The sequence below is a fragment of the Glycine soja genome, chromosome 19, assembly GCF_004193775.1.
Source record: "Glycine soja cultivar W05 chromosome 19, ASM419377v2, whole genome shotgun sequence".
Classification (NCBI taxonomy): domain Eukaryota; kingdom Viridiplantae; phylum Streptophyta; class Magnoliopsida; order Fabales; family Fabaceae; genus Glycine; species Glycine soja.
Window position 1 is genome coordinate 5,857,833 of NC_041020.1, and position 72,089 is coordinate 5,929,921.

Here is a 72,089-nt window from a genome sequence, read left to right on the forward strand (position 1 = left end):
GTTGTTACAAGAGAGTTATACCGATAAGGTCATAGATAGATTCGGCATAAAATATAATAAACCAGGAGATACCCGATAGCTAAAGGAGACAAATTTAGTCTCAAACAATGCCTTAATAATGGCCTTGAAAGAACAGAGATGCAAAAGATTCCTTATGCATCAGCAGTAGGAAGTCTAACATACACTCAAGTTTGCACTCGTCCCGATATAGCATTTGTAGTAGGATTTTTGGGCAAATATTTAAGTAATCCTGGAATGCAACATTGGAAAACAGCAAGAATTTGGAAATCATTGGGTACTCAGACTTTGATTTTGGTGGATGTCAAGATAGCAAACGCTCCACATATGGATACATATTTATGCTGGCTGGAGGAGCTATCTCTTGGAAGTCTGCTAAAGAGACTCTCATAGCTTCTTCGACCATGACCGCGAATTTCATTGCTTGTTTTGAGGCATCCAACCATGGGATATGACTAAGAAATTTTGCCACTAGTTTGCGTGTGGTTGACAACATTGAAAGACCATTAAAGATTTATTGTGACAATAACTCAACAGTTTTTTACTCCAGCAACAATAGGAGTGCAACCAAATCAAAGTTTATTGACATCAAGTTTTTGGTTGTTAAAAAGAGAGTTCAGAATAGACAGATTTTCATAGAACATTTAAGGACTAATGATATGCTAGCTGACCCACTTACGAAAGGTTTGGTACCTAAAGTTTTTCATGAGCACACTGCTCATATGGGAGTGATTTCTTATAGTGCCTTAGTTTAGTAGGAGTCTCATTTATGTTCTATATATGCCTTATGTTGTTCAGATATTTGTATAGATTGATTTTCTATAAAATAAAATTGAAGGTTATCATTTCATTCTAAGTTTGTTTTGTTTGCAATATTTATATTGTGTTTGGATTGATCTCTATAAAGAATAAAGTTTGGACTAGTTGGAAATGAATATTAATGAGATCACATTGCATGTTATTTTCATGTCGTTTATCCATATTTGATCTATGTCATCAAGTATATGTGACATTGGTGATCATTGTGGCTCAATCAAGTTGGATTGTGAGGAAAACTGCAATGGTTCTGTGTTACTATATAAGATGGACCAGATTGTTTAAGGAAAGTCTAAAAGTAAATAACATACGGTTGCACGCCTAAAGACTTTTACAATATAAATGATTAAGGTTAATATGAAGCTCAAGTGGGAGATTGTTATGAATTTTATAATTCCTAATTAATTAATTAGTGTGGGCTGCATATTATATTTATCATTTATATTAGTTATTTACATTTATGTGCTCAATAAAAGTGATCTAATTTGGTGAGCCTATTGGACTATCATCAGAAATTAATATGGGCTTGATAAGCGGAAACCAATTTGACCCGTTAGGAAATAATGAGAACTCTAACAGGTTAAAACTTAAAGCAAGGTTGTGGTCCCCAATACACCAAATCAGAAATTGTATTCTCTTCTTCCCATCTGATGAGAAACCTTAGGTCCCAAAAGGAAAATAATGATTTAGTTGAAGAAGAACATAAAACCAACAGTTCCTTAGACTCATCAATTCCACTGCTTATCATGGATCCAATTATTTTTCACAACCCCTCTTGATAATCTAACGTAATGTGTTTCCGATGATTATTGGTATTTTATTAAGATCCCTAAAATGTCAAACACATGATGCTTCACGCACTCTAATTAAGCATTCTTCCTCAATTGCACTTCTTGTATTAAGCATGAAAAGATTGTTTAACACAATCATCACTATCAAAGGTTTTCATTGAAAATATGTTGCTAATCAGCATTTATGTTCTTTGTTTTTGTCTTTAAGAGTTTTGTGCTAAAATTTGTATATGCCAAATGTTTTAGGGATTTGAACTAAAAATATGGGTATAACCTTATTGGTATTAAGGTTGGTTAAATGAGTGTAGAAAAATGACCAAAATTTTGGAAGAAATTAAGGATTTTATTAATTGCATGTTTTTAAGTTCCAAAGGAACAAGATCCTTTCGTGACAAAAACAAACAGTGTGAGTATATATATATATATATATATATATATATATATATATATATATATATATATATATATATATATATATATTCTTCCTTGGTCAACCATTCTTATTAGAGTTCATACTAGTTTCTTGTTTACATAAAAAATTCCTTTTAATTTACACTCGTATCAAATTGTGTAATCCATACATTAGATTGGTATATAAGTCGTAATATGTCAATTTCATGCTTATTTCCTTGTGCCATTGAACACCAAATTCAACAACACGAACACCTATTTGATATAGGTTGTTGTACTATTGAATGTAATGATCGATGGACTAAGAAAATAAGCATTGGATTGACATATAGAGACTTATATACCAATCCAATCAATCCATTATACAATTTCATATAAGTGTTGATGAAAGCCGAATTTTTAATTGAAACAAGAAACTAACATGAATTAGATAAGATATAATATTTATACCTTCATATCTTGTTTGCTTTTGTCACTTGAGAATCATTCCCCTTTGAAACTCAAAAGCATGCAACTAACAAAATCCTCAATTTTTTCCAAATTCTTGATCTTTTTTTAGTAGTATCTTGAACAACATCTTTGTTGTTTCTCCCTACTTTGAATTGTTCTGCATTCATAGAACAAACCTTAATACAAGTAATGCTATACCCATATTTTTTGTTCAAATTTCTAAAACATTTCACATATACAAATTCAGCACCAAACTCTTAAAGACAAAAGCAAAAGAACATGAACCTTAATTAATTAATTCCTTAATTTTTTTAATTAACAACACATTTTCAACGAAAACCTTTGATAGTGATACTTGTGTTAAATAATCTTATTATGTTGTCATGCTTAATAAGGAATGTATGAGAGAATGCTTAACTAGAGCATGTGAAGTACTTATTTAAGTAAAAAAATATTAATTAAAGTTATTATGTATGATAAAATATTTTTAATATTAATGTATTTAAAAATTAAATTCTACCTAAAAAATTACATTTAGATTTTATAATACTAAATTATGTATAGGGTGGCTATCATACATTAATCATTTTTGTCTCTCCATACCCTATTTATAAGATTCTTTTTAAAAAAAGTTGTCCCTCTTTCTAAAACTCTTTTATAATTCCTTGATGTGTTAACTATTTATTTTTATATACTCTTATTTAATTATTTTTTCTCTAAATAATAATGAAAAATAAGTAAGTGAATAGAAAAAAAATGAATAATTTTAAAATTAAAATACAAATAATTAAATTTAATATAATAATTATTTTCTAAAAGAATATAAATAAATTAAAATAATCTTATAATTAAAAATAGAGTCAGTGTACTTTAAGAAAGCCTAGATCGAATGGACCGATTGAAATGTGCACGATTGAACACGTAATAATACACTAATAATACCAACATTGGAGAAGATATACCCAAAATAAAGAAAAGAAAAGATATACCAACATTGGAGAAGCGCTGTGTTCATCTTCCTCGTCCACTAGAAACAATTCCTGTCTTCATTTTACATGACATGATATCATGAAATCAGGTAATAATAAATGCCCTTCTTGTTCATGTTACACCATAAATGTTTCGTGCAATTCTTTATCCCTTCATCCTCTTATGTTTTCACTTTTCAAAGCTTCAAACTTTCTTTGTGGGGGTAATGCTGTTTATATGCCACTAGCAGGTCTTATGGGTCTCTGATTGTGGAAGAAGCATGGCTTGTTTTTCATTACCTTGCAATACTGGGTCATTTGTTACCCCAACTTTGGCTCAAAGAAGATATTTTGGGGTATGTGGAGGTTTGTGCACTAGTTCATTTGCTTTTACTTCTCTAGGGTTTAACCAATGCTTCAAATTTCAACATGAGTTGGTTTGGAGAAGTAGAATTCCCTCATTGAGGGTTCCTCATTGTTGCAAGACTCCACATGGTGTTTCAAGTAACAACAAAATTGAGCCACTTGTAAGTAGAAGCAAGGGTGAGAAAAAGACTCACTATGGTAAGGATGGAACTGATAGGTTGAAGAAGAGATTTTCGTTGAGATTGAGGCCGAGGTTACGGTTATTGGCTATGAGAATGAAAAGGGCTTCCATTAAGTCCATTTTGAATGAATTGGGGATCCTTATTCGTAAGAACATTAGAGCAGTGGCGTTTTCTGCTTCAATTTCTACTGTGTTCTGCCTTTGTTTCTTGTTTCTGAAATTGACTGCACTCCCCCCTCCGAAATCTGTTCCGTATTCTGACTTGATCATCAGCCTTCAGAATGGACATGTTGAAAAGGTTTTAGTTGAAGAGGGGTCTCGACGCATATATTACAATATGAAGTCCCAGAATATTGAAAATGATCCGGTTTCTGGGGAAGAATCTGAAGTGGCAGATGCTTCAATTGATAAGGATGTTGATAAGATTGGGAGTGAGGGTACTTCTAAAGCTGGCCAAACTCCAGTGGGGAATGTACTAAAAAAATTCTCTAAGACTCGAGCTTCAATCCCTGAGTGGCAGTATTCCACAAGAAAAATAGATCATGATGGAAAGTTCCTTGTTGGTTTGATGAGAGAAAAAGGGGTTACGTATAGCTCTGCTCCTCAGTCTGTATTAATGTCAATGAGGAGTACTTTGATCACTGTGATAACACTGTGGATACCTTTAATTCCATTGATGTGGCTTCTGTATCGCCAACTTTCGGCTGCTAATAGTCCCGCAAGGAAGCAGAGACCAAATGGTCAGACAGTTGGATTTGATGATGTGGAAGGTGTTGATTCTGCAAAAGTAGAGCTCGTGGAGGTACTTATCTCATGCTAGAATGTTTATAAACTATACTAGGATAGTTAAAATATAATTTATCATTAATTAATCATTAATTGCTAAGATATTGAAACCCTGTAACTACTTGATTTTCTACTTTTAACTCATTTATAATATTATTTAGCATACTTTTGTTAGTAGTTTGGTTAAGAAGTCACAGTTACTGCTGACATGATTTCTTTTTCCTCCACTGGGGAAATATCCTGTATTCCTGTTGTATTCACAACTAAGTATGAGTTGGGTTTGCAGATAGCATTCTCTTGGCTTAGTCACTTATTTTTAAAATGATTCAGAATGCTGGATGCACTGGTACTAAATGGTTATTTATGCTATTAATACTAGAATGTGAATTGTTGTACTTTACTTTTTCTTTTTGATTCTCAAAATTATATGGCTGAAAATTGCTATCTTAATGTTTATAACATAGCAAGAAGAAATATGTGGCTAATTGACTTGGTAGTATTATAAACTGAATAAGTGTTGGTAGACAATAGTAGTTTGCTAAATATGATTTTTTTTTATTTCATTTTGCATTTCTATTAAATTTATCAATTGGAAGTTGGAATTAGTGATAATAGTACAATATTTAGCTTATGACATGGTACAATAGGCATAAAAGCTTTGGTATCAGGGGCTATGAAAGTTTATGATTTGTGAGATGTGCAGTGTTTATAAATAGTAATCTGGTTTTCTTATAATCAAATTCAGAAGCTCTTATCTCGGAATAATAATTATGTTCAAATTCATTTGACTGTCCAAATAAAGAAAGCTTTGATCATGTGAAACATCATTTTTTTTTGCTGTCAAAAACAAAAATCATTCATTACTAAGGTTCTGTTATGCATTTATGTTAGATCATTTTAATCATAAAAGGCCATGTAGTTCTCTGCATTATCTTCTCTGCTTTTCTATTTAAATATTCTAGGATTGGCTCATATTTGTTGCTGTTTCCGTATGAGCATACTAAGACAGGTTGAACAATTAAAACATTGAAACAAGATTTCCCTGCCAGTTAGATTTGCTTAAAAGTTGTCATTTAAAAATTACTCTTGCCTCTTAGTTATAACTATAGCCTGTGGCATTTAGATGCATTTTCTTGAAAGTAATCCTGATTGCATCAAGATATTGTAGATTGAAATGTTATATTTGTATGAACTATGAGCTGAATATGGACAGGTATTAGACAGTTAGCCCACTCGTTAGTTCGTTGCAAATGGTTGATTAGGTAAATTGGGGAAATCGGATTAGAGGGATTGATTCTGTGAATTTGCTAGTTTTTGTGTGAAAGGAGAAATCGTTAGTGGAGGGGAAAGGGAAGCTCTTGGAGAAGAGACCTCTCTCTTAGTTCATTTGATAAAATTGTTCATTTGTTTCTATCAATTTTCTATTTATTCTATCTTGGTTCATAACATATTCACTGATTAATGTTCAATGTAGATTGCTTTGAGATACGTAACAAACTAACCATTTTGTTGAAAAATATTAGAGAAAATTATGGTTTGGAAGAGTTAGAAAGAGATATATCTAGGACAAAAAACATGAAAAGGTTAGGAACCTAGGAGATAACAGAATCAGAGAAAATATAGAAGATAAAACTGATTTATTTATTAGAAACTGAGTGTACAACTACTTATACAGATATAACAGAATATAAAATATAACAGTAGTTAATCTGTATATCTCTAATAAGGAGGAAGCATGGAAGAATATTACATCATATTCAGTTAATTAATTGGTCCCATCCAATCATTGAATATGGAGGACTACATTGTAACTACTAGAAAATGAAATTCCAATTATACTATAGTGGACTAAAACACTTCTTAAATGCCTTGATATATTGATTATTTATAATTTTAGTAGAATGTTTCTTGTCAATGGTTAAGCAACTTTATTGTGTTATTGTTATTGAGACAGTCCCTTTTTGTAGATAGTATCATGTCTGCAAGGGGATATAAATTACCGAAAGCTAGGGGCAAAGTTACCTAGAGGTGTGTTGCTGGTGGGTCCTCCTGGAACTGGGAAGACACTACTTGCGCGTGCAGTGGCAGGGGAAGCAGGTGTACCCTTTTTCACTGTATCTGCCAGTGAGTTTGTGGAGTTGTTTGTTGGAAGAGGGGCAGCTAGAATCAGAGACCTTTTCAATGCAGCAAGAAAATTTGCACCATCAATCATATTCATTGATGAACTTGATGCAGTTGGAGGCAAGCGTGGAAGAAGTTTCAATGATGAACGTGACCAGACGTTAAATCAGGCAAGTTTATTTATGTCTTTAGAGAAACAAATGATCTACAATAGGTTATGGCTCACTACTGAATACTCAACATTGTCACATTCTGTATATATTGAGTAATGTGTGGTGGGAAGATAATGTTCAAAAGTCCAGTTTCTTCAATTATTTCACGGTATTAGTATATTAGTATATACTTTCTACACGAAGAGCAAATACTTCATATGCTATTGGAGTTTGAAGCATTAAAGATAGAAATGTCATATGCTCTGAATAACATTCTCCAAGCTGAACTTCAAAGTATTTTATGTCAATGTAGTTGCTGACAGAAATGGATGGATTTGAATCCGAGATGAGAGTGGTTGTCATTGCAGCAACTAATCGGCCCGAAGCCTTGGATCCAGCCCTATGTCGCCCTGGTCGTTTCTCGAGAAAAGTATATGTAGGTGAACCTGATGAAGAAGGAAGGAGAAAGATATTGGCTGTGCATCTAAGAGGAGTTCCTTTGGAGGAGGACAGTAGCATCATTTGCCATTTAATTGCTTCTCTTACTACTGGTTTAGTAGGTGCTGATCTGGCAAATGTTGTCAATGAAGCCGCGTTGCTTGCTGCTCGTAGAGGTAACACCAACTTTCAATTTTTATATTTAATGTGTGATTGGTTCAACTTACTTCAGAGAAATAATCAGTTATTTTTGGTAGCTTTCTATGAGAAATTTTGAAAAATTAAGGATTATTTCCCGAAAATTAATCCAAACCAAACATGCACTATCTCACTAGCCACTAAACTTGTTGCATTCACAAATCAGCATTTCTCAATTCTCAATAGATTGTATCTAAACTGTTTAACTATTTGACCATATATCAAGTGTTGTGACATCTAATCCTGGATAAATTAGTTTTAGTTGCCTATAAAGAGGCGGCAAAGTGGGCTGCCTGATCCAATGTGGGTTGTGGGATTATTTCCCAAAAATTAATCCAAACCAAACATGCACTATCTCACTAGCCACTAAGCTTGTTGCATTCACTAATTAGCATTTCTCAATTCTCAATAGATTGTATCTAAATTGTTTAACTATTTGGCCATATATCAAGTGTTGTGACATCTAATCCTGGATAAATTAGTTTTAGTTGCCTATAAAGAGGCAGCAAAGTGAGCTGCCTGGCCCAATGTGGATTGTGGGCTATAACAGGCCAGGTCAAAAATGCCTAGATTCAATTCAGGCCTCTGAAACGAAGTCTAAGTCCGGCAAAGCCCAGTTTTTTAGGCTTTTGGCGGGTTTTGTAGGCTAACCTGGATCAGGCCATGATAAGATTATGCTTAAAGGTCCGTGTTAATTTGGGCTCAAAATTTAAAGCCCAAACACTACATTTCATTGTTAACCCAACTCATTTTGCCACCTATTATCTTCCCACCACACATTCCTCCTGCTTCTCTTTGCCTTCATTGACAACTTCTTTTAGTTTGCATTTGTTTAAACAATGATATGTATACACTTCAATCATATGTATATATTTGGACTTTGCAGGTAGTGAAACTGTGGCAAGGGAAGATATAATGGAAGCTATGGAAAGAGCAAAATTCGGAATCAGTGATAAACAATTGAGGTCAAGTAAAATAAGCAAGGAGCTAAGCAAGCTATTCCCATGGATGCCATCATTGATGGGAAAAAGTGAGAGGAGACAGGATGACCTGCAAGGACCATTAGGTTATCAATCACTGAGTTCATGAATTTGCTTGTTAAATTTGGTTATATTTTTCCTCAATAATCTGTTCATTTCATTGTTACCCTTTACACGATGCTCAAGAATAGTGTCAGTAGAAAAGGGAAAATATAATAGCTGGTAACAGCCCAAATTTTTGCCACTTAACAAGTTCATTATGCTTTTCTAGGGTTAGGATAGGAGATTCTTAACACCCAGACACTCTTATACGATATCACTAGCTGTACCTTACACTAGGAAGAATATAAAATAAGAAAGGGCTAAATATGTTTATATTCTTCCTAAACAATTTGCCTTCTTTTAATTTCTAATTTATGAAAATGTGTCAGATGTGGTTCTTGTCCTTCAATTTCTCTTCATGTAACTGTTATTAATAGGAATCACATCTAATCTAATACATTTTCTATAAATGAAAGACCAAAAGTAAATGTTTTTTTTCCTTCCTTTAGGAACTAAAAGTGAACATATTTTTTTATTTGTAGATACTGAAATTTTAAAAATATATTTAACTCAATAAGAAAACATTCATAGCTTGACATTTCACTAGACAGCTGTGAATAAGTTCTCTCCACTATGGTATGGAATATGTTCTTTGCTACAAGGGATTGACCATCACTACACAATGGCCACTTTGGTTGTTCTAGATTCCATATTCTCTACTTATTTACACTATATAGTTTCTGCATCAACATGATTGCCTTTTCATTTTATTCAAGGTCATTAACATAAAGCTTGTTCTATTGGTTTCCATGGGGTTAGCATCCCCTTCCTTGATATTTGCTTGCACGTTTCATACCACAATTTTGATAAAGAATTGGTCTCCCTATATCAATGAACCTGTGTAGTTGTGCAGCAATTGCAACGAAATTTAAGTAATAAAGATAGTTGAAAAAAAAATCTTGTCCTTGATTTTGTGGTGGTGAGAATAACGTACATTTTTGGCATAACCAAATAATTTAATAACTTATCAGTTGTAACATCTTTAAAATGTTTTTTTTTTACACAAGTCAATTTAATTAGAATGCACTGTTTTTTTTTTGTTGGAAAGAATGCACTGGTAAAATTCATAATTAGAACTGTTCTAAACTTCTAACTATGGATTTTTTTTAAACTTCTAATTATGGATTACCATCAATGACAATATTGTTGATTTTTAATAATTATTTTAAAATTTATATTTGGGATTATTTTAATTAATAGTGTAAAAATATTTATATTAATAGTATATCTAAATTATATTCTTAAAATTTATCACTTTTAAATATTTCAAAGATAATATTTAAAGATAAATTAATCATGTCATTGACACAAGTAATTTTGCATTTTAGTCTCTTAATTAAAGTTTGGGATTCGATCTCCAACTTGTGCATTAAGTCGCGATTGAATGCACTTTATCTTAAATTGAGTCAATTTGGTGGAAGAAAGAATAGTTAGTGTCAAATAAAAATATTAGATATTTTAGCTATGTTTGACCAAGCTAGTTGAAGAGTTAACTAAAAGTTAAAAAATTAGTTGATATCTGAAAGCTAATTGAAAGCTGAAAAATTATTTTATTGAATTACAAGTATTTGGTAACATTATCAGTTGAAATAGCTAAAAAATATAAGATTATGTGCATAAAATTTTACCTTAAATAAAAAAGATTAAAAAGAAAATTTAATAAATATTCAAGGAAAAAAAGAAAATAAATATAAAAAGTTAGAAGCTAGCGTTTAAAAAATATTACTTCAAATAACATTTCAAAAAATGTTAGAAATTACTAAAAAAAAAACTTATTTATCAAATAATCAAATAAATTTTTTTAAAAAAAATAATTTAAAACTAACTGATATATCTTTCTAAATATACTCCTTCTAATTACAACAAGAGAAAAGATAAATGAACCATGGTTAAATAAGTTGATATAAGATCAACTCTATTGAATTGCACTGCATTGATTTGCGTGCAATCCTTGTATTACATGACCCATATCCAAACTTAGTGCACGTTGCACATGATACCTAACCCAAAGTTGATGCGCATGTTTTCCCAAATTTGCTTGATATTTCACTTTAAGTTGGAAACATCAATTAGAAGTTAGAACACTGATTGTGCAAGTTAACAAGCCATTCGGCCAAACAAACATAAAGAAACTAAAATTGTCATGTATAAAATAATGTATGATTGGATAAAAGTAATGGATCATAATGTTCGGTCCTCATTATTGAAATAATGTATATCAAAATAGACCCCGCTTTTGAGAGACATTAGGCCTAAGCCAGTAATGAAATAAAAATTAGTGGGTTAGGAGTTAGGACAAAGAACTCGTTTGTTAAGAAAATGTTATGTTGTTTGAGTAAAACAAAAATAAAGTATTATGTTGCAAATTGCAATACAGAAATTCTCTTTCTTGAAGTTTAGGTAAGAGCTAAAGCTAATCAAGCCCAATAAATGTGCGTGTTATTTAATCTATTTTATTTTAAAAGTTTCTTTTAAAAGAGTTCTTGAAAAGAAAAGAAAAAATATTCTCTTTTTAAAAAGACTTTCTCAAATATGCATTCAAACTTTATTGATAAGGTAAAAAGTTTTACATAGTCATCCAACCTTAATTTATCATGTATGATAATTTATTATTTTTTAAAATAATTATCTTAACGTAATTCAAAGAATAACTTGTGATTGAATGATGGTGTAAAATTATTTTACATCATCACTACATGTTCTTAGCATAGTTAGATGCTTATTGTAACGACCGTCTCGTCGTCACGATATCATCACTCAAAAACGTGAGAAAATTTTACATTTTTAATGAAAACTTCGTTAATTTGCTTATAAAAAATATTATAGTAAATTTAAACTCCACAATATATATATACATACATACACACTCTTAGACAATGCACCATTACTTAACCAAATACATACACATGAGTATAGTAGTGCAGTACACATCATTCACAAAATTAAAGGTAAATTTGTTCATACATATAAATAAATTTGTGATTTACATCCTCATATCAACAAAAGAATTACAGAAACAACTATGGAGGAGTTGATTAACAAAACACAACTTTCTCCCAAAATAATCCCAACGTCATCACGTCGGCTCGGCGGATCCACAAAAGAATCTCACTCCTCGTCCTCTACTGCTGTCATTCTGCTCCCACGAACAAGGATTTGTGATCATCACAGGTACCAACCACACGGTACAAAATGCAAGGGTGAGTTCATTATAAACAAAAAATATTAACAAATATCATAAGCGCACACAAACATTTACTAGTCCAACACATACCCAACAACAATCATCATCAGTCCATCGTTTCAAACAATCATGCTCAGTATGATGCATCCACCTGACCTCAACTCTCAGATGCAATGTGCTATCATCCGCAAGGAAATAGCTTAAGCGTTTCCACACAACACTCCCACTTAAGAAAAAACTAGGCAGTAATTGTCGAGGCCACCCCGCCATGCATAGGCAACTCCCCCCCCCCCCCCCCCCCCTCACGGTGATCAACCTGAGTCTCAAGGAAGTTCTAAACTGAGTGACACACCCCCTAGTACAAGTATTTATCCTCACGAGAAACTACAAGTACTTATTGACCAAGTTACACTATTTTCGTGTCAAATGAGGTACGAAACATGGGCACCATCAAGTGCAATGACCATGGATAAACTAAAGATCCTAATTCATCCCCCTCAAGAGATGCTTAGACTCTTTAACCGCACTATTTCCCCTACTAAGGACATCCGACAAGGTCAAAGCACACCCCATGAACATACACAATATCCAACGTATGAAACATGACATCATCAAGTACACTAACCATGGATAGATTAAAGATCCTAAGCCATCCCCCTCAAGAGATGCTTAGACTCTCTAACCACTCTATTTTCCCCACTAGGGACATCTGACAAGGTCAATGCACCCCCCATGTACATACACAACATGCAACGTATGAAACATGAAATCATTAAGTACACTGACCATGGATAGATTAAGGATCCTAAATCATACCCCTCAAGAGATGCTTAGACTCTCTAACCACTTTATTTCCCCCCACTAGGGACATCCGACAAGGTCAATGCACCCCCATGTACATGCGCAACTTGCATCATCACAATGTAATTTCAACATCATCAGCATCTCGTCTCGGCATCACTCTCAACATGAACGTTATTTCATTCTCAGTGGCATTATTAATAACAACAACATCTTCTCATATTAACATGATCATCAATAACATCATCAACTCATATTGACACAATTCATCTATAACATCATCACAAACATCAACATCACCTCATATCAATTCATGAAATCATATCAACATCAACAAAAGTCACATTCCACTTATACATACATCTATAGTTCATGCATGAGATTCACACTTCTCAGGTCTTCAGACCACACAAGTCTAACACTAAGGTTATTAAGCAATGATAGATATGCCGCATCCCATTAGTCAAAAACATTATTTTTCTTGAAAACCAGCATGCAACAGGGGCAGACATACATCCCCATAGTTAGGTTCCCTGACCCCTAACTATGGTATTAAAAACTGTAACTATAATGAACTCCCCTCACCTAATGTGAGCTCTCCTTTAGTTCCTCTGTGCGTTGCTCAAAAGTCCCCCTCGTTCATGCTCATCAGTCCAAATGCGAGGTTCTATATACCAACTTGAAGGAAATTTAGTATAGTTTTTTAGGAACAAGGTTAATGACAACGTTCGAAGTCGAATACCCCTGTCAAAACATAAGGGCTGAAGGGTGTTTAGGATTTTACTAAAAGGAAACATTATTTTGAAATTTTGATCACGCCAATGTGACCGAAGCTCAGTGAAAGTCACAAAAATAACATCAATGTTATAAAAGATAACTTTTACAATGTCTCATTCTCTAGGGTTTTTCAAAGGAAGTGTAAAAACACTTTATTACAGTACCCAACACACAAGAGACACTGAGAGGAACTCGAACTAACTAGGAAAAGGGTTTAGAAATCAAGATTACCTTAGAGAAACTATGAAATTGAGGATTGGGGGATTTTCTCCACCGAATCCTTGAGGAGGATTCTGAGGATTCCGCTCCGATTAAAGTGTTCCTCTTGGTGTGGGGGTTCAACGGCAAGCAACGATGGCTCACGACGGTCACCGGTGATCTTGGGTGGTGGAAAATGAGGTTTTAGGGTTTGGGTGGCGTTTTGGAGAATATGAGAGTGAAAACTCATATTTTTTCATGCTGAGAACGTATTTATAACCTACAGATCTCGCTTAGCAAGCTCATCTCACTAAGATGGAGTCCACTTTTTGCACTTAGCGTGAGAATTCACACTTTGCGCAACTTCCACTGCATTATGGCTCGCTTAGCGTGCCCCTGCTCGCTCAGTGCAATTCCATCTTTTGGTTGGAATTGCGCTTAGCGCACCCTTCTCACTTAGCGAGACATAAGAAGTTGTTATTTTCCAAATCCCAACTATCAGACTGTGGAAACATGTCTTATGAAGCTCCAGACAAAATTTGAAGACGATCCAACGGTTAACGAATCTGGGATCGCAATTTTACTGAGATAGATTTGGGAAAATTCTGAAATCTCATAATTTCAACTTAGTTCAACAAAACTCAACATCCACATCAAGAAATTCATACACGACTAACTCAAGTCATACCTCAAATCATTCAAGTCAACCATATAGTCAAATAACAAGATAAATACAATTAAACATCAATTTATAACAATAAATATTTTAGGGTGTTACACTTAGTTTAGCTTGATCATGATTAATGGTTAGAACTCTAGTTAGTTAGTTAATTGTTAGTTAGTTAGTTAAAATTTAGTTATTCCAACTAACTTGTGTATATATAGCTGCCATAACAGCATGTAACCAACTAATTTTTACATTTCAATAACAAATCAAGCTTATTCTTCTTCTCTTTTGCTTTCTCTACAAGTTTTCTAAGCTTGCATTTCTCTCTCATGGCTGATATCAAATCTATGATGGTATCATAGCTATTCTTTTGAAGGACTTTGCTTCGCTACTCACATTCTTCCTCTCGATTATCATATCCTTCATTCTTACATCATGAGTGAACAACAACAAGATCAATCACTCAATGTACATAGTCCTTATTACCTTCATCCAGGAGAAAATTCAGTGATAGCTTTGGTTTCTCCGGTTCTAGATTTGTCCAATTATAATTCATGGAGTCAATCTATGCTTACTGCATTAAGCGCGAAGAACAAATCTGAGTTTGTCGATGGTTCTATTTGAAGACCTGCATCAGATCATGCATTTCATACAGCTTGGATGGGGTGCAATAATATGGTGGTTTCATGGTTGGTTCATTCAGTCTCTCTTTCAATTAGACAAAGCATACTATAGATGGATGATGCACAAGATATTTGTAAAGACTTAAAATCACGATATTCACAATGAGATCTTTTGAAAATTTCAAAATTTCAGCAAGACATGGCATCAATTAAACAAGGTGACAAGTCTATAACTAAGTATTTTACAAGATTGCGTGTAATTTGGGATGAGTTAGAGAGCTATAGACCTGATCCTATATGTATTTGTAATCCAAAATGTTCATGTGATGCACTTAGTAATGTTTTAGAGAGGAAGAAACAGGATCATGTGATGCAATTTCTTAGAGGATTGAATGATCAATTTAGTACTGTCATATCTAATGTCTTGATGATGGATCCACTACCTAGCATAACTAAGGTTTTCTCATATGCAATACAACAAGGCAAATTAGCAGCAATAATGCATTGGCACAATGACCGATTCTGGTTATGTACTTACAGGTAATGTGTCATCAATAAGTTGTAGTATAAGCAAGATAGGTGAGAGTGAATGGATATTGGACTCAGGTGCCACAGACCATGTTACATCCTCTTCTCACTTGTATTCTTCATGTAGACAATAAGTCCCATTATTGTTAAACTTCTCATTGGTCATACAGTTACTGCAACATATGCAACCACTATTAGATTTTCTTATTCCTTATACCTTGAGGATGTATTATACATACCAAGTTTTCAGTTTAATCTATTTTCTATATCAAAGTTATTGTCTTCCTTGCCATGTAAGCTAACCTTTGTGGCTGACACTTGCTTTATTCAGAATGTATAGACCCTACAGAGGATTGGTACAATTGATTTGGTGGATGGTCTTTATAAGCTCAACATGAAGAAATCTGATTTTATTTCTATCACAACTTTTGTTTCTTCTAATAGTTCTACTTACTCGTGTAATAAAGTACCCATTGATCTTTGGCACTTTCAATTAAGACACCCCTCATTTGAAAGATTGCAATTGTTGAAGTAATCACATCCTTTACTTTCAGTTGACAAAAAATTTGTATGTCCAACTTGCCATCATGCAAAACAAAAAAAAAATTATTTTCCTAGTAGTGATTCACATTCCTTTTCCCCCTTTTCTCTTATACATGTTAATATTTGGGGTCCATATCATATTACTTCTTTAAATGGTCATAAATATTTTCTTACCATAGTGCATGATCACTCAAGATTTGTCTGGATATTTCTTATGAAATCTAAAGTAGAAACTCAATCTCATTTAAAAGTCTTTTGTTGCATTTGTTGAAAGGAAATTTGATACAAAAGTAAAAATGATTCTCTCATATAATGGTTCAAAGTTCATCATGAAACAATTTTATGATGAATCTGGTATCATACATCAAAATTCTTGTGTTGTAACTCCCCAACAGAATGGGATTGTCGAACAGAAACATCAACATTTACTTAATGTCACTAGATCTCTACTCTTTCAGACTTGCCTCTTGTCTTTTGGTCCTATGCTCTTATTCATTCTACTACTATGCCTACTCCCTTCCTTGACAACAAAGCTCCTTATGAGAAACTCTATGGACATCCCTATGACATTACCATTCTAAGAGTCTTTGGTTGTCTTTGTTTCCCTAGCACACTTTCTGCAAATAGGAAGAAGCTTGATCCTAGGGCTACAACTTCTATTTTTCTAGGCTTCAAGTCATATACAAAAGGTTATGTCACTTTTGATCTTAAAACAAGGGCCATCAATGTATCCATGAATGTTATCTTTTATGAAGATTGTTTTCCTTTCAATGTTCAGGATTCTCATGATCCCATTACTGTTTTGCCTAAACCAATTTCTTCTTTTCACGATGACATTGAATTTCCCGCCTCCACTTCTTCCATATTACCATTTGTCCCATCTGATTCTTCTCCTACAGCCTTCATACCCACAAAAATACAACAAACTCTTAGAAGATCAGAAAGACAAATTAAAAGACCATGCAAATATAAAGATTTTCATGTTAGCTATTTACCATTAATTGTTGCCAGTCACTCTATAGGTAGTCTTTATCCCTTAAACTCTATACTTTCTTATAGCAGATTATCTCCATCTTATCGTAGTGTAATTGTATTTGTCACTCAACAAGTTGAACCTAAGTCATACACAGAGGCATCCAAAGATCCTAATTGGATTCAAGCCATGAATGTTGAGATTCGGGCATTAGAAGCTAATCATACATGGACATTTACTGATCTTCCTCCACATAAGACTGCCATTGGTTGTAAGTGGGTCTATAAAATCAGACATAAATAATATGGTTCAATAGAAAGATACAAAGCAATATTAGTTGCCAAGGGATACACTCAAGTGGAGGGTCAGGACTATCTAGATACTTTTTCTCCAGTGGCTAAATTGACTACTGTCAGACTTTTACTTGCTCTAGCTACTATTAACAAATGACACTTAAGGCAGCTTGATGTAAATAATGCTTTCTTACATAGAGATTTAAATGAAGAAGTTTACATGGTGATTCCTCAAGGTATGAATCCAAAAAAGCCAGGTTTAGTGTGCAAACTTCAAAGGTCTTTGTATGAGTTGAAACAGGCTAGTAGGCAATGGTATGCCAGATTATCCTCTTTTCTGATATCTCATGGTTACAAACAATGTGCTTTTGACTATTCTTTATTTCTAAAACATCAAAACAATTATATCACTACTTTGCTGGTTTATGTGGATGATATAGTCTTATCTGGAAACAATTTTACTGAGATTCAGAATATTACACACCTATTGAATAATGCTTTCAAAATTAAGGATTTGGGTGATCTAAGGTTCTTTCAAGGCTTTGAAGTGGCTCGTACTTCTACTGGTATCAATCTTTGCCAAAGAAAGTATGCATTATATATTCTTACTGATATTGGCATGTTTGGTTTTAAACCAATATCCACTCCCTCTGATTACACTACCAAATTGCATCAACATTCTGGTTCTCCTATCTCAACTGAAGATGCCTCTTCTTACATGAGATTGATAGGAAAATTAATCTACTTAACAAACACAAGGCCTGATATCATATTTGTTGTTCAACATTTAAGTCAGTTTGTGGCTCATCCAACTTCGGCTCATCAACAAGCTGCTTCCCAAATTCTTAGATACATCAAAGGGTCTCCAAGTGCAGGCATTTTCTTTTCAGCAGATGGTTCTATCCAATTGAAAGGCTTTAGTGATTCAGACTGGGATAGCTGCATTGACACTAGAAGATCTATTACAGGATTCACTATTTATCTTGGTTCTTCTTTAATTTCATGGAAATATAAGAAGCAAGCTACTGTTTCTAGAAGCTCTTCAGAAGTTGAATACAAAGCTCTAGCCAGTGCCACTTTCAAGCTTCATTGGCTAACCTTTCCATTAGAAGAATTCAAAGTTGTTTTCCATCAACTTGTTGTTTTGTACTGTGATAACAAGTCAATTTTACATATTGCTGCAAATCCTATGTTTCATGAAAGGACTAAGCATATCAAAATTGATTGTCATATCGTTCGAGAGAAGATCCTTGTAGGGCTTGTCAAATTGCTTTAAATAAATTTTGTCAATCAACTTGCAAATATATACACCAAAGCACTCATGCCTGGTGCTTTTCAGTTCTTATACTCCAAGCTAGGAATATCTTCCTAGCTTTGGGGGAGGGGGGGCGGTCTTAGCATAATTAGATGCTTAGCTTAGCTTGATCATGGTTAATGGTTAGAACTCTAGTTAGTTAGCTAGTTATTCCAACTAACTTGTGTATATATAGCTACCATTATAGCATGTAACCAACTAATTTTTACACTTCAACAACAGATCAAGCTTATTCTTCTTTTCTCTTTTGCTTTCTTTGCAAGTTTTCCAAGCTTGCGTTTGTCTCTCATGGCTGATGTCAAATCTATGACATGTGGATTAAACTCAACTTTAATTGCAAAAAAAAATAATTAAAGGAATATATATTAGTGAAACTTCATCATTTAGAATATAACTTAGTTTTTCTAACATTTTTCTCTTCTGCTCCATTAAATCTCTTTTACATTTGTCTTTTTCCTCTTTATATTGCCTTTATCTTGTATCCTCCCACTTCTTCCTCAAGTTAAAATTAAGACAAGAATAGAAACTAGAAAGGGTAGAGTTTGGATTTTTGCACCATATTTGCATGATGCCCTTATTGACATGAAATCTTCATTTTCACCATATGTCTAGGTCACCAAACAAATCTTAATATTGGTGTTTTTTTTTTACTCGGACATTTTGATTGCTCATAAATGCTGATATAATATCCAAGAGATAAGAAACTAGCTATGATTTTTTTTCCAAAGGAACTAGCCATGAACTATTATAGAAATTCACGATTTGTAAGTTACTTATGATTTATTATATACTTTACTCTATTTTAACCCTTCCTCCCCGTCACCCACCCCAAACCATATTTTTCTTTTCACGATCTTAAATAGAAAGGAAAAGAATGAAAAAAATATCAATAATACCATATGTACATAATCATGATTTTTTTTCCGCGTACATAGTTATGATTTATTTTGTAGTGTATACTATGTTTTCCCATCAACATAAAATCCCGTTTACAACTTAAAAATTGTGTGGAAAAAGTGGAAAATTTGGTTGGCATCATTTAAGGTAAAATCAAGTCTTGTGCCAAATTTGATTCTAAGACCCTATATGTGAAAGTTGTATTTTTTTTATCAGCAAAAGAAAGTTGTAATTTTGGTTATGTTCCATAACACATTTAAGTTAGTTTTTAGTTTTTTTATTAAGTGAAAGATTGGTTTTGCTATTCAATAAACATGTTTTTAGTAGCTTTCAACATTTCTTGAAAGACTACTTAAGTAGAATTTTATAAAACGCCAGTTTCTAACTTTTAGTTTTTTATATATTTTTTATTTTTTTCTTAATATATTTATTCATTTTCGCCCTTGTTATATTTTTTAAAATAAATCATGATTTTATTAGTTTTCTCTTATATTTTTTAACTACTTCAACAGTTATTTTTATCAAACACTTATCATTTAATAAGCTAATTTTATATCTTTCCGTTATTAGCTTTCAACTTTTAACTAATTTTTCAGCTAATTTTGTCGAATATAACCTTATACTATGACAGCTATCATAGAGTTATTTACAATGTTTTACAAAAAAAAATATTTTTCTCAATATTCTAATGTATTTTATAATAATGATAATTTTAAGGGAAAATTCACAACTTTGTTTGTTAAAAAATAAATAACGTATAATATAAAAATATTTCTTAGAAATAATTAGTTCTAGATATTCAAATATAATTAATGGCAGTTGTCCTCACTTTTATGATTTCATGCCAAAAAAATGGATTTGGAAAAGCATGTGCAACTACCAGTTTGCGTCTAACCTGGGAGCTTCTTGTTGTTTCAAATATCAAAATAAAGACTACAGAGATAATCTTTTTTACGTTTTCCCTCTTTTTATATATTATCCCTTCAAACATATATAGGAACATTAGAGTTTTTTCATCATATTTAAAAAAAGCAACTCGATGTTTTATAGCACAAATTCTAATGATCAAATCATACAATAATGGTAGTATAAGATATACCACTTTGAAAAAAAAATAATTATACGTTGAGTAGAATTTGATAGAGTTTAATTAACATATATATTCTGAATGCTCTGACCCTGAAAATCTTCCAAGCATGTTGGATTCCCATGAAAAAGCACCACATGTTACATGTACACACCATCAACACATTAGAGAACCCCTAAACATTCATATCATTAGAACAGTTCTAGCTCTTTCTATTAACCAGGATTGGGTCAGTTTGTTTAGTTCACATTTTATATAAAAAAGTCATCAACTAGAATAAAAATGTAAGTACATGAATTTAGCATATTAGATGGTACACATCCAATAACATTTTCTACATCAATTATAATCAATATAAGAAAGTTTGAAAAACATATATTATTTACTCAGCATACACATAGGTTTAGATATGTTTGGACCAAAAAATAACAAACTTAAAATATTTTTTTATTTATGAAAACAAAAAACATATTTTAACATATTCATGGTCTTCTAAAACATGTGCTTGGATATGTCTAAGGTTATATTGCTTGGATATGTCTAAGGTTATATTGTATGTTCAGAGAAAAATTAGAAAAGGTCTAAATTTCTTTTTACCAAACTAATATTTTCTCTATAATTCCCAATTAGAAATATCACTATTAGAAAATTGACATTTAGCATCAGTTATTTTGCACATTCAACATATGTTTTGAAGCGATGTTGAAATTACCATTGCTAAAAGTAGATCATTTTTAACATCGGTTATATACACTTATCTTGAAAGCCATTACGCAACATCGATTCTCCCCAAAACCGATGTGATATAGTAGAAAATAAGCAAAAGACGACATCGGTTCTGGAAAAATCGATGTTATATGGTACTTACAACATTGGTTTTTAACAAAATCGATGTCGTTTTTGCAAATTTTTTATATTTTGTTTTTTTTATATTCTCTTTCTTATTTTCTAGGAATCTCCTACATTTTTACCTTTGCGTCCACGAGCCAAATCTTCTTATGGGTTTCTTCCACTAAGCTTTAGTTTGGTCAATGAAATAGTAATTAGATACTTCATAAAATGAATGTTATCAAATAAAGAAGCATACAAATAACAAGTTATATCTGCTTTGAAATCTCAAGAGCTATTAGCTCACCTATACTAGTTCCAACCTTCAACAACCAAAATATATAAATTAAGAAAATCCCCCCCCCCCCAAAAATATATATATATATATATATATATATATATATATATATAATTTCATTTCATATGTATATTCATGAATTGTATTACTAAAAGGAAAAATGAATATACGCCTATAGAAAGGGTACTAAAGCATAATAAAATTAAGGTAATAGCACATGTAGAGTTAATGGGAAATGCAAACCAGTCTCCCTCATACTCGTACCTCTCCAGCACCCAGGAATAAAAATGTATGGTCAACTAAGGTCCCCCCCAACTAATTTTAGGGATGCAAGAAATCCTACGAATACCACAAATGATGTACCCTACATTAAACCAAAGAAGGGCATAATCAGTAACCTGAAATAAAAATAAGGAATTATGCACAAGTCAAAAAGCTTTAAAGCATGCTACATGTATATCATCATTGAAAAAAAAAGATGAGATGAGTTGTATTTTTCCAACAGATCAAATGCATTATGATTGGTGAAATCCTCAAACTGAAAAGGAATAACGAAAATTAGGAAAACAATTTCAAGCACACCAAAGCCACTACAAGTGTTGAATCTGATATATTACCTGTATGAAAACTTTTTCCCCATAGTTCTGCTTAACTGCGTGCATGTACTCCTTTAGAAACTCTGCATATTCCTGAACCACAACAAACAATTATCATGTTAAGGGAATGGAAACATCACACTCAAATTATTTTTAAAAAATGTGCATTAATTAGTATGTTTGTGAGGGCCAAGTATGATCAGACCTGGCCAGTTGCCCGCTTTTGTTTAACTCCAATGTAAAACTCATCATTCAACAACATCTCATTATTTGTGCCAACATCAATGGTTATTGGCAAGCACTAAAATCAGAGAAGATTCACATTGCAATTTATTATTTGATAAACTATAAGGGAGGGAAGGGAAGGGAAAAGGAATAGAGAAAACAACATTTTATAGTTCTAATAGATGAAGAGCGAACACCTCCTAAAGTTTTATAGAGAGAAATTTTCCCAACAGAAATTCCCATTCCCTAACAAAATTTTAGAAAAATTATGTTACTATAATTGTCTTTGTGTACAGATTTGAGAGACTAACACTATATTTTACTACAATTATCTTATTTTGGTTCAACCCGATTTTGCCTTGTATGTACTCCATATCTGCCGTATTAGTTGTTGGATTTGGGAACATCCTTTCCTTCTCTGGATCAGCTTTTGGCTCAATGGCAACATTTATCCCATCCTGGTTGAACCCGATTCTGGCTTGTATGTCCTCCATATCTTCAGTAACTGTTGCATTTAAGGACATCCATTTCATCTCTTGATCAGCATTTGGTTCAATGACCTTCTCTGTAGCATTTATCCAATCCTGGTTGAACCCGGTTGTACCCTGCATGTCCTCCATATCTGCAGTATTAATTGTTGGATTTGGTGACATCCTTTCCATCTCTTGATAAGCTTTTGGCTCAATGAAAGAATTTATTTTATCTTGGTTGAACCCGGTTCTGCCATGTATGCCTTTTACATCTCTAGGCATTGATTCTTTGCAGATAGGACGCATCTTGGAATGTAAAGAAAGATGAGATATATGATCACCTTTGCACTCCATACTTTCATAAAAAAAAAAAAAAAAAAAAGATTCTGGCTGTTGCAACAATTCTGAAAGGGCTTCAGAAGAACGAGGGTGAACCATTTTTTGAGTCAACTGATCCAAATTTGCATTATTAATTAAAAGGACACCAAAAGCGGGATCCATTTTTGTTCTTTTTGCAGGTGGTAGCACGACTTCAGTATTCCCAGAATGAGCACCATTTTTTCTTTCAACGGAATCCATAATATCAGGAAATTCCAAATGACCCCCAAGAATATCAATGCCATGCAATTTCCAGGATTAACATGTATGACAACCATCATCTTTACAGTCATCAAAAAGCAATAATAGCTTGATATACCATCCACAATTACATGTCCTTTTAAAACAAACTGTTGAATACGGATATTTCATAACATTACCCCGTGAAATATTGTTAAAATTCTTTAAATAAAGATATTCAAGCATGATCCTCTGTTCAACTGAAACTTTGGAACTACTACATGAATTCAAATTATCATATCCATCTAAACCAAAAAGATATGTTGAGCTCCCTGAAGTGAAGTGTTGATCCCCATTGAGACTTCTTCTGAAAAGCTATGGTTGTTTCAATGTTTTCTGCCCCAACATTTGACCGCAACGTTCACCTTGATTGGAGAATGCATTAGGTTAGGCCATATAAGTTTCACCAAGAAGCCCATATGGTTACATAAAAGGTTTAAAATTCTACTGAAAATCGCTTCCAGTGTTGATGTTGCCTAATATCTCCAAGGCTTCTTAGGACAGTAGGAAGATCGGAAACTTTTGAAAATTACCTCAAGGCATCTTAGGGGTCATCAAATTTGGAGATTCAGATTGGACGAATTTTCCCATTGTAGTCCTAGAACAATCTCCATACTTCACCAGAAACGTCTTCCCTGCCAAAGCAGTCAAACAAATGATAATAATACATTATATATAATAACAATAGTACTAGCAAAAGAAAAAAGGAAAAAACAATAAAAACATGGTTGTAGAAACAAAAATAATAAGTGCACGTGTATGGATTGAAACTTAAGAAACCACATGACTCATATAAACATGCAATCGTATGCCTGTCGCTGAGGAAAATAGGAACTAACTGACTTGGAGCTAGCTTTCGGATTGCTTCTCCAACCAGAAACAAAAGAGTTAGGAAGCACATCCAAATCAGTGCATGTAGCGATTGATGGATGGTTATCGGGTGAAAAAACTGGTTGGGGAACAATAGAAGAATAAGACAACCCTCCATTTGGGAAGCCATTTTTACTGTCTACAGCCATTGCACAATAATCAGTTGCAATGGTGATAGGACCAGCCACATTCTGAAAAGCAGGTTCTGGTACTCTTCCATTAGACCTAGCTTGCAATAACCAAGAAAAAGGCAGCATCCGGGATGTGCAAGCAATAGAGCTATTTACTTGGCTGCATTTTGGGGCATGCAACTTCTTGAGTTGTGTATCCATTCGCTGCATAATTGTCTGTCGATTGATATACTCCTCCGGCCAAATATGCATAAATAAAAATCATCAATAAACACCAGGATGCTTAATTAAGATTTAGGCACAATTTACATTTGATCCTCTCATTATCTTGTTAGCAAATGAAAATCTCACATGCTAGGACACAGTTCCAAAAACAAACCTTTGTAGCAGCCTCAACAAATAGTAGTCGGTTTTTCATAAATTTTTCCAAAACAGAAGCATGTCCTTGCTCATTAAGATGTCGGGAACGCAAAATTGTAGAACTAAAGTAAAATTTAGTTAGTCTCAAATCAATGACAATCTTATGATGAAGCAGATGCCACCACTAATAATGTCAGCATCTTTGTATCATATAGGGATAAAAGTTATACAAGTTCAGGTTAATGTGAAAACTTAAATCACTTACATTTCAATTTTTATCAAGTTAAGGTATCAACTAAGTCTAGGATCTTACCTTGCTTGATTTCTTATATAATTTTGATGTCTTAAATCAAAATCTCTCTGCAGAGGATGGTTTGGGACAAATGATGAAGAACTTCCTGGTGTTTGTTTGTAGCTATTCCCGAAATTAGAACCTCTAGCATGCATCTTGCTTATCCGAAACATTTTTCTTCAGGTATAAGCCACTAGAAATTATTAGTGACTGTTTAAAATGCAATCAATATTTTTTATATGATATCTTAACTTGGAAGACATAAAACATGATTATCAGATATTTAGACAAATTCATGATCAAGTTTACACACATCTAAACACCAATGCGAATAACAATTAAAATATTCTAAAAGTCATAATTTAACAAAGAAGTCATCCATCAAACAACATGACAACCAAACAAACACAATTGAATTATCAAATGTAAAAAAATTTAGAAAGAAAAGCTAATGATTCGACACATGGTAAAATCTAAGACGGTTCTTTGGAACCGTCTTAGAATGTGCGTCATAAAAAATAATTTTTTTAGTAGTGAACCGTTAAACTAAAATTTGATACGTTCACAACACTTAAGTATAACATTGTGTTTGGATGAGAAATTTCAAAATTCCAAGAAATTTGAAGTGCTAGAGATTTGAATTATACTTATTTAAACTTTCTTCATTTATAAATGATTTGTTTGGATGAATCAATTCAAATTTTTAAAATTTCAAATTCTTAGATTGGATGGGACAATTCAATTCTTCCATATGCAAAACTTTATTTTTAAGTCCACATTTAAAAAATGAAATTTCAATATTAAAATTTACTAAAAATATTGGTTATTTTTTAAAATATTTAATAATTAAAAACTAATCTTAAATATTTAATCATTCAAAAATAATTTTAATCTTAGAGAATATTTAATAATAGTTTTAAATATTTAATAATTGTAAATATTAATATTTTTGTTTAAAATATAATATCCTTTACTAATTATACCATTCAACAATGATAAAGTCACTCTAGTAATAAAACACAATATTATTATTGGGACATAACGCTATCCACAATCACAACATAAACAAGAAATCATTGTCAAGGTAAATATCATCCAATCATAATCCAAGCACAAATGACCTTTTCAAACATGACATTTCAAACGATGTATAAAAGAAAGCCAAATAATGTAATTTTAAACTTGTTCATAAGTCATTGTTTTCCTATTTAACATGTGCTTTTTACAATCTTCACCACTCAAGTAATAAATCCTTGAAGATCCTACAATCCCAATCAGCATCTTCTATGCAAAATGCACAACAAATCCGATTAATTACTAATTTATACACTAACAAAACAAAACCTTATTATTGAATAAAAGATATGGCCTTGACTTATCAACATGTATAGCAAGTCTCAAATCTCAACTTATTGAATAATAAATTTATCATAAGTTCAACACTAAGCATCACTTCCCCTAAAAAGAACAATAAGCATTACATGGTAACTATTTAAAATAATATTTTGCTTGTTTGACTTTAGTCCTACTTGCCGAAAAGAGCTTGCTAATGTATATATACTATATAAATGCTAATATAGGATTCATGGATGAGACACTTGTGTGAATACTCTTGTCTTTGTTTATCTATGTGAGTAACTATTTAAAATAATATTTTGCTTATTGTTTTTTAGGGGAAGTAATGCTTATTGTTGAACTTATGATAAATATATTGTAAGTTCAAAATTATATTATTTATCTTTTTTTTTATATCGTTTGAAATGTCATTTTTGAAAAGGTTGGTGTAAAATTTGAATTATGATTGGATGATATTTACCTTGATAATGATTTTTTGTTTGTGTTGTGATTGTGGATAGGTTACGTCTCAATAATAATATTATACTTTTATGTTATCAATTATTTTTGTTGATTGTAATTTTTATTACTAGAGTGATTTTATCGTTGTTGAAAGGAATAAATAGTAAATAATATTATATTTTTAATAAAAATATTAATATTTATAATTATTAAATATTTAAAACTATTATTAAATATTCTCTAACATTAAAATCATTTTTGAATGGTTAAATATTTAAGATTAGTTTTTAATTATTAAATATTTTTAAAAATAGCCAATATTTTTAGTAAATTTTAATATTGAAATTTCATATTTTAAATGTAGACTTAAAATAAAATTTTGCATAGCGAGGAATTAAATTGTCCCATCTAATCTCTAAGAATTTAAAATTTTAGAAATTTGGATTGATTTATCCAAACAAATCTTTTACAAAATGAAGGAATTTTAAATAACTATAATTTAAATCTCTAGTATTTCAAATTTCTTGAAATTTTGAAATTCCTCATCATACTTATGTGCTATGAAGTTATCAAAATTTTAGTTTAAGAGTTCCTTCTCGAATATATTTTTCAACTAACGTTGAACTCACTAGATCAATTAGCAATTCTTTCCCAAATATCATTCTTGACTAAGGTTGAACTCACTATATTAGTTAACAGTTTTCTCTTGAATATTCTCATCGATTAAGGTTAAACTTATCATATCAACAATTAATAATTATTTCCCTAATATCCTCTTCATTTAAGGTTAGACTTATCAATTTTAAATTAACAAATCTCTCCTGAATACCCTCTTTAGTTAAAGAATGAACTTGCCAATTAACATTTTTTTTCCGGAATACCTTTTTCGACTAAAGTTAAACTTAATTCTTTATTTGCATTTTGTATATATTGTCGAATCCTTGTTGATTGTAAAGATTCCATTAGAATATTTCACCTTTCGAGAATTAGTGTTGAATAAGTGTTTTTTTCATCCTTTCTGTTACATGAATATTTTTTATTTGTCAAGTTTGGTATCAATTGGCAAACCTTTAGTGATGGAAAGACATTTTATCATACATTAAAAAGTCCTAGTTAATATCGATATTAAAACTTTATAGCCTTTTTAGTTCACTTCAAAGGTTTACCTTTAGTCACGTTATCTAAATTCCTTGAGAACCCATAAAGCAACTAAGATGCCCACAGATGCACCTGTAACCATATAGTTATTGATTTCTCTACATATTTTTGCACTTCACATATCAAATATTTGAATTTATTATTTCACAAAGCATTTCTAGATTCATTTTAAAGAAAAATTAGCAATAATAATGATATAAAGTGCAACAAATTATACATCTATACCAATTATGTTCCTTTATGTATATTCATCATAATGAAGGGAAATTATAACATTTATATTGATATGATATAAATACATATTTTATTATAGGCTAAATTATCTTTTTGTCATTTATCTTTTTTTTCAGTTTGATACTTTAGGTATTTATTAGAGATAAAAATATATTGTAGTCTTATTTTAACGCAACAATCAATTGAAATTAATAAATAATCCAACAAATAATACAATTCGAATAATAGAATTGGTGGGGGTTGAGATTAGCACAATATAAGTGTTTAAAGTCAGCATAGGAAACGTAGGATCCGGTTCTTAATTTGGCATGTTCTAACTTGGTGCCTTTGGCTTCATCGTAATAAGGTGATTTTCAACGAAATAGTTCCTGATGTTCACACTGTCATACAACAAATTCAGCGAGTTTTATGGGTTTGGTTCATATATAAGAGTGGCCTTGCTCAAATGACATTTCTTATCCGAATTGGTGTGTAAGTCCTAGAGTATAGTATTAGTTTTACACTTTTCTGATGTTGTTGGATTATGCTGATTTAAACTTCTTTGTATTTTTTTCTCTTACAGGATCACATTTCGTGCCTTTTTTAATAAAGAATTCTTGATTTTCCTTTAAAAAAAAGTATGGTGCATAAAAAATTTGCATGTACTTAATAAATGTTAGTCATTGATTTAATTTAGAGAAAGATTAAAGTATATTTGAGAATTTTATTATGTCAATTCAAAAGATATATTTACCACGAAACATGTAGATTTTTACCTCAACCAATAGTTTTAGATTTGAGTCCTAAATATGTAATTGTATTAAATATTTGAAGAGAGAATTTTATTGTTCATAGTGGTTCTAATTATCTGATTCAAACAAAATTATCTATAATGAAGAATACATATGATTTAGAAGGAAAAAAAGATATAATGTTAATTATATGAATAATATCTTTTTTTATATATAAGATAATCAATTTGAAACGAATAGCATGAACCTATGAAAGATTTTATGATATTTGGGATTATTTTTAAAGGTTGAGCACTAATAAGTATCAGAGTTGTTATATATATGATTACAAGCAAGAAGTTTGTGGATTGATATTTTAACATATGGATTTAAAATCATAATATATGATGATAAAATAATTAATATTATTGTTATGAAAAACATATTATATTTCAATTTTCTAAAATATAGGGGTATTTTGTTACTATAAACTAAAATTTAATATTGTTATAGATAAGATATTCTATTTTGAGTTTCTTAAAATTATGGAGGTGTTTTATTAATATAAAATAAAATAATATAGGTGCTTAAACTTATTATGTATATGCTCATGATAGTGTTGCATATAAACTTCATAAATATTGGAATTCACTTTAATTTATCATTTTGAAAATACTTTGAGTTAATGTTTACATATTTAAAAATAATTTATTTTGCAAAATGAATTTTTTAAAAATGACGAAGGTCAAACATGCACTACACATCTCATCGATCTCTATGGTGTGTAGTAGTGTTTGATGTGAGATTGAGGGAAATGTTTTCTTTTTTTTCAAATGAAAGGAGTCATTCTCAAGATTGAGCTATGAGCTCTTAATAGATACATATGGTCCTTCATATCAATAACACTAAAGAGACACACTTGATATATTTATCTATCTATATGTAAGTGTGAAGACATTGCCAGCCACCACTTTCTAATTAGAAACTGTTTGATAATGTGTTTTTGGATCTTGGGATTTTGAATTGACAAAGAGAAGGAGAAGCTCCTAAAATTAGCTACAAGCCCTATTTATGTTTACTTCATTATCCAAAAAGCACCTTTTTTAAGGCTTTTTTCTAATATGTTTGGCTTTGACACAACTTCTAAAGAGTAAGAGAAACTCAAAATTATAGACATGGCAGAGGCATAAAGTTATAAAACTATTATTAAAGTTGATTGCATTTGATAAGGTTAAACTTCACCTCAAACATGAGAACAAGAGACAGTGGTCTTTATCTTCATCCAAGGCAAGTAAGACCGCAAGGCAATATCTTGTGATGAAAACATTTTTGCAAAAGAAAGAGGCATCTAATTACTTAACAAATCATAATTTATTTGGTAATCATAATAAGCAATTTATTTCATTTTACCTTCCTCAATTTCCTCAAATTCCTCATTTGTAAACACTGACAAGGGTATCCTTTTAACCAATATTGAGTCCAAATAAAAGCTTCCACCATTTTTGGTGTTAGAGAGCTACAGTATGGATCAAACACTCTTCCATCAGTGCTAAAATATTAACACACTTTCTAACATATTAGCACATTCTAATATCAATTAAAATTTATTAAAAATATCAATTAAAATTTATTAAAAATTACAAGATTAAGAAATTCATAAAATATAAAATGAGACCTACCAAAATTTGTAATTAATTTCTCACAAATTTCAGTTAATACTAGAGAATATGTTATAAAAAAAATTAAAAATTTCATATACATTTTTTGCAATCAATCTCAGATTTCTATTCCTAGACACATGTTATTTCAATTTCATAGACTCTGAAAGAATAATAATAATAATAATAATAATAATAATAATAATAATAATAATAATAATAGAACTAATAATAATAATATCAGGATAAAATTATTAAGACAAATTGATATAAAGAAGCAGGGATATACTCTGCATGCTAATAGATACGGGAAAAAAGGAACAAAAAACATTGTCCCCTAAAACAAGCATAAAATTCAGTTTAACAAACCATGTATTATTTTTTTTATTGATGTATTGTTTTATATTTAAGAACTCAGGTAATTTGATTTCCTCTGCTACTACCAGCAACAACAAGCTAAGAGCATGCATGCTTTAAGGATGCACAGCCCCACTGAGAGGCATATGATGATGCATGGAGGCAATGGATCAGGTGATTCAGGACTTGTTCTATCAACTGATGCTAAGCCTAGACTAAAATGGACACCAGATCTTCATGAAAGGTTCATAGAAGCAGTCAATGAACTTGGCGGAGTAGACAGTAAGTATATGCAAACAATAAACAGATTATGAATCAGAAAATGATAATTTTAAAGCTAATTGTGATTACTCTTGCTATGCAGAAGCTACACCAAAAATAGTATTGAAACTAATGGGGATTCCTAGACTTACTCTTTACCACTTAAAGAGTCATCTACAGGTAACATTATTTCAACTACCAATATAATTAAGAAAAAGGTTTATTTAATTTTGGCTATATTATTTATTTAAATTACCAGTATAATTGTGATAATGTTATGTAAAGACTAGTGGAAGAGAACAGCTAGACACATGATGATTCTAGTTATTTGTAAATGGCTGTTTTGGCTTTTTAATGTTCCTTTCAAGACATGAAAACAAAATCAATCTTCTGAAACTTGGTCTAAATATCTATTAATTATATAGTAGAACTTGCTCATTGTTCTGTTTTAACTGGAAAACCAATTAGCTTTTGTAAGAAAAGTAAATTTAAATGGCATCAAAACCTCATTCTGGTTAATGACGGATGGCAGTTCATGGCGAAAAGCCAAAAATCCTCTACAAAAATATGACGGATGGCGTAGCGGAAAATGTCAGACGTCATGGCGGACAAAAAAAATTATATATATATATTAACAAAACAACAACAACAACAACAACAACGCCTTATCCCACTAGGTGGGGTCGGGTACATGGATCAACTTCCGCCATAATGTTCTATCAAGTACCATACTTCTATCCAAATCATTAAGTTCGAGATCCTTCTTGATAACCTCTCTTATAGTCTTTTTGGGTCTTCCTCTGCCTCGAATTGTTTGCCTTCTCTCCATCTGGTCTACTCTCCTCACTACAGAGTCTACCGGTCTTCTCTCTACATGCCCAAACCACCTAAGTCTATTTTCCACCATCTTCTCTACAATAGGCGCTACTCCAACCCTCTCTCTAATAGCTCCGTTTCTAATTTTATCCTGTCGAGTCTTACCACACATCCACCGCAACATCCTCATCTCCGCTACACCTACTTTAGTCTCATGTTGGCTCTTGACCGCCCAACATTCTGTTCCGTACAAAATTGCCGGTCTTACCGCAGTCCGATAAAACTTTCCCTTTAGCTTGATCGGTACATTTGCATCACATAACACCCCCGATGCATTTCTCCATTTCATTCATCCTGCTTGAATGTGATGATTCACATCTCCTTCAATTTCTCCATCATCCTGTATTACAGACCCAAGATATTTAAACCGTGTGACTTGAGATAAAAATTAAATATAAATAAAAAATTAAAAAAAACAATGGATTGTATTCAAATAAACTAAAAAAGTTTCATGAGTTCACACAATAACCAAGTACCAACACCAAATAAACTCATTCAAGAGTTCAAAATAACAAAAGGATAAAAGCATAAAAAATAGAAAAAGAGGTGTCAAACAGAAAAAGATCATAAAAAAAGGGGTGAACAGAAAAAAAAAAAAAAAAAAAAAAAAGCAGAACCAAAAATAAAAAAGAGGTTTCAAACAGAAAAAAGATAAAAAAAAAAAGAACAAAAACAACAACAGCAACAAAAAAAGAAAAAAAAACAGAACCAATTGCCCTCGGTCGCAGACTGTAGTGCTGTTGCTGCCGCCGCCGTCCATGCTCGCGTCCGTCGCCGTCCGTGCTCGCGTGCGTGGTGCGCTGGTGCCACGTCGCGTGCGGGGTGCCGAGTTTGCCGTCGTCGCCGTCGTGGTGCAGGTGCTGATGCGGGGTGTTGCGTCTCGTTTGCGTGGTGCCGTTCCTGCTCGTGCTGCTCACCCCTTTTGCATGCGAAAATCGGGTTAGGGTTGGGTCGGGTCAGCCCAACACCTATCCCGCAAAAAACAAAAAAAATAGCCACAATTCCACCATTGCCGCAATTCTGCCATGACCGCCATAGCTATGGCGGCCGCCATGGCGCCGCCATCCGCAACCCGAAACGCCACCGCTATTTGGTGGCGGTTTTTCAAATTCCCGCAACGCTATTCCGCCATAGCCGCTATTTGATAACACTGTTTGAAAATGAATTTATCTTACCAGCATCAACCATGGAAGCAACAGCCAGAATTTAAGAAGCAAGTGGAGTTCAAATGAAACATTTAAGCATAGGCCTCCAAACAAACAAGTAAGAACACTTTCCAGTTGCATTCACTTTATTTTTTCATCAAGTTCTCATAGTTCAAAAGAATTCTCTGTAATGGGAGGCAACACTAACAAGAAATAACCCTCAATCCAGAAATTCAGAAATAAATGATGCATTACAGATGCAAATTGAACTACAAAGAAGACTGCATGAGCAGCTTGAGGTATAGGACATCTTTGACTTTTAACCTTAAATAAACACATTAGTAATTAAACTTAAATAAATACATGGAATATGGGAAAGTCAGAGAAAAAGAGCAACATTAAATAATAAAATATAACCCACACAATTTCAAGGTTGATGGTTCATCAGTTATAAGAATTGAAAAAGAACAACATTAAATAATAAAACATAACCCAAACAATTATTTCTAACTTCACTCCTTTGCTAATTAGCTTCTTTCTACTTTTAATTAAAAGAAAGGTGACTGGCTATAGAGGTATAGAACTGATTTCAATCAGCAGATCCATTATGTCCAAAGTTTATTCACAAACAGAGCATAGAATAACCATTTGAAGCAATACATGCAGATAAAACAAATAACTTATTTTTCAGGCACAGATTACTTTTTCTTTCACGTTGTCGCATGTGAGAATAAAACCTTGTATTTCCTAGTTATGGTAAATGGCTATTATAACAAATTAATTTCTAGATTGTCAAATTGAAATTCACATGGTAACCACCAGGCTTATTTTTTAACCGTGAATCATAATTCACATCAAATTGCAAGATTCAGGGCTATTGTCTTCTAATACAATTACAAATAGATAGCGAAAAAATACTTCAAAAATATGATAAAGATAATATAAAATGTAATAATTTTAAACTAGAACTGAAAATAGATAAAAACAACCTAACCATAAGTCTTATAATACAAAATTACTAGACATATATGAGTCTTTTTTATTACAAACATTTTTTATACTGGAACTACAAAAAATAAAAATAAAAAAGTATTCACTTACTTAAACTTCATCAGTGCTATCATAGGACCGAATATTTCATCTTGTGCTATAAGCATGTCCTCCTATACATGTTAAAAATAAAAAAGTAGAAGTACAATATGATGGTTAGTTACTCAGTTATTTAATCTTCTTAATGAAACCCTACTTTGTATTTTTGTACAAAACAATAAATTCTTGAATTGTGTGAAATTGTTCTGCATGAATTTCATGCAGATTTGCAGAAAATTTCACGGGAGTTAGAATTCACCTTAACATTGGAGAAAATTGTTGGCTCAATGTAGTAACCCTTGTTACCCACTCTTTTGCCCCCTGTCAAAAGGGTGGCCTCTTCTCTTTTTCCATGCTCGATGTAGGAAAGAATTTTTTTCAAATTGCTTTTTGTCAACCTACCATAGCAAGTTGTAATGTAAGTCACTAGAGGAGGATCCTAATTAGTAATTAACTTTTCTTGTTTGAGTCATTTCTTTGTTTTTTACTAAGGCAATGCTTGAAATAAAGTTGTAGGAGAACAAGAGTAACATAATGGGGTTGTGCTAGTTTATACCTGAGGCCCTTGCTGAACATTAGGATCAAAGGGATCCCCAACAACCCAAGCTTTTGCCTTCTCTGCCAACCTCTTCTCAAATTCATCATAGATCCCTTCCTGAACAAGTACGCGGGAGCCTGCAGCACAAACTTCTCCTACAAAAGTGTTATGCATGAACGATAGTGCATTACAAATTATCGTAATAAAAAAGGGTTATGTTTGTGTACTCGTTGATCGTTGCCTCCTTGGAGTAGAAGATAGGGTCCTTATCTTTTCCAATGAATGCCAAAAGATTCATATTATATTGGAATTTCAATGAAAGAGAGGGTGAGTCTTCAAGCTTCTTCCATAGGGCTACAATAGTAAGTTCATCTTCAATCCAACACATCATGGAATTTTATATTATATTTGGGAAGCACAAATTAGAATCAGAAATTAGAGAAATAATATATGAGCAGAGAACATGCTAATGGTAGTAGAGCATAAATAAATAGAAAAAAATATAAAAGAATTAAGAAAACATGAATACCTTCCATGTGAGTTTAGAGTTAGATGTACTTATCAAAGACTTCCTACCTATGCTTTGTCTTGAAAGAAATTGAAGCACACCTTTCATGTGTAACATCAAACTTCATATTTCAACTGAAAATGGTATAACCTTTTAAAGCACATCAATTGGTTTTTTATTCTTACCTCTCTTTTGAAATAATGACATTAAATTTGTTTATAATTATATTTCAGTCCACCAAATTTAGTCCGTGAGGGAGTATTTTTCTTATGAGCTTGCAGTTAAGAGCTTTTTGATAAAACTATTTTCCAAAACAGCTTTTTGAGCAATACAGTAAGGTGTCATAGGGTAATTCAGATTCAGATCGAGTAATACAATCTATATAGGACTTCACACAGGTTGGAATTAGTTGGTCAAATAGAAGGGTAATAGTAATACAATCCAATTCTAGTTATTGTTATTATAGGAATTAACATAGAAAGTTTGTATCTAAAAAATTATCTATTTGAAAGGCAAGACCTGAAAATGAAGAGCAGCCAGGATTTATTATAGGAATTAACATAGAAGTTTTGTATCTAAAAAATTACCTATTTGAAAGGCAAGACCTGAAAATGAAGAGCAGCCAGGACCACCGGTTAGCCAAAGCATAAGACGATCATTTTCTGACTTAACAAAGTAGTAAAACACTTGTCATCATCTTTTTCTCCCAATCCAACATACCTGGTTTAAGAACAATAATGTCTCAGATTTTGTATCAAAATATACAATATCTCATCACTAATCATACCATCCATATATTCATAATAGAATTCAATAATCCATTAAGCATTTCAAGAGACAGTAGAATTAATCTAGAGATGCACCCATGACCAAAGATTTTAATCAATTCATTATAGATGGAGAATTAGAAGCGATCAAACAATTATGAGAAAAATAAAAAACACAATGTTTCTTTGGTCATGTTCCACATATATTTAATTTCTTTATGCTTAATTCTACGTATTATCAGTCTTTATGTTCCTTGATGGGAGACAGAGGGCAAGGAACTAAGGATTACAATCCAATTATCCGAGCAAGCAAACAAGGTATACAAAAGCTAGAAGACTGCCTAAGTGAGAAAGAGCTAAGATAAGAATAAACCTGAGTAACAAAAGTAATGATTTCATGAACACAAAATACACCATGAGACAAAGTCACACAAAAGCTGGCTGCATACATAGATTTCATTAATCCAGACTAATTAGAAAGTAAGCCTGCACAGAATATGTGTGATTTGGGGACAAAAGCCGGGGAAAACAAAATTAGAACAAGTGCTCATGACTTATTCAAGGAAATGACTGTAATCCAGTAAATGATAAGTGATAACTTCGTACTTGCTCAACCTTATTAGTTACAGCTTTGTAGCCCAACAATTCAAAAGAATTTTGTCTTCTTAGTTGGTACAAAACAATTCTTGACAGGAAAGACTAATAGAAACAAGTGTAGAATGAACATGAGTTCTAAGAAAACAGTAGTAAAATATCTACTTCAAGATTACCTCAACTTTTTTTTGACAAACTATATCAATAGCCATTCAATTCAAATACTGGTTGATAGCATATGTGAAACATAACAAACAGTGTTCCTTTTGAGTTTACAGTAATAATACCTTTAGAACACCATCAGCAGATAAAATCTGTTGGCCATGACAGATAGATGCCACTGGCTTCTTGTTTTCAAAGAAATGCTTCACCAAGGCAATGACTGGCTCGTTCAATGCCACTGGCTTCTTGTCTCAATCGCTACTTTTACTTTCTGGTCTATGTCAAATAGAAATTTAACTTATTCTTTATATGTATTGAAGGGCACATATAGTCCACTATAGTGTAGTCCTTACTTCGGTAATTTAAGGCTAACTCTAAGATTCTTTGGGAGAAAATTCTTAAATCCTAAAAACAGATTTTCTATGCCTAAAAACAAGATTGTAGGAACTGGTTTAATCTAAGCTTTTAAAGGCCTTAAAGTGCATTAACTTTAGTTAAAAGTGAACTCAAGGTTCTAAAATGAGTTCTAGAAGTTCAATGACTATGAAATTTTGTGGAGAGTTAGACATTAGCAATACAAAACTGAGGAAAAAGGTTTCATTCCAAAAGATACATTCCTCTGAAACTACTTTTCCGTTGCCAAACCCATCAATATGTCAATATAAAACAAATAAATATCAAGATATATAACCAATGAGCACTATTTTAAATCAATGGGAAGAGATCCAAACCAGAGAAAATATCATGGTGTTGCTTGATAGTGTAGCTATCCTTGGTTTAGTGCTCGTCGAGAGAGGCGATCCTTTTATGTGTAATGTGCAAGAAGAAGAAAAGAATATCACACAATGTATTCTAGAAGCACATGAATTGACTTGAGACTACTTGAGGAAAGAAGATTCAGTTAACTACAACAAAGAGTCCTTATAAGATACTAGCTCTAAGATAAAGTGATACTAGCTAACACCTAGCTGGAAATTTCAAAGAATTTTTAGCTGAACAAAGAAATGCATTATTGTTGTCAATGTTGTGCTGAAACTGTATCAATGATTGCCTAAGTCCCCTTCACCTAAAAAAAATTCTGGCAGCTATACTAAATTGCAATTTAGAACTTTCTTTGCTTGAGAAAGAAAAGCCAACTAGAACTCACCAAAATTGTGCTTATTCACCTTATATTAACATGAAAGAAATCATGCATATACAGCAAGCCCAAGAGAAAGAAGACAAATATTAGTGAATCTTCAGCATTTTGTTCATGAAAGTTTTCAAAACAAAAGATAAAAAAACATTCAATAAAAGGAAATTTAGAGCTCATAGTAGTTTAATAACATGTTGGAACCAGACATTTGAATTTTAAACCTACAACTCTTTGATGTTGAGCTTTTCAATCATATACAGCCCAAGATTAAGGAAATCAGATATACTTCTTTAAACTGATCACATCAGGAGATCAAGGTTGACAAATAAACTAGAGCACAAGAGTGCATTTTGAACACATTTTTACAAGAAAGACTAATTACTGGTAGAATAATTCTCTTCCAGTAGAAATTCTTTGAGGACGTGCTGGAAAAGGAATAGGAGAACTCAGACCAGTGCCTCTATTTGAACCGTCAACTTGAATACTCTTCAGCATCACTGGCCTTTTCCAATTGTCCAACTTTTGTGAATGTCTCAATCTGTTCATGCTTGGAAGGTTAGAATACAAATCAAAATGTTAAAGTATCAAAACTTGTCTAGAGTTTCCACGTCAATAAAAGTGCTATATTATTTTATTCAATTTATCTATTAATCTTGGTAGAGATTTAAAATTGTTCACGAGCTCTTCATAAAACCTTAAGCATTTAAGTTGGTATTTGCCACTCCCACTCTTCGTAATTAAAATTAAATTTCAGCACAAAGTAAAGTGGGCTATGCATGTCAAACCTAAATGGCTCCTTCTGTAGGGGATATGTTATGGGTACTAAACTGTCCAACCATTTCGGTATGAAATACAAACATTTACGGTAGGTCATCCATTTTACATATTAAAATTAGTCTAAATAAAGAAGTTAGTGGTGTGTATCAACAACTGCCAGCAAAAGAAACTGAAAATACTTTGTTTTCATATCCAAATGGAGAAAAATAACAAATCATAACATGCCACAACTGAATATTAAGTTCTTTCAGTACAAACAATTTTTTTCTACCGACTCCATTCACTTTTAAAGGGAAAATATCATACAGTTCACAATCATACTTGAGAACTATATAGCATCACACTCTTAGTTTTTTTAGATGCCTTTGTATCACAACAAATAATGTGTCATCAAAGACTCAACTCATCTTCTACTTCTGCGGGTATAGAAGATTAATTTTAAATTGGCAGTGAAAGGTTGTGTTTCACAACTCTCATGCAATGCAAATACTTACAGTTTCAGGATTTGGGTCCAAAATTCTATATATCAACATTTTTGCTCCCACTGGATACCAAAGAGGGCATGAAAACTCTGTTCTCTCAATCTGAAAGAAAGAAAAAAACGCAGAAAAAACATCAGCATCAACGACAACCCAAATTCTATTTTGATGAAAACATTTTAGACAAGCAACCATTAGATAATGCAATATTTTTTGAGCCTTTGAACACAGAATTGAAGAGTGTTAATCAGAAGAACTCGTAGATTGTCAGAATCACAGCCAGCACCTATTAAGAGCTGCAAGAGACAAATGGTGAAAAATCTCATTTCCAATTCTCACTCAGAATTCAGGGTCAATTTGCTGCTTTGGTTACTCTTTCACCGCATTAAGCTAATAGATAAATTGACCCCATAATAGCAAGTTGTTTACTACTTATTAGTTATTATCATGTTAAATGGCTCATAAATAATAATTGATGTATTTCAACATATGCAAGATAAATATTTTGATTTGCATTACAATATATTCTACAGTAAACTATATATTTGACATGTTTAAATTCATGCCTTACTATATAAGGTGGTTAGATCAAGCTCATCAAAAGGAAGATATCCAGCCAGTAGGAGAAAGAGGATAACCCCACAGGACCAAACATCTGCCACAGCACCATTGTAACTCTTATGACTGAGTACCTAAGCTCATCAAAAATAAAATGCAGATGCCAGTACAAGAATAGTTAGTATTTTACATTTGACATAAACAGAATTACCGAAATTTTAACTAAACAACAAGCCAGGCTTGTACTTTACCTTAGGAGCCACATAGTTCGGAGTCCCACAAGTTGTCCGAAGGATACTCACCCCCTATCAGAATATTCAAAAGTTCAAAGCAGTTTGGTATTATTATATCTTACATGAGTCGAAGTCATATATAAAAGCTAATTTGGTGACAAGCTCACCTGCTCAGGAAATGCACTCAAACCAAAATCGAAAATCTTTATATTTCCTAGTGAATCAAGTAAAAGATTTTCAGGCTGCACAAGGCAAAAAGAAAAATAGAAAATTAGAAGAAATCACAATAAGGACAACAAACAACTTCTCAGATCTCACTCAATGCAAACCTTTAAATCTCTGTGATAAACTCCCTTACTGTGGCAATAATCTACACCGTCAATAAGCTGTTGGAAATATCTTCTAGAGTCAGCTTCACTAAGGCGTCCATGGTGTATCTGCACAATCATTATTCACCATCAAACATTTCCAATATCTTGAATGGTGATTAATAAAAGTCACAGCAAAAGCTACAAAAGAAGGTTCCATCTTGAGCCACTCACAATTTTATCAAACAACTCACCACCCGTGATGAACTCCAATATAATATAAAGCTTAGTACGGCTTGCAAGAACCTGAAGAAAAAAGCGTTTTACAACAGAAAGAAGTGCTTGTGAGTGGCAACAGCTAACAACAGAAACATTAATAATGACTTATCAGAGCAAATATTGAGTCGGCATGACTCTTCTTTTAAAACCTTTTTCATTTAATCAAGGAAGATTCTCAAAAATCAAAATATGATTTCCAGAACTGTCCCTCACTCCAAAAGTCCAAAGAATCAAAATAAAAAGGAAACTCTATAATTCTGGTTTTGCTTGTACTTCCCGAAACACTTCTAAACTCCTACTTAACATAACAGCGCATTCCATACTTGACTGGACATCACGTTTTGAAATTGGATGACAACTTAGAAAAGAAGCCAAACAGGCCCTTAATTACGAAAATGGAAAGCAATTACCACATGCCTCGTGCAGGCGAACAACATCAGGGTGCCTAACTAGCTTCATGATCGAAATCTCCCTCTTGATCTGCATAATAGAAAAAGTTAATTAGAAACGCACCATTCGCGAAACTTGTTACAGTGAAAGAAAATTGAGTTTATTAGGAAAGTTAATTAAGAGTGCTTGCTACCTGGTCGACCATCTTGTGCTTGATGATGGTGCTTCTATCGAGCACCTTCATGGCCACGATCTCGCCAGTTCCTGTGTTCTGAGCGAATTTCACTTCCGCAAAGGTTCCCTCCCCATTCAACCAGAGAAATACAAGCAGAGAAACAAGCAACACTAGCAACAATGTGGTATGACAGAGAAACAAGCAGTACCTAAAATAAAACTAAATAGGGTTTCTAAAAGGAAAGGCAAAAATAGATGTCTGTCATGCCTGTCGTGAACCGCCACGGTGCAATAGTGCAAATGCACGAAACCATACCTACAACAACGCTGACAGCGCGTCATTTGGGTTTCAAGTGACAACAACTATGGCGAGCCGTGACGGTGGCGACCAGCCGGGACGGTGGTGACAACGACGACGAGCCATGACAATGCGTGGAAACGATGGGTGACAGAGGTTAACGAGGGAAACAAAGAAAGAGCGAGGGTGAGAAAGATGAGAGAAACTAGGTTACCAAAGAAGAAAGGAGCAGCAAAAAGTAACTAAGCTAGAAACTAACAATTTGTTTGGTTTACATTTTCATTTTCTGATTTTATGTCTTATTTGTATTTTCTATTGATTTGAATTTCTGAAAATATGTTTGGTTTGACTTTTTGTTTTTTGTTTTCATGAAATAAAAATATGAAAATTTATGATATATTGACTTCTTATCTTTTTGTATTTTTATATTTGTTTAAAATTATAATCATTACCACCGCAATTTTATTTTAGCCAAAGTGAAGTTTCTGTTCTCAACTGAAAACACTAAAAACGAAAATTTATTATTTTCGTTTTCATTTTCTTGAACAGAGAATTGTCGGTAGGACCAATGTAGAGGACTCATTCATTCGACTAAGAATCATACTAAACACCTTTATGGGATGTATTCTTTTGTGATTCTAGAAAGAGAGCTTTGTCTTTCTTCCCTCTTGAACAGAAAAGCAGACTTGAACTACTTGTTCTGCTAGATCGACTCGAGGACGGTGAAACATTATGTTGAGAAGAAAGCCTTGACAAGGTGCAATCCTTGTAACCGGGAAAGCCACAAATGGGGGAGGAGGATACGAAGATCACAAGAGTTTGTTTCCCTAAGAGCCCGTAATCCCCCTGAGAAGCCCCGGGATGACACCCAATAGTTACTGTCAAAGTCCATGTCCGCAGGAAGTCAAATCCCGTGATCAAGCCTGAGTTATCCTATTTTGGTTTTGGAAAGCAAGTCACAATCAGATTAGTTAAGATAGTTTTCAACACATTTTCATCACCGTTTTCTATTTTCAGTGAAAATGAAGACAGAAAACAACCAAACCAAACACCTCCTAAATATTTAAAGGCATTCAAATTTCAAAAACAACTTTTAGAAGACCCTCTTAAAATAACCATTGTAAGACATTTTAGAAAATTGTCATTATATAACTTTTATTATTTATAAAATTGACAAGCTGACATTTTAAGCAATTAAACCGTTTTAAAATGTGTCATAAAAAATAATATTTTTAGTACAAGAACAAAATCTTGTTCAAATCCTAATCATATTCACAAATTTCCCAATCTTACAATGACAGACAAAACAGTGACTATAACCGGTGAACTCATGCCATTGCTTTGTATCATGTGGCAAGTCAGACAAGCCACTATCATGTCAAAAAATACATTAGATCATGGACCTAATTTTAACAATTGAAAAACTAGGAAAACCAGATGCATTATGCATGTAATTAGAACAAGGGATAAAAAAGAAATTGCATTGACTAAAATAAGAGGTTTAAAATACAATTTAAGTCTAATGTTTTGGAAACCTAAAAAAAAATTATGTACAATTCCTTGAAGCTTATAACTTTACAAATTATCAACTAGCTATACACACTAGCTTGTTGCTTCTGATAATCCTGCTCAATATATATGGACAAAGGGTTTCATTGAACAGATTGTTATCTGCTATCTTTCGATTGCAAAACTGCAGCCCTAAGCCGCGATTCAGATTGCGTTGCTATCCATTCTACTTGTTTCTTCAGATCCCTGCAAATTCAATAAAAAATATATCAAGGAATAAATACGTATGCACAATTTGGGAAACAAATTGAATGTAGGTTGTGAAAATGTAAAAGTAACACACATGCAACGGGGTATGCGACATGCTGAGTCTCTGCAATTCTTTGAGTGTAAAGTCAGTCCTTGCCAAACCTTCTTACAAAATTGGCACCCCCCAGAAAATCGAATTTCGCACCTACTGGCATGAGCGAACAGCTTTTTAATTTGACGGCAATGTGGGTAAGTGCATGGTTGAGTTTTGATTGAGTGACACAGAGATGCATGTTCAATAACATCCAGAAGTTGCTGCAACTGCATGACAACAAATTACACAGTAAGGAAGCAAGCAACCATATATATATTATATATATTATGACAAGAACGGAAAATAAAATTATAAAAAACTAAGAAACAAAAAAAGGTGTTATTAACATTTAAAAACAATCTAGAAGACACGAAACATAAAAGTCTGGGAACTAGGTTCATGTTTCATACCATTGCTGAGTTCTGCTGCAATTCTTGATTCCCTGAAGGAGATTGTGCTGGTGAATAAGCTTCATTCAACGTGTGTGCATGGCAATTAGCACCTCTCTCGTTGTAGCATTCAGAACAGACAGTGAATTCAGGGCAATTCTCACATTTCCAGTAGCGCTGGGACACATTGTTTTTAGAGCAAACGCGGCATGTTGTTCCAACAGTCAGAAGAGTAGGATTCTTCACAAGGTAGAGGATCATCATTGAGGAATACTTGGCTCTGCGCAGTGAGTCAAACTGAAACCTGTTCCTTTGGCAAAAGCTCAGAAAGTTGTGTCTGGAATCAAATAACCCATTATCAAGAATGATATCATTCTCCTTGGTATCACCAAGGACGTCATCCATGAGGACCTGGAAAGACACAATTCAAAGATATGTATGTGTTAATTATTTGCTTTTGGCCTGCATTATGTAGCTTCTTTTCTAATACCTTCTTCTTCTATTGTTTCAGTTTTTGACTTAGTTAATAAGTGGTTCCTACACTTTAGGAGCAAGTAGTTTGTTATCCAAGATTGTTTGGTAATACGTTAGTTTTTCTGCTTTACTTGAAATATTATAAATGTACTGTTGCTGATAAATAAAAAAGTATTCCCCACTCCTCATTCAAATCCGTATTTTGATTTTCTGTTTTTCTTTTCTGCCATAAAACCTACAGAATGTTGTTTCAAAAACTCAGTAAGGATGAGAAAATCTCTAGTATGAACTTAGCTTCAAGTTTAGGAGGTACCTGATGAAGTCTATGCCTCTCGCCTTTGGCTGAAATGTGTGAGTGAACAGTATGGCATCTGAAATATTAAATATGAAAAGTAAATGACATAAGCCCTTTTGGTTTCTTAAATATATATCCTGATACCAAACATATAACCAGAAAGAATAGTAGCATGCAACATATATATGGAAAGAGGTAAAAAGAGAAGATAGCATAATCAAATTCAATTGACAAATCCTACAAGGAAATATTAGCGGACACCAGTCTCTAGTTAATACTTAATACCTACAATGGGAAAGAAAGAAGATATAGACAAATGTAGGTATCTTGAATAACATGATTTAAAAAAGGATCTAAAAATTTTAAGTTATACAATAATATTTATATATAAGTCAGTACTTAGGTTTGTACACAATGATAAAATTTTGTGTTTATATGATTAAAACTTAAATAATATATAAATTAGATATTTGTAATTAACATTTGAAATTTTAATAAAATTATTTTTAACTATCGATAATTTCTTAAAGAAAACTATAAAAATTTAATTTAAAATAGAGATAAAAAGTGTAAATCAAAAGAGATAAACAGCACATGTATATAACAAAATACAAGGGATGAGAGGCAAAGAAACAGTTCAAATGTTTGATTTTTAAGTTATCATCACCTTTCACACTCCTGAAATTTCTTGCATTCAGTGCAAAACCATCGCTTCCCATTTGCTATCACTTCATGGCAGTGCATGCAAACATACTGAAATTGAACTACGAGAAAATCTTCCTTGAAAGGTAATATGGTTTGTCCCAGCTGTGTATAGGGTGGTAAAAAGAAAAGGAAGAAAGATCAGTTAACAGCTAATAAATATGAAGGATCAATATCACTTAAGTAACTAAACTCGTGTATATCTCTAAGATATTGCAACATTTCATTCAAATATGAATAAGAGCATATATTGCACAGGATGAGATTCATTTATGTAAATATAAAACACTATAATAAGGAAAAGACAGAGCCCCTCGACTGCAGGTAAATAACATATCAGTCTGGATGGATTCACTAATAAACATTGTGTCATAGAAGAAAAGTTAACAGATTCAAATCTTAAGCAAAAGTAGTAGAATAATGATGGCATAGGTAATTAAAATGTCATATTTCAGTACTAAAGGTATCTTGTTTTAGTAGCTAACTAAAAATAAATAAATATAGTCAGACATGATATCTATCTATATGATTAATAATATATATTAATGAGGAACAACTTTCAGCTTTATGAATCCAAAATTGTTAATCCCCCTTATTACTGCACTGATTTCCTTTAATATAATTAGATCCTTAACTTGAATTCCTCTTTATCTCTACAGTCCAAATATTGGATGGTTCAAGGACCAAATAATAAAACCTACATATAATCTCAAATATTCCACATCTAATTTAATAACCTAGTTCAAACTTCCTTCAGGAAGATTGGCAAACAAGTTAATTAAACCGCCTAAGATGATTCAACTATGTGTTAGAATTAATGTCTCATGTGAGAGGCATATGACTTAGTAGGGACTAATAAATAAATAATTAACAATTAAGGGCTAAATTGTAATTGGGCTTAATAGGAGAAGTTTCTAGATTAACTGCTACTTGATGGGAGTAGTGGTTATAAAAGGGGCTTAATACCCACTAATGTGAAATAAGGTCCCCTTCCTGACCAGAAAGTGCTCTTTTCTCACCCATAGCCATCACGAACGGAGAGAGACATAAAAGAAAGGTCAAAGGAAGTGAAATCCTATTTCTCTCATTTTCAAGGAAATCAAAGTGCACCAGAGAGAAGATCCTATGGAGAAAGGTACACATAATTATCTATTATTCTTTATTGATTGTTTTGTGAGAACCATAAATTTCAAGATCCGGTTGGTTTTCTAAAATTGATAGTCAAGGAAACACTCAAGAATTTTTACATGTGGTATCAGAGCATGTGTTATGAAATTTATGATTCTCCAGGAATGATTTAATTTCTCCCAATTATGCATAAACCCTAATTATGAAATTTAGGGATTTTTAATTTATGTTACATGTATTTTCAATTACATGTTTTGATAACGTGCCTTTCGTGTTAATTATATTTTCCGTTGCAAAGTATGAAATTCTAGATATATAAAATTTCATGAGAAGGAAAGCCATGAAAGTGATAGAATTTTTGGAAATTACATTTTGGGAAAGAAAGCCAAAAGTGACACTTTAATCACGAACTGCAAATTCGTGCCTTTTATTTAAGATCAAAGATGACAATCATATATTATAATAATAATAAAATTGGGCAATTACGTACCACTTTATAGAAAGTTTTAATTCCAATTACGTTTTGGAAAATGCAAATATTATCCTTTTTCAAAAGCTGCACGTAGGTACGTGCTAATTTCAGTTTTGTGAAAAATGTTGCTGCCATGTACGTGCTAATTTCAGTTTTGTGAAAAGTGGTGCTGCTATGTACGTTGGTTTGGATTCCTTTTCGAATTTCTATTTGCAAACCCCTTTCTGCTATTTACAATCCCACTTGCCTATTTTTTTTTTCTCTCAAAAATGATCATTAAACATGATTAAAGGATTGAAAGTTTATGTTCTATAATTAAATTAATGTGAATGTTTTACAATTATTGGTAGCAATAAAATATATGTATATACTATATATTTGCTTGAACGTGTTAGAATGTAAAACACAAATAAATGCAAATATTATTTTATGGCCTAGAATGAAATTAATGGAATGGCTATGAATTGTTAATAGCAATAAGTATGTGCAGGCCATATATATTTGGTTGGAATTAAATGTATGTTAAATTTGTTAGTCACCAAAGTGACCAAATTTATAAGGTTATTTAATTCCAAATTAATAATTATTTCAATTACTCATAGAATAATGGATGCTAAATTATATGATTGTTGGCTTATGGGTAATTGAAATTCATTGTTATAAGGAATTTATGGATCGCCCAAAGGTTGATTAGTTGTTCTTATAATTAATGAATATTATTGTAGGCGATTTGTGTGTATCATTAGTTTATTGATATACCCAAAGGAAATAGATACTACTAATTGGTGCATATTTAATTGTCAAATAATGTTAAAATTTTATTAGCATCATCATGTTTGTATGTTGTGTGTTGGTGTGTCACCCAAAGGAGAACATCAATATACATTGATTTTTATCTGAGTAATTTATATGTATGACTTGTGTTTCATGTACCAAAATGCTTATGTGAAGTTTTATTATGCAGTACCTGTTCCCAACTTATTGAATTCTCATGTATCATCTGTACCAATTTTTAATGGGCTTAACTTCTCTGATTGGAATGAGCAAGTCCAATTTCATCTCGGTGTTTTGGATCTTGACCTTGCTATATTGGAAGAGAAGCCTGCTACTATTACTGATGCTAGTAGCAATGAACAGAAAGCTCATTATAAAGCTTGGGAAAGATCTAACAGACTCAGCCTAATGTTCATGAGAATGACTGTTGCAGACAGTATTAAGACAGCTCTCCCTAAAACCGATAGTGCTAAAGAGTTTATGGGGTTAGTGGGAGAGCGCTCTCAAACAGCTGATAAGTCTCTTGCTGGGACATTAATGAGTACACTAACCACCATGAAGTTTGATGGTTCACGTACTATGCATGAACATGTCATTGAGATGACAAACATTGCAGCAAGACTTAAGACCTTGGGAATGGCTGTGAATGAGAACTTCCTTGTTCAGTTTATTCTAAACTCATTACCGTCTGAGTATGGCCCGTTTCAAATGAGCTATAATACCATGAAAGATAAATGGAATGTGCATGAATTGCACAGTATGTTAGTTCAGGAAGAAACGAGGCTTAAGAATCAAGGAAGTCACTCAATCCATTATGTAAGCCACCGAGGGAATCAAGGAGCTGGAAAAAAATTTGTAAAGAAACATGATAAAGGCAAAGGACCATTAAAGATCAAGGACGGTCCTGTGCAAATCCAGAAGAAAGCATCAAAGAACAATAATTGTCATTTTTGTGGAAAATCTGGACACTTCCAGAAAGATTGCCCAAAGCGTAAGTCTTGGTTCGAAAAGAAAGGTGAGCTCAATGCTCTTGTATGTTTTGAATCAAACTTAACTGAAGTTCCCCATAATACATGGTGGATTGATTCTGGATGTACAACTCATGTTTCTAATACTATGCAGGGATTCCTTACAATCCAGACCATAAGCCCAAATGAGAAGTTTGTTTTCATGGGGAATAGAGTGAAAGCTCCAGTGGAAGCGGTCGGGACTTATCGTTTAAAACTCGACACTGGACATCATTTAGATTTACTGGAAACTCTTTATGTACCTAGTTTATCTAGGAATTTGGTTTCATTATCTAAACTTGATATTACTGGATACTCTTTTAATTTTGGTAATGGATGTTTCAGTTTATTTAAGTATAATCATCTCATTGGTACTGGTGTTCTTTGTGATGGTTTATATAAATTGAAATTGGATGGTTTGTATGTTGAAACCGTTTTGACTCTGCATCATAATGTTGGCACTAAACGTAGTTTAGTGAATGAACGATTTGCTTTCTTGTGGCATAAACATTTAGGTCACATTTCTAGAGAGAGGATAGAAAGATTAATAAAGAATGAAATTCTTCCTGATCTAGATTTTACGGATCTAAATATTTGTGTGGATTGTATCAAGGGAAAACAAACAAAACACACAAAGAAAGGAGCCACAAGAAGCACTCAGCTTCTTGAAATTGTGCATACAGATATTTGTGGACCTTTTGATGTTAGTTCTTTCGGAAGGGAAAGATACTTTATCACCTTTATTGATGATTATTCACGTTATGGTTATGTCTACTTACTGCATGAGAAATCTCAGGCAGTGAATGCTTTGGAAATTTACTTGAATGAAGTAGAAAGACAATTAGACAGAAAGGTGAAAATTATTAGATCTGATCAAGGTGGTGAGTATTACGGAAGATATGATGAAACTGGGCAACATCCAGGTCCATTTGCTAAGCTCCTTCAGAAACGAGGCATTTGTGCGCAATACACAATGTCTGGTACGCCGCAACAAAATGGTGTATCAGAAAGGCGTAACAGAACTTTAATGGATATGGTTAGGAGTATGTTAATCAATTCAACCTTGCCCGTATCTTTGTGGATGTATGCTTTGAAAACTGCCATGTATTTGTTAAATAGGGTTCCTAGTAAGGCAGTTCCAAAGACACCTTTTGAACTGTGGACAAATAGGACACCTAGTATGAGGCACCTGCACGTTTGGGGTTGCCAGGCAGAAATAAGAATTTACAATCCGCAAGAAAGAAAATTGGATGCAAGAACAATCAGTGGATATTTCATTGGTTATCCAGAAAAGTCAAAGGGGTATATGTTTTATTGTCCTAATCATAGTACGAGAATTGTCGAAACTGGAAATGCAAGGTTCATTAAAAACGGTGAAATCAGTGGGAGTACAGTTCCACGATAAGTGGAAATTAAAGAAGTTAGAGTGCAAGTCCCTTTAGCTTTTGCCTCTAGCAGTAAGGTGATTACTACTTCAGTTACTGCTACAAACAGTAATGAAGAAGTACAACACAATGATGAGCCCATGATACATAATGAACCCATTATGGAAGAACCACAGGAAGTAGCATTAAGGAAGTCTCAAAGAGAAAGAAGACCAGCTATTTCGAATGACTATGTGGTATACTTACATGAAACAGAAACAAACTTAAGCATTAATGATAATGATCCAGTTTCATTTTCACAAGCTATAAGTTGTGATAATTCTGAGAAGTGGTTAAATGCCATGAAAGAAGAGATAGATTCCATGGAACATAATGATGTTTGGGACCTTGTAGAATTATCAAAGGGTTGTAAGAGAGTTGGTTGTAAGTGGGTCTTCAAGACTAAACGTGACTCTCATGGCAACCTTGAACGTTACAAGGCTAGACTTGTTGCTAAGGGATTTACTCAGAAAGATGGCATTGATTATAAAGAGACGTTTTCACCAGTCTCACAAAAGGATTCTTTCAGGATTATCATGGCATTAGTAGCCCATTATGACTTGGAGCTACATCAGATGGATGTGAAAACTGCCTTTTTGAATGGAGATTTAGAGGAGGATGTTTATATGGACCAACCAATGGGATTCTCAGTTGAAGGGAAGGAACACATGGTGTGCAAATTAAAGAAATCAATATACGGTCTTAAGCAAGCTTCCCGCCAATGGTATTTGAAATTTAATGATACCATTGTTTCCTTTGGATTTAAGGAAAACACTGTTGATCGGTGTGTATATCTGAAGGTCAGTGGGAGTAAGGTTATGTTTCTAGTCCTGTATGTTGATGATATATTGCTTGCAACTAATGATCTTGGTCTTCTTCATGAGACTAAGAAGTTTCTTTCTAGTAACTTTGAAATGAAGGATATGGGTGAGGCAAGCTATGTGATAGGGATAGAAATATTCCGAAATAGATCACAAGGATTGTTAGGCTTGTCTCAAAAGGCATATATCAATAAAGTACTAGAGAGATTTAGGATGGAAAAGTGCTCAGCATCTCCCGTTCCAATTCAGAAAGGAGACAAATTTAGTCTCGCACAATGTCCTAAAAATGATCTGGAACGGAAGCAAATGGAAGCAATTCCGTATGCATCAGTTGTTGGGAGTATTATGTATGCTCAGACTTGCACTCGACCAGATATAAGCTTTGCAACCGGAATGTTGGGAAGATATCAAAGTAATCCAGGAATGGAACATTGGAAAGCTACAAAGAAAGTTCTGAGATACTTACAGGGAACAAAAGACCACATGCTTACATATAAAAGGTCTAATCACCTAGAGGTGATTGGATATTCAGACTCAGACTTTGCTGGATGTGTGGATACAAGAAAATCCACTCTTGGATTTGTATTTCTCTTAGCCGGAGGAGCAATATCATGGAAGAGTGCAAAACAATCAGTTGTTGCTGCATCCACCATGGAAGCTGAATTTGTAGCATGTTTTGAGGCTACAGTTCAGGCTAATTGGCTGCGGAACTTTATTTCAGGGCTTGGAATTGTCGACAGTATTGCTAGGCCGCTGAAAATGTATTGTGATAACTCCGCAGCAGTATTCTTTTCTAAGAACGACAAGTACTCTACGGGTGCTAAGCATATGGAATTGAAGTACTTTGCCGTGAAAGAAGAAGTTCAGAAACAAAGAGTGTCAATAGAACATATTAACACAAAGCTTATGATAGCTGACCCTTTGACAAAGGGATTACCGCCCAAGACATTTATAGAACATGTTGAAAGTATGGGCATTATTGTTATTGATGATCATTAAGTGTAATTTACCTTATGTAATTTTGCTGACACTCTGAGCTCAATTATGATATGTTTCTGATTATCTGTTCTCTATGTTTGCATGCATGTTTGTGTTAAAGTAATGTTAACAGGTTTTGTCTTGAATGAAGACATTATGTTGGACCAATTATGTACTCCTAACTAATGGTCATATTAAGGAGAAGACTAATTTGTAGTACATGGAAGGGACTATGTCGATTAGATGATGTACAACCGCCATGACTCGAATTGGTTCCTATTCTTAATCATGAAATTATGATGTACCCAATGTGTAAAACAATTTAGTCAATTTTTAATGCGCATTATGTTAGTTAATCTATTTATTTATTTAGTCCATAATGTTTATTAATGTCACATTAGCCAAGTGGGAGAATGTTAGAATTAATGTCTCATGTGAGAGGCATATGACTTAGTAGGGACTAATAAATAAATAATTAACAATTAAGGGCTAAATTGTAATTGGGCTTAATAGGAGAAGTTTCTAGATTTACTGCTACTTGATGGGAGTAGTGGTTATAAAAGGGGCTTAATACTCACTAATGTGAAATAAGGTCCCCTTCCTGACCAGAAAGTGCTCTTTTCTCACCCATAGCCATCACGAACGGAGAGAGACATAAAAGAAAGGCCAAAGGAAGTGAAATCCTATTTCTCTCATTTTCAAGGAAATCAAAGTGCACCAGAGAGAAGATCCTATGGAGAAAGGTACACATAATTATCTATTATTCTTTATTGATTGTTTTGTGAGAACCATAAATTTCAAGATCCGGTTAGTTTTCTATAATTGATAGTCAAGGAAACACTCAAGAATTTTTACACTATGAAGAGCCAATATAAAAAATAGATGAAGGTGAGAGACAAGGTAGACATACTTTATGCATCACTAGAATGTCTTTGGCAGTTCCTTCAGAAGGAGGATTTACATGTCCCATGGACTTTAAACATCTTTTGGATACTACTTTATCGAAGATCATTTTATAATCTCCTCCACACTCTTGTTCAATGTCCCTGGCTTTATCCATAGCAGCACCAGACCAGAAGCCCCCATCAAAGTAAGGCAAACGAGCAGTTGTTACCTTGGAGTCACAACTTCCAGTAGTAACAAAGAAATGATCATGTAAGTTAGTTGAACCAACAACGATATTTTCTTCGGCAGCCTTTCTTAGCATCGAATGATACCTGCATAAATTAAACAAGCAATGTGTATATATAAATACACAATAGTTACATGGCATTGCTAATTTTCCAATGCAAGGATGACAAAAAAAAATGGCTAATGAAATGTATACAGAAGCACATGAAAACTCAACACACACACACACACGTAAGGAGAAAGAAAGACAGACCAGTGCCGTAGTTTATCTTTCTTGGGAGTTTTTTGGGTGTCAGGATGACAATATAGTAAATAATCTTCTCCCTTCATAGGTGGACAGGCCCATATATAGCAAGTTGCGAAACCTCGTTTCTTGCAAAAATCAAGATATCCAATCTGAGGATTAGAAAAAGAAAAACATGAATAGTGAATAGAAGAAATGGAAAGGTTTTAACTTCAACTGCTTACTGTGTCGGTTAATTGATATAATAAAGGAACCTTAGTGGGAATACGTTCTTACAGAAACAGAAAGCAAGTACTAATAATTAGCAACAGGAATTATAACATACCAATATCTCATGGTAAACGATGGTACGAAGAGCTTCTCCACTTTTAGTCACTCTTTTAGGCCTAAAATACTTGACAGAATCGAGATATGAAATGTACACAGAACGCTGATTAGGATAGCCACATTCTGAGCCAAACTCCTGAACATACATTGCGAAAAGGCATACATCCACTCCTTCAATCTTCTGAAACAGAAGAATAACCTGAAACAGAAGGAACTTCTGTAACTTCTGAATAATACATTATGCCAGAGGTATCACCGGAGAGATATTTACTCCAAAAAAAGTATATCTATTCATTAACCTCTGGACTTACTTTTAATGTATAAGGAAATTCAGAAGGGTAATTCTCCTCCTCAAAGATGTCCAGAAACTATTTCTTCACTTTCAATTGTTTGTCAACGGATAACACAACTCTAACAGAAAGACTTTCTGCTTCGAAAACCTAACAATTTGGAGTCACAGAAGGCAAATCAGATAATATGAACTTTTTGCACATGCATGCTGATGCTCAAACATAGGTATTCAACATCTTTATAATTGAACAGTCTTACCTCATCAAGATTCTTATACCCTGCTTTTGCCCAATCTTCATTCTCTTGCCAGAGACGCTTAAAAAGTCTGCTCTCTATGTGGTCGCTAAGCATGGTTCTCGGCAAGTCATTAGCACTAAACATAGCCGCTGTCTTCGGTAAGGGTACATGCATTCCATTTCCAATTTCCTTTAAGCGGCATATAGGACATGTATACTCAGCTCTGTAGTCCAAATCTCTTTTATCGTTGTAGAGTGCACATATTTGATGCTGCCAACATTTGCATTTATTGCATTCAACCCACTAGAAGAAACAATAGCCATAAAAAGTGAGTTCAAAGTTCTCCATATACAGGTGAGTTATACTAGTACAGAGAGATTAAACTTATCGATTCTTCAAATTCTCTATTATTTGTCTTTTTATCAAGATCTGTCTTAGAAACAGATGTTCCATTGAATGTGATGTTCCCACCTCGAGAAGTCCTAAAGCAAACACTGCAAAAGCAATGTTGTGTATCATCTTCTTCTCTTCTATAGTAATAGCATGTGTTTCGCTTGATGCGGATGCCACAACAAAAGCAATAGATTGGCACGGGGGCAAAAGAAAGTGTTCCCATTTCACATAATTGGCATGTGTAAACATCACTTCCTGATTCTTCAACCATTGTACTCTGTTAAAAGAAGCATCAGCTTGCATATGCTTGGAAAAACTCAAACCGAAACATACAAAATATAGAAATTCACATGGTACTTCAAAAATACGTCCTTGACATATTTAAATCTAGCATAAAATATGTTTTTAAGCCCAAGAAAAATTATCAAACTTGATTTTAGTTCTCTAGATTTATTTTTTTTGGTTTTGATCTTCATAAATTTTAAATTTTCTTAAGATTGTCTCTATCACCATTTTATGATGAGATGACATTCATCTAATCTAACCCTGCATCATATGCTCCCTCAAAACGGTGACAGGGACTATTTTTAAAATTTATGGGGCCAAAATCAAAAAATAAAAACACAAACTTAAGGACCAAAACTAAATTTAAAAATATTTACAACTCCTTCAATTCCTTCACAAGTCTTAATTATTTGATTATTTCATTTAATATAAATGTTTCATAAACTTGGATATAACTAATAATTTTGTTTCACAAGACTTGTGATTGAGTTGTTCTTTTATCTATTTTCAGTTTAAAATTTGAAAAAATAAATCAAAATCATGCAAATAAAGATTTGTATGCTAAAGATACTAATAAGAGTATTGAAACATATCAAGGTAATGGAAAACAGTGGAAGATGGTGTGTTGACCTGATTAAATTGCTTTCTCAGACTTGTAATATGTTCCTTTATTTGATTACTTGTGAAAAAATCAATTAAGGAAACAGTATTAACTGTTGTATTTGGGGACATCCTTTCTATCTTTGGATCAACATTTATTCCATGCTGGATGAACTCGATTCTGTCTTGTATGTCTTCTTTATCTACAATATTAACTATTGGATTTTGGGACTTCTTTTCCTTCTCTTCATCAAATTTTGGCTCAATAACTTCTTTTGTGGCATTTATCCCGTCCTGGTTGAACCCAGTTCTGGCTTGTATGCCCTCCATATGTACAATAACTATGGGATTTAGAGACACCATTTCCATCTCTTGATTAGCTTTTGGCTCAATGATTTCTTTTATAGCATTTATCCCATCATGGTTCAACTCGATTTTGTCTTCTATGTCCTCCATATATGTAGTATTAAGTGTTGGATTTGGGGACTTCCTTTCCATTTCTTCATCGACTTTTGGCTCAATGACTTCTTTTGTAGCATTTATCTCATCTTGGTTCAACCCAATTTTGCCTTGTATGTCCTTCATATCTGCAGTATTAGCTGTTGGATTTGATGACATCTCCATCTCTTGATCAACTTTTGGCTCGATGGTAGCATTCATCCCATCTTGGTTGAACCCGATTCTGCCATGTATGCCTTCTACATCTACAGGCATTGACTCTTTGCAGATAAGATGTATATTGGAATGTAAAGAAAGAGATATATGATCAGCTTTGCACTCCATACTTTCACAAAAAAAAGAAGATTCTGGTTGTTGCGACAATTCTGAAAGGGCTTCAGAAGAACAAAGGTGAACCATTTCCTGAGTCGACCGATCCAAACATGCATTATTAATTAAAGGGACACCAAAAGCGGGATCCATTTTTCTTCTTTTTGCAGGTGGTAGCACGACTTCAGTATTTCCAGAAGGAGCGTCATTTTTTCTTTCAACAGAACCCATAATATCAGGAAATTTCAAATGACCCCCAAGAATATCAATGCCACGCAATTTCCAGGAGTAACATGTATGACAACCATCGTCTTTACAATCATCAAAATGCAATAACAACTTGATATACCATCCACAATTACATGTTCCTTTAAGACAAACTGTTGAATGCAGATATTTCATAACATTGCCCCGTGAAATATTATTAAAATTCTTCAAATAAAGATATTCAAGCATGATCCTCTGTTCAACTGAAACTTTGGAACTACTGCATGAATTCATATTATCAGATCCATCTAAACCAAAAATATATGTTGAGCTCCCTAAAGTGAACTGTTGATCCCCGTTGAAACTTCTTCTTAAAAGTTGTGGTTGCTTCAATGCTTTCTGCCCCAACATTTGACCCCTTGATTGGAGAGTGCATTAGGCTGGGCCATATAAGTTTTACCAGGAAGTCCATATGGCTGCATACAAAGTTTTAAATTCTGCTGAAAATCTCGCTTCCGGTGTTGATGCTGCCTAATATCTCCAAGGCTTCTCGGGACAGGAGGAAGATCGGAAACTTTTGACAATCCCCTCAAGGCATCTTGAGGGGTCATCAAATTTGGAGATTCAGATTGGACAAATTTTCCCATTGTAGTCCTAAAACAATCTCCATACTTCAGCAGAAGTGTCTTCCCTGCATAAGCAATCAAACAAATGGTAAGCAATACATTATATATAATAACAATAGTACTAGCAAAAGAATAAAGGGGGAAAAAAATAAAAACATGGTTGTAGAAACAAAAATAATAAGTGCACACGTATGGATTGAAACTTAAGAAACCACATGACTCATATAAACATACAATCGTCTGCCTGTCGCTGAGGAAAATAGGAACTGACTGACTTGGAGCAAGCTTTCGGATTGCTTCTCCCACCAGAAACAAAAGAGTTAGGAAGCACATCCAAATCAGTGCATGTAGCGATTGATGGAAGGTTATCAGGTGAAAAAATCGGTTGGGGAACAAAAGAAGAATAAGACAACCCTCCATTTAGGAAGCCATTTTTATTATCTACAGCCACTGCACAATAATCGGTTGCATTGTTGATAGGACCAGCCACATTCTGAAAAGAAGGTTCCAGTACGCTTCCATTAGACCTAGCTTGCAATAACCCAGAAGAGGGCACCATCTGGGATGTGCAAGCAATAGAGCTATTTACTTGGCTGCATTTCGGGGCATTCAACTTCTTGAGTTGTGCATCCAATCGCTGCATAATTGTCTGCCGATTGATATACTCATCCTGCCAAATATGCAGAAATAAAAATCATCAATAAATACCAGGATGCTTAATTAAGATTTAGGCACAATTTACATTTGATCTTCTCATTATCTTGTTAACAAATGAAAATCTCACATGCTAGGACACAGTTCCAAAAACAAACCTGTGAAGCAGCCTCCACAAATAGCCGATTTTCCAGAAAGTTTGCCAAAACATAGGCCTGTCCTTGCTTATTAGGATGTCGAGAATGCAATATTGTAGAACTAAAGTAAAATTTAGTTAGTCTCAACTCCATGACAATCTTGTCGTGAAGCAAATGCCACCACTAATAATGTCAGCATCTTTGTATCATATAGAGGGATAAAAGTTACACAAGTTCAAGTTAATGTGAAAATTTAAATCACTTACATATCAATTTTTATCAAGTTCCTATATCGACTAATTCCAGGATCTTTTCGCCAGTCAAAGAAGAACCTTGCTTGATTCCTTATATAATTTTGATGTCTTAAATCAAAATCTCTCTGCAGAGGATGGTTTGGGACAAATGATGAAGAACTTCCTGGCGTTTGTTTGCAGCTATTCTCGAGATTAGAACCTTTGGCATGCATCTTGTTTATCCAAAACATTTTTCTTCAGGTATAAGTCACTAAAAATTATTAGTGACCGTTTAAAATGCAATCAATATTTTTTATATGATATCTTAACTTGGAAGACATAAAACAAGATTATCATATATTTAGACATTCATGATCAAGTTTATACACATACAAACACCAATGCGGATAGCAATTAAAATAGTCTAAAAATCATAATTTAACAAAGAAGGCATCCATCAAATAGCATGACAACCAAACAAACACAATTGAATTATCAAATGTAAAAGAAAAATAGAAAGAAAAGCTAATGATTCAGCACATGGTAAAATCTAAGATGACTACCTAATCTATCTGGCCACCCTTCAAGAATCCAACAATGGAAATCATTTAATCACCCTTTAGGAGCATAAATATTATTATTAGCATTTAAAGAAGAAGAAAATTGTTTATGGTTCCAAACTCTTCTTATAGATGATAAGTAGTAGTATTGTCTCATACAGGTAGACAAAAAAGAAGCTTGTTACTAAGATTCCAACAAGTATATATGGAGAAAAAAATACATTGACAGACATAATATGTCAACAAAGAGTCATGCAGTAGAATCTAAGGAGCATGGATATAACAATTGGGTAACATCTATGATGAAAACATCAAAGATACATATTAAACATGTGAAGTGGGATTTAACGACAGAAATTTATATATATCTATATTGAACAAAATTCAAGCATTTCTTTCAAGGTTATGAACACTTTTTTGTAAATTTCAAATACAAGACAAATGATATCATATATATTAATATTATCATATATATTAATATTACATCGTTAAATCATATAGATCAAATTTAATATATTACAAGCAAATGATGTTCAATTGACGGAGCCATTAGCCTTTTGTGGTTATGTTACATATTTTATACGTATATCTGTAAATAATAATATATAAAAACAGCTAAGGGTCTATCAAACAATGCTATCTAAATCAAGCCAGAGTTTTAACATTAACTCACGCAGTCAATTAAAATGACAGATAGATTTCACGTAGTTTTGCTATTAATTACAAGTCATAGATCACAGCATCCGCTTCACTTTCAATAAAATACTAGTATTTTTTTAATGTTCAAAATCAATTCTACTACTCAAAATCATGGGGTACCATTTGAAAAAGTAGAAGAAATTATTTGTTACTTCTGTCATGAAAAAATAATTGATTATTTCTTAATTCTAATCCGAACACATTGAAATACTCATTTTTACCTGTTTACAGTGTCTCTATGTATTTTATTTTTACTAAAGATAACTGTATTGTAGTTTTACACAACACATCAAAGAAATTTAATTTTAACCTAAAACTGTTGTGTACAATGTCATTCACCAGGTCATCCTAGCCCCAACTCAACGTGTACGATTTCACAAGTTTTTTGTTTTGGTGGCCCCAATGTCACACGTTGATAATAGAAGAGGTCTTACTCAAATTTCACCACGAAAAGAAAAAAAAAAAAACCAGCTTAAACCTAGGTTATCCAATGTCACACGTTGCATCACAAAAAAAAAAAAAAAAAAACTTTTAATAGCACGTGAACTTTAAAACGCACTAAACTAACACCTCCACCCCCAATGCCCAATGAATACTAACAATCAATTACAGAACCATAAGAAACCTATCTAATTCCAGTGTACTAATTTAATTAATTAACAACTCCCTCTTTCTCTTTCCCCAGTCGTTTTCCCCCAATTAAAAAAAAAACCTAGATCCTGCAACCAACAAAGAATTACATTCCATTAACAACATTCACTCACTCAACGCAGAAAAAAGAAATCGCTTAATTACGTTTCAAGAAAATTAGGTTTCAAGCCTCAAAAAGATTTTCTTTATGAAAAAAAAAAACTCAAAAGATCTTCTTCATAAAAAAATCTTAAAAATCAAGAATAAACCCTCATCGTTTTGGTTTAATTAAATCCGAAGCCGAATCCAAGAATAAACCCGCCGCCGAAACAAGAAATAAGAATTGCAGTACAAGAAATAAGAATAAAGAAATAAATAAAAAAACAATAAACCCTAACAGTAACAGAGAGAGAAAGAGAAAGAAAGACAGAGAAAAACCTGATTGCGAGAGAGTCAGTGAAGGTCGCTTTTGTGCGACTTTTTCTGTGTCTGCGAGAGTCGCTGTCTCGGGTTACGGAACAAAAAGGGTTTTGTGTTTTGTGGGGTAATGTGTCTCCCCAAATAATAAAAGACACGAAATTAGGGTGTGAATGAAGGAAGGAATGCACGGAACGCTAGTGAGTGAGAGAGGATGAGGTAGGGAGGCTATATAAAGCAAAGTTTGGCATTCCCACCTCCGTTCACATGGGACCACAAATTGGAGGGAAACAAACGCGGCTGTGAAATTTTTTTGTTTGTTTTTTAAATTTTAAAATATTTCATTAATTAGTTATATTTTTATTAAGTAACTAGTTAATTAATCATCTTTTTAGACTAACATAAATGGTATGTTTGGTGGAGAGGAGAAGAATATGAAGGATGAAAACAAAAATGATGAATGGAAATAGGCAAAAGATAATGTTTGAATTAAAAATGTTTTATAACACCATTTATTATCAAATTTTTGGCCGCTCATATTTTACTACATTTCATTTAATTTTCTAGTTGACCAAAATTCTTCAAGTGGTCATAATCTTTTGTAGGTAACTACTTTTGAGACCCCAACAATATTTCGACTATTTTCAGTATTAATAATTATCCTCACAAATCAATATCAGAATTTTTAGTGAGTTTTATTTTTACTCACACTTTTTGAAAATGTCACTTATCTCATAATTACTCCAAGTCTAATACGTTTAACTATAGAGTTATTAAGTGATAAATTACAACAAATAATGCATCTTGCTGATATAAATTTGTACTAATTAATTCATCCAAGGCATCATCAATTATGCAGTCTTATCCATGCATAACCTCTCTCTCTCATTCTGATATGATTTGTCTAAGTGATAACGACTTTATCACATGTTTAATATAAAAGAAATGGAGAAAAAATGGTGAGAAAGATGAGTGAAAATAGATAGTAAAAGACAACAGGTAGGTTCCACCAACAAGTTATATTTATTAGATGACAAATATTTTTTACAAAAGATATTTTTGTTTGAGTTGGACAAAACATACACTTTTTCTTTATGTTATTTTAATATTTTATATTCTCTTTTTAGTCAGTTGTTAACTGTGATCTACAATTACAACTTAAACCTCATTATTAAGATTTTTTTTTTACTTACCACAACCTATGTCATGATTGTAATTGTTGTAGTAATTTTCAAAAAATGTAAAGGACTTAGACGAAGTTGCAACCACATCTACAGAATCATATTTTTTTATTTTTCTAAATAAATAAATGAACTTTTTCCCTTTTATATTTTTATTTGTATGAATAATACTTTTTTCTTATTTATCTTTCTTTTAATTCTTCATTTTTAATTTTTTGTGTCTCGTTCAAATTCTATGTTGAAGATTCACTATAGATTGTTACCCTCGTGAGAATAGCGAAATTAATGAATTCGTGTGTTTGGGATATGTCTTCATGAAGTTCACATTAAATTGTCCAAATGACGTAGAAACGATATTATTTACTTAATTACTTCAGACTTGATAGTTGTGTAATATAGTGTACTATATACACGGGAATTGCAAGTTCAAGTGATCCAGCGAGATCTCTCAAAAAAAAAACCCTATTCAGCACGTGGTGATGATAATTTGTTACTTATGTTGGAAAAAAAAAAAATCATTTATTTGTACTAAAAATTGTATTTCATACCACTAAAAATTTCTAGTCCTTTATTACTATGTGAATCGGAGGGAACCAACGGGGGTGTAAAATTTTATTTATATTGAATTTTAAAAAGTTAAATTATTTTTTATGACAAAAAAACTTATTTTATCAAAAAAACATAATATAATAAAAAATTTATTTTATGTTTAAATTATTTTTAATTAGTATACAAATTGTAATATTTTATTTATCTAAATAAGTAAATGTTATTTTTCGCTATTTTGTTTATATGAATAAAACCTTTTTTTTCTTTTTATTTGCATTTCTTTATATATTTTTTTATGTCTCTTCCAAAATATATGTTTAAGATTCATTTTAGACTATTAAATGAAGTATTTATTTGGATTTACTTTAACGATCCACATTTTTATTATGAATTCACGTTAAATTGTCCAAATGATTTAAAAGTATTATTTCACACTTATACGTGTCAACGGCTGTGTGTAACACTGTTTCAAACATATATAAATTACAAGTCTAAGTGTTTATAATTCCATTTTTTATATTTATTGCTTATTCTTTTATTTTAAGTTTAATTATATAATTATTCCCTTAATTATATTTTAAAATTTAATTTGGTCCCTTAATTATTAAAATAGTCAATTTAATTCCTTAATTATTTAAAATGTATATTCTTATTCATTAATTATTTGATAGAAATTGATATTTTTTTTTATCGATTGTCAAATCAACTCAACTAATGTAAAATATTATATATTTTTTAAGATCACTTGTTTGATAACCAACGTAAAAGGACGTCCTCAAAATTCCACTCAATCTGAGTTTTTGAGTTTTTTACATAAGTGACTCTAATTCATAAGTACACAAAGAGAAAGAAAGAGATCAAACTAAAAAAATATTTTTTAAAAAAATTGTTAAAATAACATGTTTGCAAGCTACGGGGCTCTACAAGCATACGCATGCACATCCTGCAGCTCTGTAAGCATATCTATTCATGTCACGTGGCTTTGCAAGCATGCGCATTCTTGCCATGTGGACATATATATATTCAAAAGAAAACAATAATGAAGTATGACAAATGCTAACTAATGTGCTTAGAATTTTTTTTTTTATGAATTCACATTAAGTTCTCAAAATGCTTTAGAAGCAAGTATTATTTCACACTTGATACACGTCAAGGACTGTGTGTAAGACTGTTCCAAACATACATAAATTGCAACAAGTCCAAGTGCTTATAATTTCATTTTTTTTTTATATTTATTGCTTCTTTTTTATTTTATATAAGTGAATCTATTTCATAAGAGAAGAGAGAAAGAGAGAAAATTGTTTTAAAAAGAAGTTAAAGCAATAGGTTTGCAAGTCACATGACTCTACAAGCACACCCATGCATGCCATGTGGCTCTACAAGCATATGTATTCATGCCATGTGGGTGCATTGTTAGTCCCAGCTTTCAATATATATGTATATATAAAGAACCATTAATTAAGTATGACAATACCAACCAATGTGCTTAGGATATTTTTTTTGTGAATTCACATTAAATTGTCAAAATGATTTAGAAACAAGTATTATTTCACACTTCATACTCATCAACGATTGTGTGTAAGATCATTCACTACTAGAAAATCTAACTTTTACGACGTCATTTCTAAGACGGTTCTAAAGGACCGTCTTAGAAAAGAGCGTGGTGGCATTTTTGTAATTCGGGGTACAAATATTGCAATTTACGTCGCAGGTTCTAAGGCGGTTATACAAAACCATCTTAGTATGTAATAGGTCAAACAATACAACGACGGGTAGAGCCTAAGACCGTCTTTGTATTTTCAGTAATATTTCGTCCCCCCCCCCCCCCCCCGCGCTCCTTGATTGCTACGTGCTCACAATTTGAACTTGAAATACTCTAGCCCGCAGTGCCCTAGGTGAAACCCCAAACACTCTAGCCCGCAGTGCCGTCAAACCCCAAACATTGTAGCCCATAGTGCCGTGAAACCCCAAACCCCTGAATCTCTGTCTCCCTGAAGCAATGGAGCTCGCACCGCAAAGGCTGTCTTAGGTCGTCGTACAGGTAAGTCATTAAACCCGCTTATTGAATGCTTACATATGTGTTCCAGTTGATGGATTCCAACTTTTTGAAGTGAATGCACATTGCTTGTTCAGTAAATGGTTCTCTGAAAGTGGCAACCTCACTTCATAATAGTTATATGTAGACTAATGTTTAAAGTCTTATGAGTTATGAATTTCTTAAAATAGTGAAGCTCTTGACTGTCTGTGTCACAAGTTAGGTTTTTGGGAGTGAACGATGGAGCTTTGATGTTCATCTTGTTGTCTAAATTCTTATTGGTTGCCTTTCATTTTATGGGATTTGTAGTGGATCCAACAGGTTATGTGTGAGGGTCTACTAGTGTCAGTGTTGTTGGCATGTGTTAGAATAAGACCTTTTTTGTTGTGTTGCAACTGCAATTCAATAATTCCTTTCTGTGGTCTTCACTTCACGTTGCTTTCACTTTGCCTGTGGTTGCCTTCAACTTCTCATTTGTAACGGTGCATTTTCCACCAATAGTTGCATCCCTGTGTTTGAATAATACATGGCTCAGGTTGACTAATTTGGAAGAGTTCAACTTTAGAGTTTGGTACTTTTGTTTTAAGAAATTTCAACCAGAAATAAATTTATGCTTTGTGTTTTGTTATTGAGTGTGTCCAAAATATGGTTAAATTTAGTTTGTGGGGATTTAACCTTCTTTTATCTTTTTTATCTTACACCGGTGGCTCAAATTTTTCGAACATTAAAGTCCCACCAACCATACTATTATTGGCCAATCACATGATTTTCCAATTTGTGGGCTTTGTAAGCATTGATCTTAATGATACATAAATGGGGATGATTTATTTGATTGATGTATATAACCCCAACCAAGACAGTGAAATGGATACGTCTTGTCATTGGGTTATACTTATAAATCAATATCTTCACTCAACATAATATTTGCAAATTCTACCAATTTTAATCAAGATGATCTCGAAACTATGGCTCAAATTTCATGCATTTTAATTTCTTTGAAACCCTTGCATCTGGAAATTGTATCAGTAACTAGATGCTAAATTTATGACTTTTTATTTCTGTTGATGACAAAGAAATCTTACGGAATTGGAATTAATATATGAACCATACATCTTAGGACAATGGAGTAAATTGGGTGGATATGACCAACTTAATTCTACTCAGATTAACTTCTGGTAATAGCTTGACTTGGATCAAGCTTCTTGGCATTTGAAGTTTTACTTTAATTTTATCTATCTTATTGAAGAAAGTTAACAGAGGCCTAATTTTACTTTAGTTTTATCTATCTTATTGAAGAAAATGAAAGGTAAAACTTAAGAATTTTTTTTTATTTGTATCTAGTAATGACATCCTCAAGTCACGTTTCAAATTTAGGACTTCAAAATAACTTGAATGATTTCATGATTCAACAAGGTACTTATATTATTATTTTCTTTCTTTAACTTAGTTTGCTCTTTTCTTATTCATTCTAAATTTTCTTCTTTATAAATTCAATTTAAATATTATGTTTGTCATTTTTTTTCTCTCGTGAAAAACACAAAAAGATGTATAAATGCTAGTAGAATTGGAAGAGGAAAGAACACAGGTTTAAGTATTGCAAAGAAAAGGAGGAAGAGTGCTACCAGAAAATTGCATGACATCATTCTCGCTGATAAGATGGTAGTTGTTGGACCAGGAGCAGCAGATTTCATCATTGAAAACATGAGAGGCAATTTTGGTGTGAAAATATATAGAAGAGCAATTATATAGTGAAATTGTAACAGATTAACTACAAATGTCACATTCTAGGAATCAGTCCAAAGAATAGTTTGCCATAAATTTTCCTAAATTTTATTTGGGCCCATATATAAATTTTCTATTCATCAAAACCACAAATTGCACATACACATATATAGATGCAACGAAAAATGTTGCTATTTAATTTTGTACTAGTTGTGCAATATTATGAACAATGACCAGTATCTTCCAAGAGCCTCCTTTAGCATCTTTCTACAACTTTCCTTTCAATAAATTCGTTGTCACGGGTTCCCTGACGATCTTATCCTTTCGTTTAAATTTACAAACACCAGGGAGGGAAAAAGGGGACACAGACAGGCACAGAGGAGACAAACTTTGGTGCTACTATGCAGTAAGTCGGGGTAGTATAGAGGGAATCTTAATACAATGTCAATTTGATGATGATTTAATAAAATCTTCAAGAGTTTGATGGAACAATAGAAGCAAGCTAACTTGTGACACCTGTTTTGTGTTTGAAGATATCTAGCTTTTTTAGAGTGACATTGTTTCGTATTGGACCAGAAAATGAGATAAAAGTGAAATCTTTATTTCTAAAAACCCAATCTCTACCCTGGTATCTACGTGACACAGACATATATGGTGTACAGAGAATTCTCTCCCTCACCAAGGTATTTGAGAAACCTTTCCTCCTAACTTCCTTCTCAGTTTTCAACTAACTCAAGCTAACTGCCTCTTTATCCCCTTTCTTTACTGAATACAAGAAGTTATTCTGTTATTAATAGAACTGAGTTCTAATCCCCTAATGAATACAGGTAGTGGCGGCAGTAGTAGTAGTAGTAGTATTTATAGTTCCCATTACACGATGCTTGTCTTCTCTGTTCACTTCATTTTCACGTACTGCTTCCAAATTTAGGTACATTATTAGAGTAAGGTTTATGTTTTGTATGTTGGTAGCAAATAACAATAGCATTAGAAATGAAGATAACAAAGATTTAACTTGGTTGGTTGAACAATGAGTTTTTGTAAATCTAATATCTGTCTTTGATTCTGAAAGATAAAAAAAGAACCAAATGAAGCTTCTTTCAAGCGGCTAAGGACTATGGTATCCCATAACCAAGTTCAGCATCCATGTCCCTCTCTCGGAAATCATTTTCTACCTCTGGCAAGTCTCTCCTTGCAACCTCAAGATCAACTTGTGCAACAACCAGTTTAGTCTTCAGCTTCTTCAATTCTATCTCTAAAGAAGCTATATTGACCTTTATACTTTTCAAGTAGTCTACTCTTTCAAAATAAGCTTTTGCACTCATTGCTGATTGAACATGGGGCTCTAGCCATGTCAAGTCAAATCCAAAGGGTTGAAGTTCTTCCCATAGAACTTGAAGGTGCCTCATACAATCATCATTACCCATATCCCTAATTGTCTTAGTCTTTAGGAAATGTAGAGCTCATCCCAAGGCAATGAATGCCCACAATATGAACCTGGGACTTTTCCTTCTTTGATTCTCTATTAGTGATGGATGTCATGAACATACCTCCTCCCATGATGGAATAAAGGATGCTTCTTCTGCCTCTACACTATTGAAATGCATAAGGTCACTTAGAGGGGTTAAGATCAGTTGGTCAGATTCATCAAATAAATAAGGATACATAGGAGCAGCAGTAGGAGCAAATTTAACTTGTTTAGGGCTTGGAGTGAAATCTGAGGCTGAGGGTCCTATATATTGATCTTCTGAGTGTATGAGTTGCAGTTCTATTTCAGTTTCGTTATCATTGGTTGATTTTAATATATGAAAAGTTGAATACAAGAGCATAGGATTTTGTTCTCTTAATTTAGTAATTGAAGAGAGGGAAATCATGAAAGGGGTGTGACGATAGTGTTGCTAATATGTTTCACTTTTTTTGCTAGAAGCTTGTTTTAATTTACTCTTTCCCATGTATGGACACTGGCTGTCCAGGAGGGTAAGATTATATATCATATATGCATGTGCATATGTTAGTGTGGTAGTGATAGTAGAGCCCTTCTGGCACTAGTACCCTCGGCCTTATCATACAAAAAAAGTTTGGACTGCACAAAAGGCACTTTGTCCTGACACTCTTATATTTGCTACTTATCTTTCTATCTATAATTATATAAGCTTAAATGTATTTTTATTTAAGTTAACCATTTATCATTTTTGTTCGTCACTAAGTTTAATTTTCTTATTTTAATTGCTATAAATACATTTTTTGTGATATGGTGACTGAGAATTGTCTTTATCAACTTGGATTAAATTGCTCACTTCTCGAAGAGGTTGATCTTACTGATTGCTTTGGTATTGATGACATAGGTAAAGTATGGAATCTCTATCTTTAAATAATATATTCGTCTTGTTCAAAATTGCAAATGGTTCTGATTAATTTATTTCCAACTTTCTGTTTCGTGCAGCTCTAAGATATCTATCAAGATGTTCAGAACTTGTAAGATTGAAATTAGGATTATGCACAAACATATCAGACATAGGATTGGCACACATTGCTTATAACTGCCCAAAAATGACTGAACTTGATCTCTATCGGTAATTGAACATTTGAACTTTATAGTCAACGTGGTTAATTGCTTATGATTAAATGAAATTATGGATACTGTTATGATGTTGTTTAGTTCATTTTGTTCTTTGATCACAGATGTGTACGTATTGGAGATGATGGGCTAGCGGCGCTAACGAGTGGATGCAAGGGGTTGACAAACCTCAACTTGTCATATTGCAATAGAATTACATATAGAGGGTTGAAGTATATCTGCCATCTTGGTGAACTATCTGATCTGGAGTTGTGTGGGCTTTCAAATATCACAAGTGTTGGTATAAAAGCAGTTGCAATAAGTTGCAAGAGATTGGCAGATTTAGATTTGAATCATTGTGAAAAAAGTTGATGATACAGGTTTCTGGGCCCATGCTTTTTATTCAGAAAACCTATCGCAGGTCAGTTGTACTACTTTTACTCAATCAAGTTATTAATATTTTGAGTCTCTACATTCTGACCAACAGAGTAGTCCATAGAACTTAAAGGCATCTAACCAATATGCAACACTCATTTGGGCAGAAAAAGAGAGAGACAGAGAGAGACAAAAATTGAACTGAAAATGGTATTTCGTAATTCATATAGCATGGTTTTCTCATGAACAATTTCTAGATATGCCAACTTTCTCTTTGTTGTCCATAATGCTAAACTTTTGATGGTTTTACATATCAAGAGGGTCAAATAGAAATTTAGAATGATACATGAGCAGCTAATTCAAAATCAAACCATGTGAATGTGTGAGCTGCTGGAACTGTCGATTATAATTTTCAAATGAAAAGGGCACGTGCTTTATACATTTATGATTTTTCTTTTCCCTATACAAATTTTACGTAATGGCTTATCATAGAAGAAGGATGAATGGATGTTCATTATGAGGACTCTTTGTTGTAGTTAATTGAAAATATTTTTTCCTCAAGTAGCCTAAAGTCAGTTCTTGTGCTTGTAGAATAGATTGTGTGTTAGAACCTTCTTTTTTTATTCTTTCATGTTACACATACAAATATATGGTTTTCAAGAGCTTCAAGAATAACTTTAACTAAATGTCTACAAGTTAACAAAAGCAAATTACACTAGCTAGATAAACACATATTGAGTTGAATCAGTAATCATGGCATGTATGTTGTTGATTCTAGCCCTAAACTAGGTTGTGATTGTGAAATATTTGGACTGACCAATATGTCTATTATCCACCTAAAAAATGATTAAAACGTGGTGCATAAGGGAGTGGTTTTCTATATTTACTAAAAAAACATCATGGATAATAGAATCATAGAATGAGCATAATTCGGGATTGCTTTGCTTGAGTAGATATATCATTATCCCAAACAATGTGGTTCTTTAATATGCTTTTTACAACAATATCTATGAAGTCAACCTAGTGGCTTCAGTAGCTGGGACCACCTCATCAAAGCATGTAAGACTAAAATATTTTTATGAAGACACCATAGAACTTGAAGAGCCTGAATGCTCTGAAAAGTTCTACAAGAATGCAGTACAAAATGTAGTATGGCCTCTAAATTAAAAATTCAACATTGTTTGAAAATTATAAGTGTTTCCTCAAGGTACATAATTGATACTCATCTGGCTTTGGTACTTTATCAATTATAAAGTGTGGTATGGCTTGATCTAGTTGAAAAATTTTAAACTATAATTCTCCAAAGATGAAAGAACCCTGGATTGGATGCTTGTCTGGGCTCACTGCAAAATTTTCATCAATTGTGTTGTTGTACCCAGTCACCCTGTTAATCTATCTTCTGCTCTGGACAAAAAAACAACAATATATACATACCGATTTTTTTTATTGTTAGCAAACCTTTGGTTCTTTAGATTAATATTTCTGCTACAAATGTTACTCTTATTCAGCTCCATTTTGGAGTAAAACATAAAGGTGGATGTTAAAGATAATATCTATTATATAGAAGATTTTAGTTAAGACAAATGAGGGAAGGAAAAACATTTGTCAAAAAGAAGTGTCAATGTGCTCACCAACTAATATCATTTTGTACTTCATAAATTGGAGGCATGCGATTAATCTGGTTTTCTATTTGGGTCTATTTCTCATATTATCATATTGCAACTGTTACTCTTGCATTTTAAAAGAAGTTGGTGTTTGTTGGTGAAAATGCAGGACTCATCTAGTTAACTATTTACTGTGTTCTCTTTTCCTTCGTAAGTATGTGTGTGATGTATATGTTATGTGGTCAGATGCATTGAAAATATTGCAATGTCAATTAGGGAAAACAATTCTATAATCTTTATGTGTATGATCATTTTAATTTGTTAGTAGATTTTCTTCTTCAATTTATAAATTTGTTACAAATGTTTCATTTAAGTAGACAATTAATTGTTGACTACTGTTACTTTGCAGGTTATATAACGTGGTTGACCTCCAGATTTTGTGTCTTGCATATTATCACCCTCTTTCACCTGTGCATTCTGAATATTTACATTGGATTTGGCTGCTCCTACCATAATCAAAGAACGACTTGACATTCATACATACCAGATCATTGTCATCGGAGATTGTTGTATCACATGATCGTTGTTGCGGCACTTAGTAACATAGTCATTAGGACGACTTGACAAGCAACAGTCTTAAGTAAGGCTTATGTTCAATGAATTGAATTGTTTTGAATTTAATATTGTTAATAGCAAAAATTGTAAAGGTCCAATATATATATATATATATATATATATATATATATATATATATATATATATATAGTTAAATGATTTTTTCACACTTGTCATATGTACTTAAATGATTTTATAACTATTGAAAATGATGATGAGACTTTTGGTTGCCATAATGTGCATATTATTTAAAGATTGCAACAACAAAAAAATTGACCCAAGAAATGCCAAAAAAAATAGACATACTAAGATAGTTCTAGCAATAATCGTCTTAGAATAATCTATATACTACGATGGGTACTAGAAAAACTGTCATAAAATGGCAATACATACTAAGACGGTTATCCAAGACCATCTTAGTATGTAGTCTTGGAACATCAGTATCTACGACGGTTATGCGATGAACGGCGTAAAAGTCCATCACATATTAAGACGATCGCCAAAAAATTGTCATAATATGTTGTTTTCGACATGATTATCTATGACGGTTACTCCTGAACCGTCGTAAAAAAGGTGCATATATAAAGACAATTTTAGCATGACCGTAATGAATTTTAAGACAGTTATTTCCGATAATCATTGTAAATATCAAAGGATATATTGAAACGGTTACTACCAAACTGTCATAGAAAATGCAACATATAACGACGGTTCTAACAACCATCGTAAATTTCATTTTACCTTTTACAACACTTTATTTAACAACGGTTGACAACCGTCGTAAAAGGCTCTATATAACTGACTTAGAATAAGCTTTTTCTAGTAGTGATTCCAAATTAAACATACATAAATTGCATGTCCA

General features: G+C 32.8%; 5 protein-coding genes, 1 long non-coding RNA gene and 1 pseudogene across 12 annotated transcripts; 2 read left to right on the forward strand and 5 right to left on the reverse strand.

Moving 5' to 3' along the window:
* Positions 1–3,436: 3,436 nt before the first annotated feature.
* On the forward strand, positions 3,437–9,127 carry LOC114400658 (probable inactive ATP-dependent zinc metalloprotease FTSHI 3, chloroplastic). 2 transcript variants are annotated; one of them, XM_028363220.1, is made up of 5 exons: positions 3,437–3,564; positions 3,706–4,803; positions 6,755–7,078; positions 7,374–7,674; positions 8,583–9,127. In XM_028363220.1, exons 2-5 carry the CDS (start codon positions 3,736–3,738, stop codon positions 8,783–8,785), a joined length of 1,896 nt encoding a protein of 631 aa, XP_028219021.1. In that variant the 5' UTR covers positions 3,437–3,564; positions 3,706–3,735; the 3' UTR covers positions 8,786–9,127. The 2 variants fall into 2 exon arrangements, with proteins under 2 accessions (XP_028219021.1, XP_028219022.1); XM_028363221.1 differs by having other exon boundaries at positions 3,441–3,564; positions 3,703–4,803.
* A 12,496-nt stretch (positions 9,128–21,623) lies between these two features.
* Positions 21,624–23,387, reverse strand: LOC114398519 (annotated as a pseudogene).
* Positions 23,388–32,577: 9,190 nt separating this feature from the next.
* On the reverse strand, positions 32,578–42,085 carry LOC114400749 (CBL-interacting serine/threonine-protein kinase 8-like). 6 transcript variants are annotated; one of them, XR_003664000.1, is made up of 14 exons: positions 41,559–42,083; positions 41,393–41,455; positions 40,931–41,002; positions 40,718–40,825; positions 40,556–40,630; positions 40,407–40,460; positions 40,164–40,289; positions 39,613–39,702; positions 38,724–38,879; positions 36,271–38,008; positions 35,194–35,529; positions 34,897–35,035; positions 34,650–34,711; positions 32,578–32,743 (listed from the first exon to the last, which is right to left on the reverse strand). XR_003664000.1 is itself a non-coding variant. In XM_028363369.1 (9 exons), the coding sequence occupies exons 1-9, from the start codon at positions 41,607–41,609 to the stop codon at positions 38,814–38,816; spliced, it is 705 nt and encodes a 234-aa protein (XP_028219170.1). In that variant the 5' UTR covers positions 41,610–42,083; the 3' UTR covers positions 38,511–38,813. The 6 variants fall into 6 exon arrangements, 4 of the variants coding, with proteins under 4 accessions (XP_028219170.1, XP_028219172.1, XP_028219171.1 ...); XM_028363369.1 differs by lacking the exons at positions 32,578–32,743; positions 34,650–34,711; positions 34,897–35,035; positions 35,194–35,529; positions 36,271–38,008 and having other exon boundaries at positions 38,511–38,879; XM_028363371.1 differs by lacking the exons at positions 32,578–32,743; positions 34,650–34,711; positions 34,897–35,035; positions 35,194–35,529; positions 36,271–38,008 and having other exon boundaries at positions 38,534–38,879; positions 40,951–41,002; positions 41,559–42,085.
* A 1,318-nt stretch (positions 42,086–43,403) lies between these two features.
* On the reverse strand, positions 43,404–44,483 carry LOC114398520 (histone acetyltransferase HAC12-like). Its single transcript, XM_028360714.1, has 3 exons — positions 44,100–44,483; positions 43,690–43,916; positions 43,404–43,592 (listed from the first exon to the last, which is right to left on the reverse strand). The coding sequence occupies exons 1-3, from the start codon at positions 44,481–44,483 to the stop codon at positions 43,505–43,507; spliced, it is 699 nt and encodes a 232-aa protein (XP_028216515.1). The 3' UTR covers positions 43,404–43,504.
* A 9,765-nt stretch (positions 44,484–54,248) lies between these two features.
* On the reverse strand, positions 54,249–54,776 carry LOC114399775. Its single transcript, XR_003663819.1, has 2 exons — positions 54,405–54,776; positions 54,249–54,295 (listed from the first exon to the last, which is right to left on the reverse strand). It is a non-coding gene; the product is annotated as an uncharacterized LOC114399775 (long non-coding RNA).
* A 1,015-nt stretch (positions 54,777–55,791) lies between these two features.
* On the reverse strand, positions 55,792–58,534 carry LOC114399774. The gene is made up of 4 exons (XM_028361992.1): positions 58,320–58,534; positions 58,075–58,174; positions 57,497–57,932; positions 55,792–57,327 (listed from the first exon to the last, which is right to left on the reverse strand). The coding sequence occupies exons 1-4, from the start codon at positions 58,517–58,519 to the stop codon at positions 57,026–57,028; spliced, it is 1,038 nt and encodes a 345-aa protein (XP_028217793.1). The 5' UTR covers positions 58,520–58,534; the 3' UTR covers positions 55,792–57,025.
* Positions 58,535–68,327: 9,793 nt separating this feature from the next.
* On the forward strand, positions 68,328–69,005 carry LOC114398521 (F-box/LRR-repeat protein 3-like). Its single transcript, XM_028360715.1, has 3 exons — positions 68,328–68,421; positions 68,520–68,649; positions 68,759–69,005. The coding sequence occupies exons 1-3, from the start codon at positions 68,328–68,330 to the stop codon at positions 69,003–69,005; spliced, it is 471 nt and encodes a 156-aa protein (XP_028216516.1).
* The last annotated feature ends 3,084 nt before the right edge of the window (positions 69,006–72,089 follow it).

What these genes read in the sequence shown, in the direction of transcription:
- LOC114400658 (XM_028363220.1), top strand. Translation starts at nt 3,736, where the DNA reads ATGGCTTGTTTTTCATTACCTTGCAATACTGGGTCATTTGTTACCCCA. An exon ending in CAAAAGTAGAGCTCGTGGAG is followed by an intron (nt 4,804 to 6,754) that starts GTACTTATCTCA and finishes CCCTTTTTGTAG; the next exon opens with ATAGTATCATGTCTGCAAGG. An exon ending in GTGACCAGACGTTAAATCAG is followed by an intron (nt 7,079 to 7,373) that starts GCAAGTTTATTT and finishes ATGTCAATGTAG; the next exon opens with TTGCTGACAGAAATGGATGG.
- LOC114400749 (XM_028363369.1), bottom strand. Translation starts at nt 41,609, where the DNA reads ATGAAGGTGCTCGATAGAAGCACCATCATCAAGCACAAGATGGTCGAC. An exon ending in TAACCACCTTATATAGTAAG is followed by an intron (nt 39,703 to 40,163) that starts GCATGAATTTAA and finishes TCTTTCTTTCAG; the next exon opens with ATTGAGAGAACAGAGTTTTC. An exon ending in TGGACCCAAATCCTGAAACT is followed by an intron (nt 38,880 to 39,612) that starts GTAAGTATTTGC and finishes AAGCATGAACAG; the next exon opens with ATTGAGACATTCACAAAAGT.
- LOC114398520 (XM_028360714.1), bottom strand. Translation starts at nt 44,483, where the DNA reads ATGGATGACGTCCTTGGTGATACCAAGGAGAATGATATCATTCTTGAT. An exon ending in TGCAGCAGAACTCAGCAATG is followed by an intron (nt 43,917 to 44,099) that starts GTATGAAACATG and finishes GTTGTCATGCAG; the next exon opens with TTGCAGCAACTTCTGGATGT. An exon ending in TGTCGCATACCCCGTTGCAT is followed by an intron (nt 43,593 to 43,689) that starts GTGTGTTACTTT and finishes TTGAATTTGCAG; the next exon opens with GGATCTGAAGAAACAAGTAG.
- LOC114399774 (XM_028361992.1), bottom strand. Translation starts at nt 58,519, where the DNA reads ATGCATGCCAAAGGTTCTAATCTCGAGAATAGCTGCAAACAAACGCCA. An exon ending in AACTTGATAAAAATTGATAT is followed by an intron (nt 58,175 to 58,319) that starts GTAAGTGATTTA and finishes ATTTTACTTTAG; the next exon opens with TTCTACAATATTGCATTCTC. An exon ending in TCAGCGACAGGCAGACGATT is followed by an intron (nt 57,328 to 57,496) that starts GTATGTTTATAT and finishes TTGCTTATGCAG; the next exon opens with GGAAGACACTTCTGCTGAAG.
- LOC114398521 (XM_028360715.1), top strand. Translation starts at nt 68,328, where the DNA reads ATGGTGACTGAGAATTGTCTTTATCAACTTGGATTAAATTGCTCACTT. An exon ending in CTTTGGTATTGATGACATAG is followed by an intron (nt 68,422 to 68,519) that starts GTAAAGTATGGA and finishes TGTTTCGTGCAG; the next exon opens with CTCTAAGATATCTATCAAGA. An exon ending in ACTGAACTTGATCTCTATCG is followed by an intron (nt 68,650 to 68,758) that starts GTAATTGAACAT and finishes CTTTGATCACAG; the next exon opens with ATGTGTACGTATTGGAGATG.